We start from the raw sequence: 72,089 nt of genomic DNA, 5'->3' as shown, positions 1-72,089 counted from the left end.
AGCCAATGTTAAAGATGTGAAGAAGACATTATGGAGATGATGTAGCTAAGCTCACTTGTCATAATGATACATGTATGGAACAATATTCAATTTACAAAGTGAAAGATTAATGTTATCATGAAGTTTAACATGTTCTTAATGTGGTCCTATAATAATTAATTGAGAAGGTGTAATAGCCAACTTAGGGAACTATTTTATGGATTTGGTATAAAGGAAGGAAATTTTCCTTTATCATGGATGAATAAGAGAATGATTATAAGTAGAACGAAGTGCAAAATGTGAAGTTAAGTAGAGCAGAGTGAAGGTGAATGAAACTTCATTGCCAAGGTTTAATTATGTAATCTAAAGTTTGATACTTGGATCTAAGGTTCATGACCTACGCTACAAGGTTAGAAAATGATTTTTCTGGTTGACAAGATAGAGGAAAGAAGTAGTGTAGTACATACAATTATTCTACAAGGAATAGTTGAGAGATTAGTTGGACAGTGATTTTAGTGATCTTACCCCAGAAGTTGTTTGGACAATGGGTCCTTCTGTCTTCTACAACTCCTAACAGGGTAGGCACAACTCCTAGCAGAGTTGGAATCTCCTAACAAGGATTCAAAGTCTCCTAAAAAGGACTATTATATGTGCTAAATGTTGTAATACACTCCTAACAGGGTCCATCATCTAACAAGGAATATTTATATTGGTACATCATCTTGTGGGCATCATTCCCACTAGGGTTTTCCTTCTAATCAAGGGTTTCCCTAGTTAACATATCTAGTGTAATTGTGTGTGTGCATCTTTGTATGGTTTTTTTACTTTGGTTGAATGGTTAATATTATTAACGTGGATAAATGTTTTAATTATTGGATAACTTATTCAACCCCCCCTCCCCACACCCTAGTTATCTTGGTGGACTATTGTTTCTGAAATGTTGACATCCAAGTCAATTTAGTAAGGGGTTTATCAACATTTTAGATGCATATCTAATGTTTTGATCAAAATGAGGTTTCACATCTATTGGAGAAGATATTTTGAGATTGTTGAAGCTTAATGATGATATTCCTTTCAAATCTAAGTTGTAGAGAAAAGAGAGATGCTCTGTAGTAGTAGGGGATAGAGATTCAAGTGGACATGTGTCACTTCTAGATTAGATCTAGGATTTCTTTCCTCTCGTATATCTTTCTCTTTTCTTTCTTTCTCTAAGTTTGGTTCCAATTCTTGGACATTTTTTATTACTCTGATACCACAAGGATGGTTCCAGTTTGGTTGAAATTTCCTTCATGACTATGATTCCACCATTATTTAACATTTCTCTCATGTAATGAATAGCAAGTAATGAGAATACATATAGTTCTAGTCTATTTAGTAGTCTTATGATTCAATTTCATGCATCCTTTATGTATTTATGTTAGGGAAATGAATAAAAGTGCAGCAGAAAGTTTTATCTTCATTCTAAATCTTGTCTCCCATTCATGATATGTGTAATCTTTTGTGTTTTGTGAACAAAGAGCATGACATTCAATCACAATCTGTTCTAGGTTGTATATGTTGATATATTTTGCTTGTGATTCAAGGAGTCATGTAAATGCTTAGTTTATCATCATAGGATTGTAGATTTCATGAAGGGATAAGTCAAGTATGAGATTCAAAAGTGATGTAGATGTTTGATTCATAAGGTGAATGATTAGATTTGGAAATCCTAATACATGAAATGTGTCAATGATTTCCAAGGATGTATGTTAATGATTTGTTGAATTTCCCAATAGATAAGGCACTGATTAGATATATGATTGATATATTGTGTTGTTCATGTCTTGGTTATGTTGAAATCAAATTTATAATCAAAATCCTTTTCCTTTTCTATTTAGGAGTTGAAAATAGTTTCCCTTACTTAGCTTATCTAGTTCATATGTCATTATTTTAGTTATTTAATGTTTATGGTTCTTGCATAAGCATAGAATATTCAAGTGTATTATTTTCTTTATATAGATTTAGTTATATTCTTTGATATGGTACCATATGAAGAATCTAAGGTTCACCTATCTGGTCTTGCAAAGCTTGAACTAGGAGTATAGCCTTATAGTTAGCCCTAGTGTCTAAATGGGTATGTTGTAGATAGGAATAAGCTTCCCCTAGATGTATTTCATTATCATCATTGGTTATTTAAAATGTAGCATTTTCAAACACCAACACTTATGACCAAACAAATTTCCAAGTTGCAAAGCTTCCAAAACTCATAGTTGTAGACTGCATTTTGAAATGTGCGACAAAGAAGCTTTAATAAAAGATTTGCAGAATGGAGGATTTGATAGAAATGCATGACTATTGGATCATCAAATATAACTGGCCATTTCTAAGATGCCTATAGATGTAACTTTTTGAAGAGTAAATAAGATTTGCAAATTATTATGTGGGCAAACCCCTATAGCTAGGACTACTGTGTGAGACTCTGAGTCTACATTTTAATCTTGTTGTTCATTTAAGTCTTGTATGGTGCTTAGAAAGAAATACATTGTTAATAGAAATTGTAAGATTGTAAATGAATTAGAATTTGTTTCCTTCTTTTCAGTGATTGTAAGATTTACTTTCCTCATTTATGGTATTCTTTAAGTTCCTTTGTTCTATGCAAGTTAGTTCATATGTATCATTTTTTTGTATGATAAATCTAGGATATGGTTAATGCAAACAAATGAAAAGGATGAAATATAGGTATTGTCAACTCTCAGTCACTAGGGCAATCTTGGTGTTTTCTAGTTCACTATATGTTATGATCTTATAAAGTGTGCTTTGGTAGATAGTCTTTCATTGTTACATCTTGCATTCGAAGGTAGAATAGATTGTATTTTGGGTGTTAGATGAGATCAATTGTGACTCATATACATTTGCAGTTGTAGAAGTTGTGACTCAAAATTTGAAGTTGGCCTAGACTGTTTGAAGTGTTAAGGTAATCTAGTTAAACCTCTTCTACTCTCTAGATAAGAGCATACCCCCAAAACTAATTAATTTACTAAAATAAATTCATCACAAATGTTTGTACCATAAGGGAGTTGTACCTTTCAATTTAGAGGTCTTTTATAGATTACTACATTGACCCATTTTGTCATTAACTTTTTTGTTTTCCATCACTTTGGGAACATTAAGAGTCAACGTACAAACCAAAAATCTAAAGAAGATGAATTATCAACCAACAAGTAGCAAGTCCCACATAACTATTATGTGGTGTTACATAAAAAATGTTCTACCTAAACCCATTTACACCACATTTAATATTGGGCATTTAATTCTTTTACCCAATATGAAATAATTACATCAAATATTATCACAACATTACAATATAAATCATCAAGTATATCCCATGGGAATCTTTCCATGTCTTACATCCATCTAGGTGCTCCTAGCTACAACATTGCATAATAAAATAAAATAATTCAATATAACAATATAATGCAATGTGTACAACACACATAATCTCAACAATCTCCCACTTATTATACACATTGCATAGGGTCAATCTATAGCCACACAAATGAATAATGAAATAATCCCTCCTAGTAAATCTACAATCATGGATCAAAGTACACCATGTGCTCCATCTTGGTACCCAAAAAAAAATTGAAGTATCCATCTTCTCAAACATGAATGAGTCCACCTTGTATTAAACCACTACACTAGACATACATAGAAGCCATCGAAAGAAAAAGCCACCAAACCTATCACAAAAGAATCATAAAATTTTGTACCAATTAAAATATCAAGAACAAACACCTAATCCAAAGGAAATCACATGTATTCATAGTTGTTAAATATCCATAGCTAAAATAGTAGCCACAACAAGTGACAAACCCATCCAACTATCCATACCTCCAAAGGTATACCAAGTGAATCTTGCATCATCAACATATCCAATATGTAACCTATAGTCACAAGCCTTAAGAGAAATACCTGCCACATATATACCAAGAAGCTCCCACTATTAGCATGAATGTTGATGAGATTACATTAGGGGAGTATCATGAGCATTGGAGAGTATTGATATATTATATTCATGACTGTGTTTGTCATTAATGTCAACATAGCATTGTTTATGTAAAGACTCGTAGAGTAGAAGATAGAGATCTTGAGGGTATAGACAATGGTTTGAATTTTTGGTCATGAGCAATTATGGACATGTTCAATATGGTGTCCTGATGATGTGGTTAACTACATAGAGTCTAAGTCAAAGAAGTACAAAAGTTGTACCTAATTTATAGAGAGTGGTTTAGAGACAAAGTATTGGGAACTTAGTTCCTTGTGATTGTTTTCTATCTTACATCTACGATGTAATGAACAGATGCATAGTCAGGAATTAATAGAGGACAATCATATGATGACATCAACAAGTGTGCAAGCCTTTGTATCTCACATATAAAGTTTTGTATAGACTGTGAGCTATTGCAATTATGATTTAATTAATTATCATATTTTAATTAATGGTGAAAGCCTCAAGGCCAACTCAAGGAATTAATATGAAGATATGATATAGAGGAAAAATGATTTCCTTGATTGTAATGTATGTGCTCAAGTATTGTGATCATTGTTCAAGTCTGAAGTGTGAAAATAAGTAGAGTGCTTACTAAATGTGTGTAAGCAACCCAAAGTATTACTAAATGTGAGATTAGAGATCTAGTTATAAGATCTAAAGGAGAAGAGGTCTAGTTGATAGGAAAGAGATAGAGGAAGGAAGTACATTTCAAATCTATTATTCTGCAAGGAATAGTACAAAGATCATTTCGACAGTGGGTTCATTGATCTTGCCCTTGAAGTTTTCTGAGCAACGGGTCCAGCTATCTTCTACAACTCCTGATCTGGTTAGGATCTAGGACTATTACAGAGGAATTCTTAACATTATTACATAAAGTAAAATTTCAAAGCATTAATTAGAAAATTAACACAACTTAAATTCTTAAATGAACAAAGCATAAAAAGGTAATGACTGAAAGAAAGAGAGTAGAGAGACATAAGAAAAAAAATGATTGATAACGGAGTTCATCCGAGAAGGACTACGTCTCCGAGTCTAGCTCCAATAGGGGGACCAATCCAATTTGCTCCAAAATCAATTACAAGTGTTCAAGATCTTCCCTTCAAGCACAATTGCAACATTGCTCTCCAATGTGCAAGAATAATCATCAAGTCTCCAAGATCATAATCTCCTTCTCATCACCTAGATGCCTTTCCAAAGCCTATTACCCCCATTTTATACATCAAATTTAGCCAAAAATGGGCTAAAACAATTAACCAACATAATCCCCCATTTTGGTTACATATTTCGAATTTACCCCTTTTACCAATATTTTGTTATGATCTCACACCAAAATTAAGGGTTTGTTTTCAACAAATACCCTTATTTAGATAAGATTGGGTGGATTTGTTATGGATAGATAACAACTCTTCTCTTAATTATCTATATACCATAAATAGCCCATTGGTTGGCCTTAACTTTAGGAGGCCAATGGTTATCCTTTAATTCGAATTAAATAGCTATTTTAATTTTAATTTGAATGTTTTCCCTCTCTTTATGATTTTGTGATGTCATGCTGACATCATCAAAATCCATACTTTTACTGGAATTTGAAACCATCATAACTTTTGTATCTGATCTCCGTTCTTGATGAAACGAATGCCATTGGAAAGCTTTTGACGAGCTCTTTCATTTGGAATCCATTGTCAGATACTTTTGAGATGATTACTTTTTCACCCTTTTATGACCTCTGGTCCCAGTTTGACCAAATTTTGACAAGTCATAATTTTTGCACTTGAACTCCAATTTTGCTCATTCGAGTTATGTTGGAGTCAAAATTGTGAACACTTTGTAATGATGTTGATTATTGGAGCATTGGGGACATTTTACTTTTCAGTAATTTTTATCCCGTAGATCAAGCCTCCCCACTAAAGAGCTTTTGGACCTCCAAAAGTTTGGATTACTCAGAAAGAAGGTGAGGGTATAGTTCCCTCACTTTACCAATCTCCATAGATCTTGCCTTGCTTGGATGCATCCCCTTCAATCCCACTCGAAGGTATTCAACTGGTCCTCTTCGTGAAGTTCTGACATTCCTATCAAGGATGACATCTTGTGGCAATTCTGACATGTACTCTAGTGAAAGGTCATCAATTGATGGAACCTAAACACTAACGTCTTCATCCAAGATCATTGGAGGCTCATACAACTTCAAATTCTCAACATTGACAATTGAGTAAATTTGCATGTATGGAGGAAGATTAAGGTGAAAAGCATTGGTACCAATCTTTTCCAAGATCTCAAAAGGACCATACCTGATAGGCTTGAGCTTCCTTCCTTCACCTTGCATTCTTTCCTTGCTGATATGTAACCAAACTTTGTCACCAACTTGGAATTGGTGATCAATGTGATGCTTATCATGGCAAGCCTTGTATTTTGCTTGGCTCTGCTCCAATTGTGCTTCTATTGCTTGATGGATTGCTTGGACCTTCTAGATGAACTTTAATGCCTTTTCTGCATCGTGGCGTCCATCTACAACATCGTCCTTCCCAAAAGAAAAATCCATTGGTGTCTTAGGCAAGTAACCGAAGCAAGTCTCAAAAGGACATTTCTTTGTAGAAGAGTGTGCTGCATGATTGTAAGCATCCTGCACATAGTGAAGACTTTCATCCCATAACTTAGGATGCTTGTTGCAGTAACCTCTAAGCAGATGCAAAACTGTCCTATTCACTACCTCTGTCTGTCTGTCGGTCTGCGGATGAAAGGTTGTACTCTTCTTCAGCTTAGTGTCCATGAGTCCCCACAAAGATGACCAAAATTCCCCTAAGAATCGAGAATCTCAATCCGATACAATAGAAGTGGGTAACCCAAAATGAACCCATACATTTTGAAAGTACAAATGAGCTATCAGTTCAGCAGTGACTTTCTTTTTACAAGGCATTAAAATACACATTTTGTTGAACTGATCAACTACTACATACAAATAATTATGACCCTTCCTAGACATAGGTAAACCTCCCATGAAGTCCATAGACACACTTTCCCATGGACGAGATGGTACAGGTAATGGTGTATACAAACCCAATTTCCTATTACTTGGTTTGTTGGTTGCACACATTACACATCCTTTTATATACTTGGTGACAGTTTCCTGCATACGAGGCCAGTAACAATATTTTTGCAATTGAGCTAATGTCTTACTTACCCCGAAATGCCCTACAATCAAAGAAGTGTGTGCTTCACGAATTACATGTGCATGTTCATCTTTAGGAATGCATAGTTTTCCCAAGTGGTACAACAAATTGTCCTGCACATAGTAATCTTTCTCTTCCACATGTTTACCTTGGATTAAAGCTGCATAGATATCCTTAAAGTTCTCATCATTAGTATATTGTTCCTACAAACTTTCATGAACCATAGAACTATTTTGAAGGATTATCAACACATTCTAAATAGGAGGTCTAGACAGCATATCTGCTACTTTGTTATGGGAACCCTTCTTATACTTAATCACCAAATGAAACTGTTGTAGAAAACCCATCCACCTAAAGTGCCTACTTTGTTGCAACTTAGATTGTGAGTGCAAATATTGTAGTGGCTGGTGATCGGTGTGGATTACAGTTTCTTTTCCCATTAAGTAATGTTTCCATTTTTTAACACTCTAAACTAAAGCATAAAGTTCTTTATCATATGTATGATAGTTACTTACTGCTCCTGAAATTTTTTTAGAGTGGTAGCAGACTAGTTTACCTCCTTGCATGAGTACAGCTCCCATGGCAAACCCACTCGCATCTATCTCAATCTCAAATGGTTGACATAAATCAGGTAGAGCTAACACTAGTGCAGTACTCAACTTTTCCTTCAAAGTATCGAAAGCCTTCTGTTGTGGACTTCCCCACTAAAAAGTTTCCTTGGTACTAGTTAATGCATGCAATGGTGATGCAATGAAAGAGAAGTTTTCAATGAACTTCCTCTAGTACTGAACTGCACCTAAGAAACTCCTAACTTCTGTAACTGTACTTGGCTTAGGCCATTTTACAATACATTCGACCTTCGCAGGGTCTACTTTCAATTGACCATTCCCTACGAAATAGCCTAAGTACACTAAAGATGTCTTTGCAAATTCACATTTTGACATCTTTACATATAGGTTTTCTTTTCTCAGTATATCAAATACTTTCTTTACATGAATTACATGATCATCCCAAGACTTACTGAATACAAGAATATCATCTAAATAGACTATGAAAAAATCATCAATAAAGGGATGAAAGACATCATTCATGACTCTCATGAATGTAGCTGGTGCATTACAAAGCCCGAATGGCATAACCAACCACTCATAAAGTCCTTGTTTTGTCTTAAAAGCAGTTTTCCAAATATCACTTTCTGCAATTCTTATCTGATGATATCTGCTATGTAAGTCTAACTTAGTGAAATAAATTGCATGTTTCAACTAATCAAGTAAATCATCAATTCTAGGAAGAGGGTACCTATTCTTTACCGTTATCTTGTTCAAAGCCCTATAGTCAATGCACATTCTCCAAGTCCCATCTTTCTTTAGAACCAACATAATAGGAGAACCACAAGGAGAAGTACTAGGATGGATAACTCCTTTCTTGACTAGCTCTTGAACTTGCTTCTTGATTTCTTCATTCTGCAACACTGATAAGCGGTACATGCCAATATTAGGAAGTGGTGCATCTTGCTGCAATTGAATCTCATGTTGTATCTCTCTCTTATGAGGCAATCCCTTTGGTTCCTAAAACAAGTCATCATAAGCAGAAACAACTTTGACCATTTCAGCCTTATGTTTTGGATCACATCCCTTAAATGCCTTAGATGTTTCATCTTCTTTGGCTTTTACAAGCATTAACACAAAACTCTTACTAGAGTTGACTAACCTTTTCATTTGACCAGCATTGACTAATGCTAGATTAGTCTTAACCTTATGTGCCCGTACAATGTATTCAATCTTGTCTTTAAACAAATGATATTTATTTTCCCCCCTATAGAAGATAGCCTGGCAATCATACAAATAGGGATTCCTAAGTACAAGACCACAAATATCTAAAGGGACTACATTAGCTTCTATCTCATCCACAAAGTTTGCAGTGATAGCAAATCTTAATTTGCATTGTTTAGTTACCTGTAACTGTACATCATCGCAAACCCATCCAAGAGGATATGGTTTTGGATGAGGTGTTGTAGTCAAATTAAGCTTTTTAACAACTTATTACAATATCAAATTAACTTGAGAACCAGTATCAAATAATGTATCAACCTTAGTATGCTTGATAACAACTTGGATGTGAAATAATTCATTCCTTTGCTTATCATTCTTAGGAGAAGATTCTTTACTTGTACTTGCACTTATACTAGAAGAATTTGTAGTTGATGTGAGAGATATACCTTTTCCTTTACCTTGAATCTTGGTAGCAACAATCTTTGTCTCATCTCCAGAGTCAGATCCAAGATCTTGTTGAGTTATAGCAGCAGTCTTTTGTTTGCCTTTTTTTCCACCAAATCACTTCGGCCTCTTTTCAGGATGTAGTTTCCAGCACTTAGAATCATCATGCCCTTCTTTCTTGCAATGTGAGCATGTGGGTTTCTCACCCTCTTTCTTTACTATTGCTGTCTTTTTACCCTTTCCTTTGCCTTTGGACTTTTCTTCAAACTTAGATGGTTTTTTATCAAACTTATCAATGAAAGTACCCTTACCCCTTGATTCTAAATGTGTTGCTTAGACACATACTTCATCCAAATTACAAGGATTCGGGATGAGAATAGAATGCCTTAGGTAAGAATGAAGACCACCTATATACTTGAGTAAAGTGTCCTGGGTATATAATGGGACATTTAATGAAATAGCCTTTTTACAAAATTCGTGGGTGTAATCCTGGACAGACTGACCTTTCCCTTGCCTAAAATGTTGCCGGTTCATCATTAACTATTGCATATGGCCTAGGGGATAGAATTGCTTCTTTAAAGAAGTAACAAATTCTGACCAAGACAAATTAAACTTACCATGCTGTGAAGTTTCATCTTGAGACCTACTTTCCCACCAAGTTAGAGCTACACCACCTAAACAAAGAGTGGCTAACTGAATTCTTCAACATCATCTACAAGGTTTTGAACTCTATAGTAGACTTCTACTTGCTAAATCCAGTCATCTAGTTTCTCGGCATTTAACTCCCCACAATATTTTGGCAAGTCAAACTTTACATCCAACTTGATTTGAGGCTTATGTCCACCCTTAAAAATATTAGAAGACTCAGAATGGGTAGAAGAAGGAGAAGAGGGGGAAGAAGGAGAAGAGGGAGAAGAAGGAGAAGATTGAGGTGTCTTTGGTAGATCACGATCAGCGCCTTTCTTTTTCCCTTTGTCCTTTCAAGCTGCATGTCTTTGCATCTTCTCTTCTCTTTCTTGTACCAAAACTTCTACCATTGTCTGCAAATTCTGAAGAGTCTTCTGAATACTCTTATCTTGAAAAGCTTGTCCACCACCTTCATCTGCCATTTGTGATGATGGTTTAGTCCTTTGTTTTCCAATCTCAGGATTGTATTCCTCGAGCTTTCCTTCACCTTTCTCAATCTTGGATCTTGTTAGCATTCAAATCTGCAATACTAGTCCAACAAAAGCTCTGATACCAAATTTGATCTGATTAGGATCTAGGACTATTACAGAGGAATTCTTAACATTATTACATAAAGTAAAATTTCAAAGCGTTAATTAGAAAATTAACACAACTTAAATTCTTAAATGAACAAAGCATAAAAAGGTAATGACTGAAAGAAAGAGAGTAGAGAGACATAAGACAAAACATGATTGATAACGAAGTTCATCCGGGAAGGACTACATCTTCGGGTCCAACTCCAATAGGGGGACCAATCCGATTTGCTCCAAAATCAATTACAAGTGTTCAAGATCTTCCCTTCAAGCACAATTGCAGCATTACTCTCCAATGTGCAGGAATAATCATCAAATCTCCAAGATCATAATCTCCTTCTCATCACCTGGATGCCTTTCCAAAGCCTATTACCCCCATTTTATACATCAAATTTAGCCAAAAATGGGCTAAAACAATTAACCAACATAATCCCCCATTTTGGTTACATATTTCGAATTTACCCCTTTTACCAATATTTTGTTATGATCTCACACCAAAATTATGGGTTTGTTTTCAACAAATACCCTTATTTAGATAAGATTGGGCGGATTTGTTATGGATAGATAACAACTCTTCCCTTATTATTCTATATACTATAAATAGCCCATTGGTTGGCCTTAATTTTAGGAGGCCAATGGTTAGGAGTTCAACTCCCATTATCTCATTCCTTTAATTCGAATTAAATAGCTATTTTAATTTTAATTTGAATGTTTTCCCTCTCTTTATGATTTCGTGATGTCATGCTGACATCATCAAAATCCATACTTTTACTGGAATTTGAAACCATCATAACTTTTGTATCTGATCTTTGTTCTTGATGAAACGAATGCCATTGGAAAGCTTTTGACGAGCTCTTTCATTTGGAATCCATTGTCAAATACTTTTGAGATGATTACTTTTTCACCCTTTTATGACCTCTGGTCCCAGTTTGACCAAATTTTGACCAGTCATAATTTTTGCACTTGAACTCCAATTTTGCTCATTCGAGTTATGTTGGAGTCAAAATTGTGAACACTTTGTAATGATGTTGATTCTTGGAGCATTGGGGACATTTTACTTTTCAGTAATTTTTATCCCTTGGATTAACTCCTAATGAGGTTGGCACAACTCCTAATAGGGTTGGAATCTCCTAACAAGGATTTGAAGTCTCCTAATACGGACTCATTTGTACTAAATGTTGTAACAGACTCCTAATAGAGTCTATCCACTAACAAGGAATATTTATATTAGTACATCATCTTTTGGGTACCATCCCAACTAGAGTTTTCCCCCTAATCAAGGGTTTCCCTAGTTAACATATCTAGTGTTATTGTATATGAGTAACTTCTTGTGGTTTTAGTTTATATTACTCATATGGTTAATATTGTTTAAGATTGTCAATTGTGATATTAGATGTATAACTAATTCACACCCCCCCCCCCCTCTCAATTTTATCAGTGGACCATATATTATAACAATTGGTATCAGAGCTTCAAGTCCTTCAAGAATAAGCTTAGTATATTTGGGATATCAATGGTGAATATGTTTAGGAAGGATAGTTTGAGATTCGAAGGGACCAACTATGATAGTTGGAAGGAGAAGACGAAGACACAACTATTGTTCATGGGTCTAGGATATTGGATGTTGACAAAGTCAAAAAACAATTGTTGAAGAAGTAAAGCTTCAAGGATGTATTGAAGAAGAAAGAGATATATTCATGTGTAACATGAGAGTAGGAGAAGCTTTGCTAAAAACACTTCCAAAGAATTAGTATAGTCAAGTAAAGTCACTTGTAACATCTCATGAAATTTAGAAAGCATTAAAATATACTTTTGAAGGTGATGATCATGCAAAAAGAATAAGATTACAAAATTTGATATGTGCATTTCAAGATGCTAGAATGATGGAAGATGAATACGTAAGAAGTTATATTGGTAGAATATAAAAAATGGTTGTAGATATTCAGTCTCATGGTGGAACCAAGGAAGATTATGAAGTCATATGGATCTTAAAAAATTTGACAACACCGTTCAAGCCAATAACTCAAATGATACAGTTATTGATGCCCTACAATAAGAATTTCACTAAGGAAAAATTACTTGGAAGTTTAGAATCAGAAGAAGTAGATCTAAGATAGTTTGGATAACTTACAAGAGTCAAAATAAATCTTTAGTGCCACATTTGACCTAATTTGATAAGGAATGCAAGCACTCATTGAGATTTCTTTGCCAGTAGCAAAGTTGATGAAGACAAGAAGATTGACAAAGGAATAACCCTTGTAGTGAGAAGAGAAAAAGATGGTAAGAAAATCTTCAAATGTTGGACTTGTAATGAATTTGGTCATTATGCATCTAAATGTCCTAAAAGAGAAAAGAAGCATAAGGGAAAGTTTAACCCTAGAAGAGATAGAGATAGAAATTATTTATATGCTAATGAAGATGAAGAATATGATGAGAATGATTAAATTAAAAAAGATGATGAATTCAGATTTGTGGTTGTCAAGGAAGATAATCTTTATAGAGAAACTAGAGAAGAAAGAGCACTAGTTACACAAGTGGAAAATAACTTTGATTGGACAATTGACATTGGTTGTTCACATGACATGACTGGTAATATGAATAAGTTTGTCAATTTTAAGAATCATGATGGAGGTATTATTAGAGTTGTAACAATGCAGCCTATCATATAACAAGAATTGGATCCATTACTCTTGATGGTATAAATAACATTGATGATGTCTATTTTGTTAATGGATTGAAAAATAATTTTTTGAGCATTGGACAGTTGTTGGACAAGGGTTATCTGTTGAAGTTCACTAAGAAGACCTGCACTATCAAAGACAACAATGGTAAGATGATTAGAACTGGCACTAGATCCAAAGGTAATGTATTTCAATTGAATCCTACTAAGATGACATGTTTGGTAGCTAAAGTGGATAATAGTTAGTTGTGGCATAGAAGATTATGTCACATAAGTTTTGATAATATTGTGAAGTTTAGTAGCAATTTTGTAGTCAAATACTTGCCTAGGATTATTAGGGCTACTAATGTTGTGTGTAAGGAATTGATTTTGGCTAAGTAGAAGAAAGTATCAATTCCTAGTGAGAAGTTCATTACCATAGAGAAGTTAGAGATCATACCAAAAAAATCTAAGTGATCCTTCTAAAACAAAAGGATTCTATGGTGAAATGTATTTTATGACTTTTGTTGATGATTTCACTAGAATGATGTGGGTAGCATTTCTTAAAGAGAAATTTAAATCTTTCGAGAAGTTTAAGACATTTAATAATAGAGCTGAGAATGAATCTAGTGTTAAGATTAATTGTTTGAGATTTGATAGAGGAGGATAATTCACCTTTAGAGAATTTAAGACATTTTGTGAAGAAAATGGAATCAAAAGACAACAATTTTCACCTAGAACACCTTAGAAAAATGGGATTTCTGAGAGAAGAAATAAGTCTATAGCAGAAGAAGCTAGAGCGATGTTATTTGAGAATGATGTTTCTAAGACATTCTAGAGAGAAGTAGTTAATACAATAGTATATAGTCCAAATAGAGTATATATCAAAAAATGTATAGATAAGACACCTTATGAAATATGGTTTGGACATTCATCATCAGTCAAATATTTTAGGATATTTGGGAGAAAATGTTAGATCAAGAGAGACGATGACATTGGTAAGTTTGATCCAAGAAGTGATGAAACTATGTTTCTTTTCTATTCATTGAAAAGTAAGCCTTATAGCTCTAACTATAGAACTAAGACAATATTTGAATGCACAAATGTAAGTATTGGTCAGAAGTTTGAAACAAAAGAAAAGATGGTAGATTATAATTTAGATGAAGAAGAGAATAACTCTAGAATTGTTAGATAGAATGCTAAAATTTTGTTTAAGACAAAAAATGACTTGTAAAAATATATGCTAACTTTTAATCATAGAGAAGAATAAAGTTCTAAACCTAGAGAAGAGATAAGAGTTGAGATGTCAACTCCTACCCCTAACAGAAATCTGACAAGGAATCTATTGGCATTAAGTTAAGTTTGTTATTAGTGACAACACTTATTCAGATTGTATATGGTTATCAAGCTCATTGAATAGTCTACAGTGTTTTCCATGTAATTTAGTAGCCACCAAGCTTCACAATTCCTACCAAGCATTCAAGTGGTTACCAAGTAAATTTAGGTAGTGTGAAGTCTTATAGTTCTTACCAAGCAGTTCAGTGGTTACCAAGCTTCGTAGTTTCTACCAAGCCATCAATTCATGAGAAGAAAAGTTAGTGTTAACTGAGTGATGAGATGATTAGTGTTTACTAAGTTCAAGTATGGTATACGTGGAATTCAACTTCTACCAAGTTGCATAGTATCTACTGAGTTGCCAGTGTAGACTGAGTTTGAGACTACTCTAAGATGTTTAGTATGGACTAAGCTTCCACTTCTACCAAATGGATGATGATGCCGAGTAATGACAGTGGATGTCGTGTATTAGAACTTCACCAAGTCAGTCTTCAGAACTTGAGTGTCTTCATTTCAGCCAACTTTTTAATATTGGTGTTAACTTGTATATTGGAAAACTTTGTAATTTTGTAAATTGGATTGATATATATATATATATATATATATATATATATATATATATATATATATATATATATATATATATATATATATATATATATATATATATATATATATATATATATATATATATATATATATATATATATATATATATAATGTATTGTATCATATCCATATAAAGATACACATATGAATAGATAGATGTATGCATGAATAAAAAGTGAGAATGAAGAATATGTAAGAAGCATGCGAATGTGAATCAGTAGCAGAGTCATAACTATCACATAAAGGTGATCAGTACTTCAAAGAATATCTATCAGCAAATGAGTTCTAAGTCAGAGATCTACTATTTCATTCTAACAGGTGAACTAGTCCAAAATCCTCTAACAAGGTAGACTTAACAATCTTTTGTCAAATCTCTTTACCGAGTGCATACTTCATTGTATGTTTGTAAATCCTCTAACAAGGTGGACCTAGCAGTCCTAATTGCTCCTAATAGGGCAGATCATCAGAAGTGATCAATGTAAGCCTTAACATGCCAACTTTATGTTGCAGTATTGAAGTTTTATGGGTATCATCCCCACCCCAGTTTTACTTTCTATTTGGAAGGTTTTTGGGTCACCAAATTATTGTGTTCATGTGCCATAAATGTTTATGTTTTCAATTTCTCATGCATGCAATTACATCTGATTTAATGAATTAAATGTTTATTGGGTTATTGCAATTAAGATCTAAATTTGATAAAGATTTTAAGGTTGTTGATTCACCTCTCCCCTCTTAGTAACCTAACATAGTCTTGAATATTTCCAACAATAGGTATCAGAGCTTTGTGATTCTCAGGATAAAGCTTGATAGCTTGAGAAAAGATCAAGGACAATGGAGATTTTTAGACTTGATAAAGGAATTGATAATGAAAAGCTAGATCTAGAAATGGCCATTGCATAACTCAAGAAAGCTAAGGAGAAACTTTCCCAATCCCTAAAAAGAAGGAAGGAACTTGCAAATTAGATGAATGATCACTAATACATTGAAGAAAAGATTGAAGATCTTTTCCCTTCAAGCAGTTTAGATGAAGAAAATAATTCAATCAAAGAACTCCTAGAGAAGAATGGTTCCCTACAAGAAGAAATAAGAAAGCTCAAAAGAGAACAAGAAATTCAGTTAGTAAGGCTATGTGAAATCTTGGAGCAAAGGAACACGATGAAAGAAGAAATGGATAAAAGAAACAATCGGATCTAGAACCAATCCTTTTAGCATGAAGATATTATAGATCAAATGTCCAATGCAAATGAAGAAATCATAAGTTAAAGACAGAACAATGAAAGATTAAGGAATGATATAAATTCAGAAAGACAAATCAGTGAAAGATTGAAAAAAGACCTGAACACTAAAAAGAAAGTCAATGAGAGAATAATGAAATCCCAAGTAGACATGAATCAATTGAATTAGCTAAATGAGCAAAATCTCTATAGATAAAAGGGTAAAGCAGGAATTCGATATAAAGAAGAAGGTGAATCCTCCAAACAAGGTGCTCAACTGTGGTAAGATAGGTCATACATCAAACAAATCTTGGAGTAATGGAAAAGAAAAATTCAATGATAAATGTTACAATTGCAATCAGCACTATCACAAGGCTAATGAATTCAAAGAGAAACCAAAATTTTAAGGAAAATGTCACAAATGCAAGAAACAAGGTCACAAGGCATCAAATTGTAGAACCAAGTCATTCAATCCAGCAGAGAAAATTGTGAAAGCATTATTTGGTTGGGACTATAATACTTGGTACAGATGTCATTACTATGGAGAGTATGGACACATTGGCATGAATTGTGTTAAACATCACACAAGGAAGAGAGATACCACCATAAGATGTTTCACTTGTACAAAACTTGGTCATCTATCTAAAAATTGCATGAATATAGGTAGAATTGAAGATGAAAAGAAAACAAAAGTAGATAACATTAGAAAGAAAATGAGGCAGCAATGGATTCCTAAATTCACTAAGGAAGTGAGTCCAAGCAATGATGGTCTTGTCACTCAAGAAGTGGGTGACTCCACCATTTCCAACTAAGTTCTTAAGTAAGAACTAGAATTGCGTTATCATGGTCATACCTAAATAGTTCCAAAATTAAAAGAAAGCAAAGATCCAAATCAGTATTTGAGATACAAAGGGATCATAGAAGATTAGTATTAGTTATCATCGAATAAGGTTGTGTCATGGACTCTACCGAGCAAGGTTGGGAGTAACTAGTCACACATGTTTGGTTGATAGCCTATCATGTATAGTGATGTCATCACAACTACCTTCATATCGAGCATTAATGGAAAAATGTTATCAAAAGGTAGGAAATTGAATTCATTTTTACCAAAATCTTGAAGTGTTATTGCAATCAAATGAATTGTAAAGCAATCAAGTGATCTCGAGTAGAATTTGCAATAAAAAAATTTTGAAGTTTTTTGTAACCTACCAAATAACCATGGTAGCATCAAGCAGCAATAGAAAGGAAAAGAAAGGGTCAGACATGTTGGTCTGAGGAGTTGAATGGAAACCACCAAATTTTAAACTTGTACTAGCAATTGTGGAAACCCTTAATCCAAATGGAGAGCAATCACAAATCCCTCCTAAGGTACTTCTCATTAATGATATTTGAACTCATTTTAAGTGTGCAATTCAAGAAATTGGAACCCTAGAGATGGATGATGCCCTATGTGAATTATGTGTAAATGGTGTTCTTAAACCCAAGCATAAGCACTTGGAAGATAAGGGTTTAACCCACATTCCCCACCTACCCCAAAGTTTCCAAATCAAATGGATCAGAGGCATCCTAAGCCAAATTCATAGAAATTAGTTATGGCTTGAGCAACTAGTTTTGATCACTAAGAAGATGATTCATTGTATCATTGGCCTTTCCATGCTCTCCAAAGCCAAAGCTACTAAAACCCTACATCGGGTGGAGTTAGAAAAGAAAACCCTAGCCAAGTGGGATGGCAAAGGCATGAAGATTAGTGGTGTAATAGATGCAAAACCAAAATTTGGCATATGTGTGATAGCACATAAGATTTATAATTTGAGTAGTCTCAATAGTGTGTCGTGTGAAGTAGTAGACTTGGCATTCAAAGTTGTGAAAAACAATATGTCATATGATCTTGCAGACTTATTGTTTAAATAGTTCAACAAAAACATGGAAAGTATAAGGACATCCAAGAATAATCCTTGTAAATTTGGTTCATTTTTTACATGTCTATTTTTCTATGTTCAAAAGTTTTTCCCTTCTAAAGGTACAATCATATTGAGAAAGGATGTGTCAATTTGTATCAGATAAATGAGTACATTGCAGAAATGGGCGAGAATTTTGTCAATGTAATGGATAACTACTTTGATGTTTTCAAGGAGAAAATGAACAATAGATTTAGGATTCTCAAGAAATTGGTTGAAGATTACAAAGATGATGTTTGTCTCATGGTAGACAGTGAAAAAGTCTACATTCAGGTAGTGATTCTGAGAGTTGTATGGGTTAAACCTCTTCCCTATGAGGTGAACATTGATGAAGAAAAAGAAATAATTGAAGCTTTATTAAAAAAACCTATTGATCTAAAGGCACCACACTTTGGACATATGATGAGGCCAAGGTGAGAATAGAGCCTGAAATCAAGCTTCCATAGGCAGTTAACAAAGGCAAGAGGAGAATAGCAAAACTCAAAACCAACACCCCTCTTTTGTTGACCGAGGGTAAAGGAGAAGATGATGATGAAGAAGTAGAGGATGAAGATAAGTCTAAAAAGAAAGAAGAGCCAGTGAAGAAGAAAGGCAAGGTGATCAACACCAAGCCACCAAAGCCATCCATTGTAGTGTTTACCATAAGATCCAAGAAGAAAGGTAGTGAAGTTGCATTTAGCAAGCCTCCTCTCACCTTCTAGGAAAGACTAAAATAAATGGAAGAAGGTGCAGGCATAACCAACTTCAAATCATTAAAGTATGAGACTAGGACAGAGGTTGACAAGAAACAAATTGAGGAATCAGTGCTAACCAAGATGTGTAAATGGAATTATTCTCCTAATCACACAGCTTCTTAGATTTCTAATGATCTTTTAGAGAGATTGAAGCCAAGATGGGACTTAGCCATGTTGACAAAAAGAGATATCTATGAACAAACCCTAAGGTAGTTGTTACCGAGTTTTACCAATGCTGATGTAAATGAGTCTATGAAGAAATATGAAGATAGAATGACTCTTAGATTCAATACTTGTTTAATTTTGTTAAAATATATAAAGCATGTAGTCAAGAATTCTATAGGCATGTGGAAGAATATTTATCACTTGCAGAAACCAAGTGACTCTCTAGTAGAAGTCAAGGATGATGACAGTGATGATGAGGAAGAATGAAGAAATTTTGAAACAATTTAGTTTGACAACAAAGGAGTTGAAGAAGATAAAGAGGAAGAAGCTACTGAGAAAGTCAAAGAAGATGATGAAGAGACTAATCCTATGAAGATATTTGCAATAGTCATTGCCTCACTTCCTCATTCTCCAAGAAAAGTAGTAGCTACATCAAATTCGGAGTCAACTTCAGCAAGATTGATTGTGACCACAACAGATACATAAAATTTTCAATCACTCTTTGCTCCCTCACAGCTCAGCATATCACTAATGGAAGTGTCTACCACTTCATCTATTGAGCTACAACCTCCCTCTTCTTTAGTTCTCAAGTTAGGTTCATCAGTAGTAAGTAAAACATGTTCTATGATTTTGTGTTCTTCAGTAGTAAGTATAGTTTCGAGTTCTACAATTTTGGATTCTACAATTTTGTTTTCTACAGCTTTGGATACTTTTGTAAGTATATCAGTTTTGGATTTAGTAAGCATTCCAGTCAATATTCCATCTGTTAGTACTATATCAATTTTTACTGCTAGTCATACTATCTCTACTATTGTTTCCATTCCAAATTCTAAGGTAGTTTGTACAAAGGTAGTTGAACTTAAAGCTCAACCATGTACAAGAATTTTGAGTGGAAAGGAGATAGAGGAGGATATTGATTTAGATGAGAAGATTGCAGTTCAAAAGTAGGATTTTCATAATGCCACTACAGAACAAATGCAAATAGCTAGTCAACTCCTCCAAAAGAAAACCTAGTAGAAGAAATTAAGAGAGGAAAGAGATAGAGAATATAAAATTATAGAGAGTACTAAGGATATTTTGACTGAGGTAATAGGTGTTAAAGTTGATACTTCTCAACACATTTTATTTCAATTAGAAAAAGTAATCCAAAAGTTCAATGAGGACTCCAGTGGTCAAGAAAAATTAATTGAGAAAGCAGAGGAGAAATTTGATAACAAAGTACTTGAGCACATTGCTCAACAAATGGTTATTTAGCAAGTGGAGCTTTCCTCAATTTTGACCAATCTTGAAAATTCTTGCACAAATGTAACATCACTTTTTGGAAAATTATGAAATGTTACTGAGTTCACAAAAGAAATAAAGAGAAAATTGAATAAGATTGATGAAGATCTAAAGGCTAGTGCACACCAGTTGCAACTTGACCCTAGTTCAAGCTCTGTACATCATATGAAAATCATATTCTTGTCAAAAATGTAGGCAAAATTATTGAGAGAAGAAGAAAGGATCCAGTCTTCACTAATAGATGTTTAGAATATGATCTTTCCCATCATGGACACAATGTAGAAGCACATTGTTTACTCAAAAACATTGATCCATGACAACGGGTTCTCAACTGCAGATCACATGATAGAACTCTCTATAGAAGTTCAAATTGCTCTACATATGTGCAAAGTTTTGCAAGAAAATTGGGATAAGACTTTAGCACTCATACTTAAGGTACATTTTGAGTTTCTTTCTTATATTGTTATCTCTGTGTAAATAAGTTTTGAATAAATCTTTGTCATTATTGTCAAAAAGGGAGAGAAACAAGATATATCTATGCGAGAGTCTGTATGTATATATAGGGAGAAACACTTAATATGTGTATTATATGGGGGAGAATCATGCAAAGCAAAGGAAAGGAAAGTATATGCTTACAAAGACAAATTTTGAAAAATCTCAAAAATAATATACTAGTACTGAGCCAGTATCACACTGTTATGTATATAAGTTTTGGCTAATAAGTGCTTTTGTCACTAATGCCAAAGGGGGAGATTGTTGACATTAAGTCAAGTTTTTTATTAGTGACAACACTTATTCAGATTCTATATGGTTACTGAGCTCATTGAATAGTCTATAGTGTTTGCCATGTAATTTAGTAGCCACCAAGCTTCATAGTTCCCACCAAGCATTCCAGTGGTTACCAAGTAAATTTAGGTAGTGTGAAGTCCCACAGTTCTTACTAAGTAGTTTAGTGGTTACCAGGCTTCACAATTTCTACTGAGCCATCAGTTCATGTGAAGAGAAGTTAGTGTTAACTAAGTGATGAGATGATTAGTGTTTACCATGTTTAGGTATGGTAAACATGTAATTCAACTTCTACCAAGTTGCATAGTATCTTTTGAGTTGCCAGTGTAGACTGAGTTTGAAACTACTCTGAGATGTTTAGTATGGACTGAGCTTCCACTTCTATTGAATGGATGAGGATGCTCAGTAATGACAATGGATGTTGTGTATTAGAACTTCACCAAATCATTTTTCAGAACTTGAGTGTCTTTATTTGAGCTGACTTTGTAATATTGGTGTTAACTTGTATATTGGCCGACTTTGTAATTTTGTAATTTGGATTGATATGTGTGTGTGTGTGTGTGTGTGTGTGTGTGTGTGTGTGTGTGTGTGTGTGTGTGTGATGTATTGTATCATATCCATATAGAGAGACACAAATGAATAGATAGATGTATGCATGAATAAAAAGTGAGAATGAAGAATATGTAAGAAGCATGCGAATGTGAATTAGCAGCAAGTATATTGTAAGGCCATATCAACAAAGGAGTAGTAGAGTCATATCTATCACATAAAGTGATCAGTACTTCAAATAATCTCAATCAAAAAACTAGTTGCAAGTCAAAGATCTACTATTTCATTCTAATAGGTGAACCAGTTCAAAATCCTCTAACAAGGTAGACTTAACAGTCTTTTGTCAAATCTCTTTACCAAGTGCATACTTCATTGTGTGTTTATAAATCCTCTAACAAGGTGGACCTAGTAATCTTAATTGCTCCTAACAGGGAAAATCATCAGAAGTGATTAATGCAAGCCTTAATAGGCCAACTTTATGTTGCAGTATTGAAGTTTTATGAGTATCACCCCCAACCCAATTTTACTTTCTATTTGGAAGCTTTCTAGGTCACCAAATTATTGTGTTCATGTGCCATGAATGTTTATGTTTTTCAGTTTCTCATGCATGCAGTCATATCCGATTTAATGAATTAAATGATTATTGGGTTATTGCAATAAAGATATGAATTTGATAAAGATTTTAGGGTTATTGATTCACCCCTCCCCTCTCAGTAACCTAGCATAGTCTTGAATATTTCTAGTAGAATCACCCTCCTAAGTAGATAATTCAAAGTAAAGGCAAAGGCGTTATGATAAGGAACATAGTAAATGAGGAGATATGATTGATATATCAAGTTGAACCCAAGTGTGCAGATGAAGTAGTGAAAGATAATTATTAGATCCAAGTAATGAAGGAAGAATTGGATCAAATAGTAAAGAATGATACATGGGAATTAGTTCCTAGACCAAAAGATAAGAATGTGATAGGAACAAAATTGGTTTTTAGGAATAATATGAATGAGCAAAGGGAAGTTGTGAAAAACAAGGCTAGACTTGTTTGAAAAGGTTATTCATATCAAGAACACATTGATTATGAGGAAATATATGCATGTGTAGAAAGAATGGAAGTAGTAAGGATGTTCTTGGCTTATGCAGTGAACAAGAAAACCAAGGTTTATTAGATGGATGTTAATTCTACCTTTTGGAATGGAGAACTAGAAGAAGAGGTCTACATTGAACAACCTAAAGGTTTTCCTTTATCAAAAGACAAAGACATGGTATATATATTGAAGAAAGCTCTTTATGGTCTAAAGCAAGGACCAAGAACCTAGTATGAAAGGTTGGACAATTACTTGGCAAAGCTTTGATTTGCTTAAGGTAGACTGAACAATAATTTGTATCTAAAAGAAATTGAAGATTGTTTGTTGACCATTGTAATACTTTTTTATGAGATCATTTATGGAGGTAATGAAATAGCTAGTGACAAATTTGATGACAAGATGAAGAATAAATTTGAAATGAGCATGATAGGAGAAATGAAGTTTTCTACGTTCGTAGATTGTGCAAAATAATAATGGTGTATTCAATTCACAATCTAAGTACCTAAGAGATTTGTTGAAAACATCTGGATTGGAAAGTTGTATACATATTGGCATGCCTATGATAACTAGTCACAAGTTATCTAGCAAGGATGAGACACCTGCAATGGAGCAAAAGAAGTATAGATCAATGATTGGGGGCTTGTAGTATCTAACTCACCAGACCAGCTATAGAAAATGTAGTCGAGACTATAGCTAGATTTCAAGCTGATCCCAAGGAATATGATTTTGTAGTTGTAAAGTGTTGAAAATAGATTCATACAAGTATGATAAATGTGGTTCAATTTCACTATTTTGTCACTAATGTCAAACTTGTTACTTTCTGGTAAGACAACTACCTCTATGATTTAAGTACTATCATTTATTTGATTGATGAAGAGGATTTGATCAAATGAGGTAGCAATAGCACCCAGAGGAACACTTGAGTTATGATATAGAAAAGGAGTACAAGGATCAGTTAAGACAGTGATATTATAGTACATTGATAATCTACTTAAGGTTGCAAAGGATGGTTGCATTGAATGAATTTAGAAGAACATGCTAAACAAAAAATTTCTACCAAGGTTAACATTCTACATAGTAGGTGCCAAGAAAAGCTAGTGCAAGCCAAGAATAAAATTAGTTGGAGCTAAGAAAAGTGAATTTTAGTGTAAGTTGAGTGAAATAGTATAAGTCAAGTAAATTTTAGATGATGTTGAGCAACAACAAACTTTAGTTCATGCTGAGTGATTTGATAGTGGATGTTGAGCAATGCAATATGTGTCGAGTTTCAAAAGCTAGTTAATGATGAGTGTCAAAATTATGAGAAAGATTAAGAATTCAATGAATTTGAGCTAACAAGTTTGATTTCTTGGATTGTGTGAACTGTGTGGAAGATAAGTTTGATGAGCAAGTGGCACAAAATTCAAGATGAACCATTTTGAGGTGAATTCAAAGAGGATTGAAGGAGAAGTTTCTAGAAGGGAATGGAATGAAATGAGGGGTAGATTCATTGAATCCTACCTAATCTTACCCAACCCTAAAAGGGATGATGGAGGATGAATGGAAAAAGTTCTCAATTCTCTATTTATAGAGATGGTTGATTAGAAGCCAGGGTTGTCATGTACAAGAACCTAAGGATGACAAGGAGTCTAGGGTATTGCTTGTTTAGTGACCTAAGTGAAGAGAGTGCATTAGCAAGAAAATAAAGAAAGCTTAAGGGTGTGGATGCTTGAAAGGTGAACAAACTATCAAAGTTAAAGTGTGTGAAAGCCAAGAAGAATGGAAGACTAAAACATAATTATGTAATCTGCAAATGAAGTTATAAGTTGTTATAAAATCAAGCCTTATTGTTACATTCTAACCATTGTATTAGTTTAGCATAAATCCTTTGGGTTGAGGTTGACCTAAAAGTCATTTGTAAATCCTTTAACTAGGTGACATTCTAAGTGAATTTTTTAAAGTCCTCTAACAAGGCTCAATCCTAGCAGACTGATTGAAATCCTTTAAATAGGTCACATTTAATAGTGTGTATTGTAATCTTTAATAGGGTTGGCCTTTCATAGGGTATCACTTTAGAAGAGTGAGAATGAGTAGCATATTACTGGTGGTTTTTCCCAAATTGGGTTTCCAAATTAAATCATTGTGTCAAATGTGTTATTGAATCTATTATGTTTCATGTTTGCATTTTTGCAAAGTTGATTTGATAGTAACCTACAAGTTTAAATGATTGTATAATCTAATGGAAGCATGCATGATGAAAATGTTCAATGGATATGGATTCACTAAGCTATGAAAGGTTTTATTTGTACATCTGGACCTTAGATAACTAATTCACCACCCACCTCAGTATTCCAAAAGATTCCAACATAAAGAGAATATTCAAATATCTAAAAGGGAATTTGATTATGGAATTTGGTATTACAAATCAAGTAATTTCATACTTTGTACTTATACTAATATTGATTGGGCAAGTAGTGTGGACAATAGAAAGATCACTAGTGGTGGAGCATTCTTTCTTGGAGGAAGATTGGTTTCTTGGTTAAGAAGCAAGATTGCATTGCACATAGAACTATTGAGGTAGAGTATATTGCAATAGAAAATAGCTATAATCAAGTTATGTGGATGAAGATGTTGAAGGACATCAGAATTAAGATTAAAGAAACTATTATCATTTACTACAATAATACAAGTATACTGAGTATGTCTAAGAATCATGTATTGTATTATAAGACAAAGCATATATCTATTAAGTATCATGTGTTGAGAGAGAAAGAAGTAGAGAAGGAGATCATATTAGAGTATGTGAGTACCAAGGATCAAATTGTAGATATCTCTAAGAAGCCTTTTCCTAAAGATACATTTGTGTACTTGGGAGGCATGCTTGGAGTTATGCCCCTACCTAATTCTAAACAGTTGATGCTGAGAGTGCATCAATCTAGTGGTATGAAGCACTATTATTTGACTAGACTAAATGATGATGCTTCCTATATGGGGGAGTATCTAGTATGTACTGAGTCTTTTAGGACTTTTGGTATTTGGTATTTGGTATTGAATAGTTTCTTTGGACACTCAAGCTAGTTGATGATTTGGAGAAATTGATTTAATAATTGGTACATTGAGTTTAAGGACTTTGACATTGATGTCAATGGGAGACAGAATATTCATGGAAAACATTTCCTAAAGCATGGGAGAGAGTATGCATGAGATGAGGAAAGAAGCAGCAAAGTACTACTTAGTATTCTTGGAACTTAGATGCTTTTCATCTATGTTTCCATCAATACCAAAGGGGCATATTTTTAGCATGAATTTCGATGATACTACATTGGGGGAGTATCCTAAGCATTGGAGATTATTGGTATGTTGCATTCATGACTTTGTTTTTCATTGATGTCAACATAGCATTGTTTCTATAAAGACTAACAGAGTAGAAGTCATAGATCTTGATGGTATGGAAAATGCTTTTATTTTCTACTCATGTGTGTTTGTAGACATGTTCATTACATTTTCTTGATGATGTGGTTAAGTGTGCAGAGTGTAAATCAAGGAAGTATGGAAGTTGTACCTGATTTATAGAGAGTAGTTCAGAGATAGAGTATTGGTAAAGTAGTTCCTGATGATCATTGGCTATCTCACATCTGGTATATAATGAAGAGATGTATAGTGAGGAAGTGACAGAGGATAGTTAGATAATGACATCAATGAGTGCATAAGCGTTAGTATCACACTTGTGAAGTTTTTTATAGACTATGAGCTAACAATGCTATTGTAATTGTGATATAATTAGTTATCCTATTTTAATTAATTAGGAAAGCCTCAAGGCCAACTTAAGGAATTATTATGAAGATATGGTATAAAGGAAAGGTGTTTTACTTGATTTTAATGTATGTGTTCAAGTATTGTGATTGTTGTTCAAGTGTGAAGTGTGAAAAGAATCAGAGTGCTTATTGAATGTGTGTAAGTGATCCAAGGGATTATTGGATGTGAGATTTAATATCTAGTTGTACAAGATATGAAGGAGAAGATATCTAGTTAATAGGATAAAGATAGAGGAAGGAAGTACATTTCAGTTCTATTATTTTGCAAGGAATAGTGGTGTAAGTGTTCTGAGGGTTGCTTGCACTACTCCTCAAGAGGCCTAGCTTGTCTCTTCTAGGCACCCAAACCACCTAAGTCCCTAACTAGTTTATTTGATTAACTAAAAATAATCCAAACTCCTCTCCAAGAGTTTGATACTTTGTGCTTACCCTCAGAAGACTAACACACTAGTTTAGTACTCTTCTCCACACACACTTAGAGGGATCTAAGTGTAACTTGATCTCTAACTTCATTCTTCATTGTAGGGTCATCCATCATCATGATATCACTCCATTTTCTTCCATTTGTGTCCATTTTGAAATATCTTTAGACCTCTTCCTTAGCAATTTTAAGTTTTTGTCTCAAGAAGCCTAATTAGGCCTAGTTCCAATTAGCCCTTGGAATCCACTCATTTGTCTTCTTTCAAAAAATATCCAAACAACCTAGTTAATAAACTCTAGATTAAAACCCCCTTTTTTATTCCCTAAAATATTTTTTAGGTCTTGAAACCCTAGGTTGTCCATATAGGTGATTCCTAGTATGTAGGTCAAATAGGACTAAAAGGCCTATTTCCTAGGACCAGACAACAAAATTGTTTAGAAACTTACCTAAATGGGTTGGTAAGACCTCAATCTCTATGATATATCAAGATATGTCTATCTCCTTCCTAGAACTAGACTTGCTCCATACATCCCTTTCATTCCCTACATCTAACCATTTGATTCAACATTGTCAAATATTTAACTGGGTCTTCCTAGCTTGCCTAGAGCTTGAGTTTAAAAACAACTTCTCAAAATTTCACAACTATTAATCCTATAAATATGTACATTTATTACTTCCCTAACTTTTCCATCTACTCTTAGGTGTTTCCCATGGTTAGATTTCATGGTAAAGCCATTTCCTCATAGATTGGTCAGCATAGATCCAGTGAATGGGATGTATGCAAAACAATTTACTAAAGCAACTAAACTAACTCTACAATCAAATTAAAAATAAAGAAAAACACTTACAACTAATCCTATTTCATGAATCCAGTGCAATTTTTACTCCTTCAATCCATATAACATCACATAAGAAGAAAATGCTCGATCTACACTCTAATCACAGTCATAGCCACTATTTTTCTTTCAAGAACCTCTTACAATTTCCCACTATCACTCAACATTGAGCCTTTCAATAGTAATATATGTATTTTTGCTAGTTTTTAGGCCATATTAATGGATTTTACACTCCTCATAATTATGGGATTCAAGGTAACCAAGTTGCATGCAATATTTGCAATAAATTGCAAATGTTGTCATGACAAAAATTTTGCAACATTTGGCATCTTTGTACTTATGCCATTAACCTTCTTTCTAGGACCTATAACCCTTCTAAGTCAATGTATAAACATCATAAATGGCCTTAGATCATCTTTCTTACCTATTCTATTCATGAGGACACATTTATAGACAAACTCACTATTACCTCTAAACACTATGAAATTGAAACAACAACTAACAATGGTTATTTGTGTGACCTTAGTCCTAATGACTAACTCACCTAGCTAATGATGAAAATGAAATTCTAAGGTCTAAAACCAAACTAACCTATGCTCTTGACTTGGCTAGAGTCAAGTACAAGTTGACAATCAACCAAACAGTGGAGGTTTCCTAGGTGTGCTACTACACCTTCCTCGCCAAAATGAAAAGATCAATCCACCCTTGGATTAAGGATATTTGGATCAATACCCAACTTTTTGAACTCTACTTCCTTTATCCATATTGCATCAACAACCCTATGTTCATGCTTCTTGATCAAGTGTTCCTTGTATTGCCTTATTTTTGTCTTCTTATAGACTCTTGTGTTCAATATGATGTTTGGTCCTCAAAGCTGTAGCAGTAGGTAAATGGAGATCCTCTACATCTGGAGATCCTCTACATCTTTGACCACTTCATGAAGAGTCTGATCCACTTCTTGATGTGGTCCCTTGTAATGGAATAAGTCTACAATGTTGAAGATTGGTGGTAGTCCACTATCTTTGGGCAGTTAAACCTTGAATGCATTGTCACCATACTTAGCCAATATAGGATAGGGTCCTATCCTCTTCATCTACAAATTGTGAGGGACTTCCTTCTTTAGTCTTGACTTGTTAAGATGCACCATGACTAAATCACCAATATTAAACTCAACTACCCTTTTACTTGCATCAACCTTTTCCTTATGTTTCATGGTGTTCTCTATCAATGTTTTCCTCACTATTTCATGAACTCTTTCATGGCATATGCAAAATCATCAGCATAACCATTTTCCTTTACTCAATCTTTCAAATCTCTCAACTCATGGACACCTCTAGGATGCAGTCCATAAACTATCTCAAATGGACTCTTCCCTATGGATCTACTTACGGTTTCATTGTAGGCAGATTCAGCCTATCCAATCAATTAATCCCACTATTGTTTGTACTCCTTTATCAAGCATCTTAGAAGATTTCCAACACATCAGTTTGGGGGTGGTAAGATGATCCAAAGGACAATTTGGTGCCCAATCTTAGCCAAAGAGTCTTCCAAAAATGACTCATAAACTTAGTGTCCCTGTCTGACACAATGCTGATTGGTAACCCATGGAATCTCACAATCTCTTTGAAGAATAGGGAAGCTATGTGAGTGGCATCACTAGTGGTCTTGCATGGCACAAAGTGACCCATTTTCCTAAACCTATCTAAAAATACATACACATTATCCATGCCTCCTCTTGTTTTGTCTAACCCAACTACAAAATCCATGCTTAAACATTCCCATGGCCTAGTAGGAATTGGTTGTGGTTGGTAAAACCAACATTTGTAGAAGTTCCCTTGGTTTTTTGGCATATAACACAACTTTCCACATACCTCCTAACATTAAGATTCATTCTAGGCCAATAGTAAAACCTTGAAACAAGATCTTGGATCTTAGTGATCCCAAAATGACCACTAAGAGCTCCATTATGCTTTTCTTGTATCAAATTCTCTCTAATAGAGCCTATTGGTGTTTTGAAACAAAGACTGTTTCAAATTACCCCGATGAGAACAAGACACATCTAGGGGCAACTAACTCCCAGCCTTAACATGTCCTTTCAAACACCAGACCAACTATAAGGCTTGACCCTTCTTCTACTTCGGGCTCTACAAAACCTAGGCGGGTTAACCTTGAGGTTCTAATAAATGGTACTAGTGCAGTTAAACATATAATCTAAACCTAATAACAGTAGATGAAACCCTTTTGTCTTTTGATACTTATGCAATAACATAGGAATGAGATAGCTAAAAATCATAACCTATGAGTCCATAAGCTAAGCCTCCTTCCTTGTTAGATTTCTTCCTGGAGGATCTTCTTGCTAATACTGCAGTGGATGGCTTTGGTGGCTTGGTGATAATTACCTTGCCCTTCTTCCTTAATGGCTCTTCTTCCTTAAATTTTGCCTCATCCTCACCTTTTCCCTTTGTAAACAAAAGGGTAGAGCTAGTTTTCAGTTTTACAATTCTTTTCTTTTCCCTTGTTAACCACCTAAGGGAGTTTTATTTCTAGTTTCATCCTTAGCTTTTGCTTCATCATATGTACTAAAATATGTAGCCTTAGGATCAACTAGCTCATTAACAAGTGCTTCAATGATATCTTTGGTTTGATCAATATTAACCTCATAACCAAGAGGTTTCACCCATGCTATTCTAGGCTTGACTACCTAAATGTATACTTTGTCACTATCCACCATGAAACATACATCATCCTTATAATCTTCAAAAAGTTTCTTGGGGATTCGGTATCTATTGTTCATTTTCTCTTTGAATGTGTCAAAATAGTTGTCCACAATACTATTATAATTTTCACCTATCTCAACAATATACTCATTTATCTACTATAGCACAGGCACATCTTTTCTCCAAACAATAGTGCCTTTTGAAGGGAAGAATTTTTGAACATAAAAGAACAGACAAGTTGATAGGGAACCAAAATTACATGGATTATTCTTTGATGTCCTTATGCTTTCCATATTCTTGTTGAACTATCTCAACAGTAGCTCGGCAAGGTCAAAATATAAATTGTTCTTTACTACCTTATATGCAAGGTCAATTGCTTCACATGATACATTATTTAACTTGCTAGAGCCATATATCATGTGTGCAACAATGTTAATGCCAAACTTCAACTCCATGTCTAAGACACTACAAATCTTCATTCCTCTACCATCCCATTTTCCTAGGGTTTTCTTTTCAAGTTCATCCCAACCTAGGTTTTTTGTCATTTTTTCTTTGGCTAGCATTGGGATACTAGTGATTTGATGAATCATCTTCTTTATGATCAATATTGGTTGCTCCAACCACAATTGTCCATTACACACATGACTAAGGATAAACCTAATCCATTTTACTTGAAATTCATGGGGGCCGTGAGGGATGTGAGTTAACCCTTTAGTTTCTAGATGTTGGTGCTAAGATTTCAAAACTCCATTCACATATAGCTTATCTAGGGCATCATCCATTTCCAAAGTGCCAATCTCTTGAAAACCACATTTAAAATGAGTGCAAATATCATTGATCAATAGTACTTTTGGAGGGATTTGAGGCTATGCTCCACTTGGATCTAGGATTTTGGTAGCTGTAGGAGTGAGCTTGAAGTCCAATGCATGCCTTCCATTCCACTCCTCAAACAAACTTATCTAAACCTCTCTTTACCTTACTACTGTTGGATGCCATCTTCACTCAGTAGGGTTTGAGAGAATTCAAACTCTTTTGCTGACAATTTGCTCAAATCACTTGGATGCTCTGAAGATCACACACCGTAGTAGCTCTCAAAATTTTTATGGTAAATATGAATTTGATTCCATTCCTTTTATCAAAAAATTTCCATAAATGCTCAATACAAATGGTACATCAACTGACATCATGTTGACAAACTAGCATCCACTATGCTTTTGAACACTTGGCAAAGCCTTCGTGAATTGGTAACCCATATGCATCTTCATAACTCTTGACCTTGTTCGGTAAAGTCCATGACCCAACCTCACTCAGTAGAGAAGGTAACTCAGTACACAATGGTACTTGGTGAGACCTTTATATCTTGAATACAGATCTAGATCATTTTGTTCTTTCAATCTGGAACTATTTTGGATACCTTCTTTGATAGCCTAGTTCCAATTTCTCCTTTGAGAACTTAAGTAGAAATGGTAGAGTCACCCAATTCTTGAGTGACTTGATAATTGTTTCTTGGACTTGTATTCTCAATAGATTTTGGAACCTATTGCTATCTCATCTATTTTTGGATGTTATCAACTTTTTTCTTCTTCCCATCTTCAATTCTACAAATATTCATGTAGTTCTTGGAAAGATGACCAAGTTCTATACAATTGAAACATCTTTTAGTAGTATCTCTTTTCCTCATATGATGTTTTACACAATTCATTCCAATGTGTCCAAAATCTGCACAATAATGACGTATGCACTAGGTGTTGTAGTCCTAACCAAATATGGTTTTCACAATTTGATTTGTTGGATTCAATATCTTGGTTTTTGCATTCTGATGACTTGTGTCCATGTTTCTTGCATTTGTGACATTTGCTCTCAAATATAGGTTTCTCTTTGCATTCATTAACCTTATGAGCATGTTGATTGAAATTGTAGCATTTTCCATTGCTTAAACATTTGTTTGATGTATGACCAATCTTACCATACTGTTTGCAAGTAGGTCTTTAATTCTTTTGAGCTCCTTGCTTGGATGATTCTCCTTCTTCTGTATATCTAATTCCTTCTTTTCCTTTTTATCTATAGAGATTTTTCTCATTCAATGGATTCATGTCTACTTGGGATTCCATCATTCTTTCATTGATTTGTGTTTCAAAGCTTAGATCATTTTGGAATCTTTCATTTTCAAATCTTAGACTCATGATTTCCTCATTTGCATTGGAGAGCTAATCAACAAGGACTACTTGCTAAAGGGATTGGTTATGGGTTTCATTGTTTCTTCCATCTATCTCTTCTTTTATCTTGCTCTTCTACTCCATGACTTCACATAGCCCTACTGACTGAATTTCTTGTTCTCTTCTTAGTTTTCTTGCTTCTGCTTGCAGGGAACCATTCTTTTCTAGTTCTTTGATTGCTTCATTGGCTTCATCTGAATTACTTGAATGAAGGTCTTCAATTCTTTCTTCAATGTAGAGATGGTCATTTATTAGAGTTGCAAGTTCTTTTCTTCTTTTCAAGGATTAAGAGAGTTTCTCCTTTGCTTTCTTGAATTGGGCAATGGCCATTTCCAAATCTGGATTCTCATTGTCAATAGCTTTGTCAAATCTGAATATCTCCATGGCCTTGATCTTTGCTCAAGTTGTTAAACTTTTTCCTAAGAACCACAATGCTCTAATACCAATTATTGGAAATATTCTAGACTATGCTAAGTTACTGAGAGGGGAGGGGTGAATCAATAACTTCTACAATTTCAACTCTTAATCCAACAATCCAATTAACATTTAATCCATCACATATAATTAGATGTAATTACATGCATAAGAAACTAAAAACATGAAAGCATTCATAACATTGTGAGAGAAAGATTTGGTGACCCATAAACCTTCCAGATAGAAAGTAAAACTGGGGTGGGGATGATACCCACAAGCTTTAGTACTGCAATATAAAGTTGGCTATTAAGGTTTACATTGATCACTTCTGATGATCTACCCTGTTAGGAGCAATAAGGACTACTAGATCCACCTTGTGAAAGGATTTACAAACATACAATGAAGTATGCACTTGGTAAAGAGATTTTGTAAAAGATTGTTAGGTCTACCTTGTTAAAGGAATTGACTGATTCACCTATTAGGATGAAATAGTAGATGATCTCTAATCTACAACTTGGTTTGCTAAATGAGATTCCTTTATGAACTAATCACCTTGCTATGATAGATATGTCTTTGTTGCTCCTTATACTACTACAACTTTTCTAATTTTCTCTTTTTGATCTTCTCTAATTATATTCGATTACATTGCATTCACCTTCACATTTACACTTTTTCTTTTCACATTTGGATATGATACAATATATTACATATATACCAATCCAATTATACAAATTACAAAGTTAGACACAATACATTTTTACACAAATATTATAAAGTCAGCTCAAGTGTAGACACTTAGGTTCTAGAAACTAGCTCAGTGAAGTTCTAATACTCAACATCCATTGTCAATGCTCGGCATTGTCATGCACTCGATAGACATAAAAGCTCGATCCATACTTATCACTTTCAATTAGTCTTAAACTAGGTCTGCACTGGTGACTCGGTAGATACTATGAAACTCGTCATATAAAATGAATCACTTGTTTACCATTGCATAGCTTAGTAAACACTATCACCTTGAGCTTGGTATAAACTGAGTCACTTGTTTAACATAGAGTAGCTCAGTTAACATTGGACTTACATCACATAAACTGTGAACTCAGTAAACACTCCATGGCTTGGTTTGCATTGGTAAACTTGACATACACTAAGATGCATGGTTTACACTGTTGATATTAATTGTAACTATAACTACTCAGTAACCACTGGGATTTTTCAAAAGGACTCAATAGCAACTATAGAACTCAACAACAACTGAAATGCTTGGCAAACATTGATAACTGTATAATGAGCTTAGTAGCTACTTACAATCTGAATAAGTGTGTGTCACTAATAACAAATTTGACTAATATGTCAACATAAGCATCCATACCCTTAAGCCTTCTTGCTTTGCTTTCCAAGAGAAATCTCTTCTCTTAGGTCATTGAATGAAGCAATGCCTTAGACTCCTTGTCTTCTTTAGGTTCTTGCACATGACAACCTTTGCTTCTAACCAAGCATCTCTATAAATAGAAAATTCTGATCTTTTGCCATTCATCTTCTATCATCCATTTTAGGGTTAGGTTGGATTAGGTAGGATTCAATGAATCTACCCAATGTTTCATTTTATTCCCTTCTAGAAACTTCTCCTTCAATCCTGTTTGAATTTGCCTCAAAATTGTTCATCTTGAATTCTGTGCCATGAGCTCATCAAGCTTATATTCCACATGGTTCACACAATCCAAGAAATCAAAATTGTCAGCTTAAATTCATGAAATTCATGATCTTTCTCATAATACTGACACTTGGAATTAACTTGCTTCTAATGCTCAACACATACTACATTTTTCAGCATCCACTATAAAAATACTCAACACGAAGTAAAGTTTACTGGTGCTCGACATCAACTAGACTTTACTTGGCTTACACTGTGTCACTCGGCATACACTAAAATTTGACTTTGCTTGGATGCAACTAATTTTCAGCTCAGCTTATACTAACTTTTCTTGGCATTTATTGTGTAGATTTTTAAGCTTGGCAAACATAATTCACTTAACTTGTTCTTCTAAACTTAATTAGTGTATCCATCCTTTGCAACCTTTAGTATATTATCAAATATCACTATCTTAACTGATCCTTGTACTCCTTTTCCATATCATAACTCAATCTTTCCTCTAGGTGTTATTATTACCTCATTTGATCAAATCCTCTTCATCAATCAAACAAATGATAGTACTCAAATCATCTAAGTAATTGTCTTACCAACAAGTAGAATGTTTGACATCAGTTACAAAACAATGATTGAAACACATTATTTACACTTGTATCAAATTTTTTTTAGCAATTGCTCACTCTAAAGATGTTGATATCACTATCCATTATCCATTTTCATCTCTTAAGTCTATTCTTGGTCCTTATCCATCAAAGCTAAAGCCTTCAAACCTTCCTTCCATATAGGGACCTTATGTTCCTTCATCTCCTACTTCAACTCCTAGCTCATCGCCTAGCTCTCTTATCATACTTCAAGATCAATAAGGACACTTATTTTTTGACAAATATTCATCTAATCGACCATCTAAACCAAACATATCAACCTTATTCATCTGCAAGTTCCAAGTCTTTTGGAAGCTATTTTGATGTACAACATAAAAAGAAATATGTGAACCCATTTAAGAATGAACATCACTATGCACCATATAATTGACATGTGAATGGTAAGAAAGGAAAAACATTCAACACACCACAAAAGTCTACTGCCCAAAGAGCTAAATCAAAGCAAATATGGGTTCTAAAGCATCTAAAGGAAAAGAAAACTCTAAAGCTATATGGATTCCCAAGTCCCTTTTGAAAGATTTGAATATTGAAAATAAATCAAAGTTTACATTTAAGCTTCCAAAGGCTTCCACTCCATATTCTTCCAAACATATTCCTAAAAATATTTCAAAGACTTCCTCTCCACCTTCTTCTAAAAGACTCCTACCATCTCATATATCAAAAATTTAATATATGTCCTCCATCATTCCACTACCCTTCAAGATGTGTGTCAATGTTGACCATTCCCACTTTCTCACCTACCCTTATGTAATCATTTCAAGCCTACACTTACCTACTATCCATCCTCCTAACCTTTGAAAGCATAAAATCTTGTCTTCCATATACCTTATCTTCCACCTCCCTTCCATTACCCTATCAACATATTTGGGCATATATTTCTGTAGTCTTCTCTTATCATGGCATATCCTTCTATTAGGAGCACTACTCAAATTGAAAAATCTTGAATTCTTCTAAAAAAAGTGAAAAAAGAAAAAGAATGTGCCTTGGTGAAAACCACTTCTTGTGGTGTCTAGGTAGAAAAAGTAAACAGAAACTAATTCATCCTATGGTGAAACTCACTTCTTATGATGCCCTGGATAAGTACCATATTGAAAACCTGGCAAATAGGCACCATCATAATTCTTCCATCATCCATCTATTCCCTCTTATTTCTTTGATCTTGACAATGTTGATCTATCCTTCCATATTGGTTCTCTTATTGATCAGCTTCCCTATCATACTATTACTCATTCACACATACCCTCCATCTTAAGATTCATTCTTATTGCTTTATCTTGTCGCTATCCTATCCACTTGACCCCTTATTCTTGAGCACACAAAGAAAAAAAAAACATGGTTTTCGTGGTCCTCTTGGCATGTCTACTCTTTTAAACTATACACATTTATGTTATCTCTCTTATTAGCGTCCACTACTTATCTTATATGTTATCTCATTTATTGACTTCCATTGCTTATTCTACATGCTATCTCGCTTATTCTCTTCCACTACTTATCCCATATGCTATTGCACTTATTGGCTTCCACTTTTTTTCATGTATGATATGTTCTCTCTTAGACTTCCCACTCCTATGTTTTAAAACAACTGTATAACTCTGCAAAACCTCAAACCATTTCAAATGCCTTTGGTTCAACTTTCTTTGACTATTCAAATATTGCAAAGCTTGATGATTCGTATACAAAACATACTCCTTAGGAAGAAGATAGTTTCTCCACTTCTTCGATGCCTAAACTATAGCATAAAATTCCTGATCATAAACATAATATTTTCTGTTGCCATCATTCAACTTCTTATTGAAATAAGCAACACATCTATCTTCTTGGGTCAAAATACCCCTATTGTAGTACCACTAGCATTACAATCTACTTGAAACACCTTATTAAAATCTAGAAGTGCTAAAATAATTTGTTCTATAACTTTATAGTTCAATAGATTAAAACTTGTATTTGCTCCTAAAATCCACTGAAATTATTTCCTATCCCCTCTCATTATTTTAGTTAAGGGCCCATAAATACTACCAAAACCTCTAACAAACTTTATGTGGAAACTAATCAATCCATGAAAAGATCTTACCTCAGTCACACTTCTTGGAGCAATCAATTCAAAGATAGCTTTCACTATCTTAGGGTCCATTTTTAGACCTTCTACTAAAACTACAAATCCTAGGTACACCAACTCCTTCTTCACAAATCTACACTTCTTCAAATTTATTAGCAATTTTTTTCCCTCAACTAGTCAAACACCTTACGAATTTGAATCAAATGCCCCTCCAATGTCTTACTAAAGATCAATATATCATCTAGGTAAACAATGAAAAACTTACCCAAAAATTGCTTCAATACATCATTCATGAGTTGCATGAAAGTGCTCATTGCATTGGGTAACCCAAAAGGAATGACTAACCACTATACAATCCTTCCCTTGTCTTGAAGGCAGTCTTCCACTCATCCCCTTCTCTGATGTGAATCTAATGGTACCCACTCTTCAAATCTGTCTTTATAAAACACACAACTTCTCTCAAAAACTCCATAATATCATCCATTTATGAAAATGGAAAGTTGTACTCGATTGCTATCTTGTTGATATCTCATGAATCTAAGTACATCTACCATTCTTAATTCTTCTTTGGTCCTAATACTACTAGTACAAAACATGGACTCAGACTCTCTTGAATCAACCCCTTTTGCAACATATCATGCACTTGTCTATTCAAATCCTCGCCCTATGTTGGTGTCATTCTATGTGTTGCCTTATTTGGAAAACTAGCTCCTAGAATTAATTCCATCTAGTGAAACCTTCTACATTAGTGGCAATCCATTAGGCACATTATTTGATACAATATATGGAAATCCTTCCAACAAATCTATAACTTATGCAAGTACCTCTTCTACTTCTTCTTTACCATCTTTTGGAATTATAGGAAAATACATATGCTTATGCCCCATACCCTCTAAGAACTTCTTTCCATAAAAAAAAAATACTCTAGCAGCACTACACACCTTTTCATTTGTATCCTTCAATGACTTCAACTTATGTTTCACTCCATCATTTGTTATAGTGTGGGTATTTGTATGCCCATCATGTACAACATGCCTATCAAACTACCACAACCTACCCAACAACATATGACATATGTCCATAAGTATGATATCACACATTACCTCATCATGGTAGCTTCCAATCTTTAACTTCACTAAGCATTGCTCATTGACCATGACCTTGTGGTCATCTTGCACCTAGGTAATACGGTATGGACACAAGTGTTTTTGCCTCTACAATTTTAAATTTGTGACCATCTTTTTTGACACCAAATTCTCAATACTTCCACCATCAATGATCACATCATAATACTTATCTTTACATTTGCACCTTGTGCAACATAAGCTCCTCCTTTGACCAAGTTCGTTCTCATTGCTGGGAAGGACTCTTCTATTAACTAGGACTTCTCCTCTTTCAACATCTTCACAATATAATGATTTGGTATCTTCATCAACATGCAAAACTCTAGCCTAACCTTTTGTTCTTCTATCTATCCTTCCTTGGTGCTAGGAATATTCAAATACTTTATACCCTTCTTTTCTGCAATGAAAACATTTTCAATGGAAACCTCCTCTTCTAGATCCTTCCCATCTACCCCTTCCTCTCTGATATCTATTGTTCTAATTATGGAAATGATTGTGATTGTTTCCTCTCTGCTTCTAATTCCTATTGCTGGTGTTGTCCTTGTTCTTATGATCGTCATTTTGGCCTCCTTAAGACTGTATGCTAGATCTTCCACTACATCCTCTTCCACTATTCTTGTTATCAAATTGCTTGTTCATCTTTTCATCAACTCTTAGGGAAATTTGGTATGCCTTTTCAATACTATTAATTTGGATGATACTCAATTCCTCCTAAAATTTTCACCTCAACCCATTAAGATAATAGGCAACTTTCTCCTTGTCAACTTTAGCATGCCCTGTTCTAATGAGAACTCAATAGAAGTCTTTAGTATACTCTTGAACATATATTTCCACTTATTTTAACCCTTTCATTTTCTTTACTAGATCAAGCTCATAATCCACATGAATGAATTGTCACTTCAATTTAGCTATCATTCAGTCTCATCTTGTGACTTTGTCCTTCCTTCTTTTTGTTCCAACTAGATCTCCTACCGCCAAATCTTCACATGACCCTTTAGTTTGGCCTTCACAAACTTGACGCTATCAAGACCATTAATATCTTCATACTCAAATTAGTATTCTTCTAATTCATTTATCCAATCAATCAACTCCTTTGAGTTAAAATTTCCCAAAAATGTGGGAACCTCAAACTTAGGTCTTTTTCCAATCTTTTATATAGCCCTAAAATGCCTCTCTTCTTTTGGGTTTAGAATTGCCTCTTCTTCAACATTTTCTTCTTCTTCTCCTTCATCCTCACTTTCATCTCTTATGACAATATTTGTTCCTCTATGCATTTGTTCTTCTAATGCTTGTATTTATCTCTGGAGGGTAACACCTATGGCTCTTCTACCACACTCTCTCCATGGAGGTACTTTTCACGCTTCCACTAGAACCTAGGACAAACTACCTCATAATTAGTGATTTGTCTACATGCTCACCCCGAACCATGATCTTGGTGCAACTGCCTCACAATTGATGATTTGTTCACATACTTAGGAACTCCTTCATTGATACCACTTGATGAGGAGTGCTCCCCTTAATACCAAAAATACATAACATGAGCAAAAAAATAATAACAATTTGCGAGAAAAAAATGGGCTTCTTATTATCGTTGCAAATGTGGAATTGCAAAATTTTGAAACATAATATGCAAACCTACATGATTGCCTTCCTTACAATAATTTATAACACAGAGCTACGAACTATCACCTAGATTTTTTCCAGATAATCTATGAACCTTTCTTATATAGGCAATTTTATGCCATCCAGGAAGCTTCTAGACATCAAACCCTAACCCTTAAGGTTGACCACCCCTAAAAATACATATAGAGTCAATCCAATACACTTTTGACATTTGTTTTGGAAATTTTGGTTGGCACAACTTTAGAAGACCATAACTTTTTAGATTGTTTCTTCAATTAGTTATTATAACCCCTTTTTAGAATCCTCAACTTTTGATCTACATGGCATGACTCGTGCAAGCTCCAATTGGCCTCATTTCAAAGCCCATTCAGGGCCTCTAAGGCTTTCAAAACTAAGCCTAAAGTTTTTGTACCAAAATTGCACACCAAAAATCTACAACAACTTCATGAATACTCATGAAATGACACTAAGTCTCAACTAGCAAGTTGATATATCCAAGCTAAACATCCACCTCTAAAATTAGGACATTCTAAGTTCGTATGGATGACTTACTATGTAGCAAGCTTCCAAAAACAACAACTCTACACAACGACAACCCTTATTCAAGAAACTAAAAGGAAATATATTTTTGGGAGATCCAAGATTTCTCTTACACCCAGGATGCTCCTACATCACAATCATAAACTCATAACATATAACACAAGCATTTGGTCACATAGAAACCCATGGTTAGAGGGAAAACTAAGGTGGGGATGGTACCTACAGATTCATCACTACCATAGTAAGAGGATGCCTTATTAGGGCTGCAATATTTTTGTCACTTCAAGTGACTTACTATGTTAAGAGTATATAATCAGATCTTCTAAGACCTACCTTCTTCAATAATTTTCAACATTGTTCTAAGTGTGTACTCAAGTAAGAAATTTACATGAAGACTGTTAACTCTACCTTCTTCAAGAATTTAAACTACTTCAATTATTAGAAAGTAGCAAAAAATGATCTGTATAATAAAAACTTACTTTGCTTGATCAAATTTCTCTTCTTTCTCAACTATTTATCTCCCTCTATAACTAGTTTTCAATTCCTCTTTACACTACTTGAATCATCAACCTCTGCTATACTCAACACTTTCGTTTGTCATAAACTTTTCTTTTCTCGCTACTAAACTTCTCTCAACAATAATATAGATTTGTTCTAGTTAGGTTATTTTATAGTTTATTTTGCCTCTTTGATCTCTGACCTAATTAGGGTTTAGAAACTCTTTAGAATGTGTTATTGATTAAAATCAATGATCTAGAATAATCCGCATTCCATACTTTTCTTTTCTTCATTTTCATTGGCCTTTTTTGTCTTGAAATAATCAAATAATCAAACTACATTCTTCAAGAAATCTTTTCAAATATTTTCCTTGAAATATGTGAACTATGTTCCTGCTTGATATGTCTATTACACATCAGATTTTGTGCCAAATAAACTTATATGTAGCCTCTATTCTACTTGGTAAATACACCATTCTTTATGATGTCACTTGGTTGTGTCTCTACTTGGTTATCTTTGTTTGGCTCAGTAATATCTTTTGTTCAGTGAGTATAGAATAGCTCGGTGAGTACTAATCTTAAGTATAACTATAAAAGTCATTCATCTCCTCCTTCATTGCTCGAGCTTTATACTAACTCAATTACTATGTTTGCCACTCAACATATTCACTTCATCTTTACTATCCTTTTTACACTAATTGACAACATGGTTATATATGGGAGTAAAACATATGTTATCTTTAGGTGAGATAGTTGATAAGTTGAATGCAATATCAATGAGATATAATATCTTAAAATAATATTTGGGGTTAATATTTCAAGATTCTTTTGTTATCAATATTCTAATTGATAACTACACTGCTTCACACCATTATCATTAAGCCAAACCTCCTAAAAGCTTACTAAAATAGAATAATTTGTATCTAACAATACTATAAATATTGTCTCTTATACCATTTCCCCAAATGCAACTGACCTAAATTGAGTTATTTACAATAAACACATTTTGAACATATAACTTATGTGGATTCTCATAATGCTTAGTTTACTTCCATATACATAAAATTTAGATTTGAAAGAGTTGCCTTCAAAAGAAAATTTGAAAATGATTTTTTATTTCGAGATTATCTTAAAAATATTTAAATTACTTGATACAATGGTAATCATTTTGTGGCATATTCTTCATTAGATGAAAAACCAAACATCTTTTGATATTTTTGTTTGATTTTCATATAAATTAAATTTCTCTATAGAACTTTGAAACTAATCCTATTTTTAAAAATTTGACAAAAGATAATATTAATTAACTATCTTCATTAAAAAACTATGGACTTTATGGTTGTAGATTTATGATTGACAACTCATCCAAAACTCCTATTAATAGATATCACTATTTTGTTTTATTGCCTTTAACAAGAGGCATCTCCTTTATGGTGCTTCTCTTAATGAATTCTTATGATCTACAAGAAAATTTCTTCTTCCTTACAACTCAATGAGTATAATAGTCCCTCTGAACCACTAGAAAGTTACTTAACCTTTAATGAGTTTAGTTGTCTTCCCAACAAACCAAGGAACACCTAATGCTTTATAATTATTATTCTTATCACAATGTAAAAATCAATCTCAATTTTCAAAATTGACATCAATAATATTGATTAATTATTTCAACTAAAATAATAATAATGAAAATTACTCATCATTACCATTTTCTTTTCTTCTCTTTTATAAGTGGCTTCTCCCTTCTATCAAGCAATAAATTCATTTTACCAAGAAGATAGTTTCTTCCCCATCACAATTTAATAAGTATAATAGTCCATTTGAGCCACTAGAAAGTTACTCATCCTTTAATGAGTTTAGTTGCCCTCCTAACCAACAAGGAACAACCAATATATTTTATTTATATTGCATATTTATTACTATTTTTATCACATTATAAAAATCATTTTGAGATCTAAAATTTAAATATAAATTTGGATACATAATAGAAGCTAATCCTCTACCACCATCAACATTTGAACACATGAGGTAGGCTACTAGAAGACAATATAAAATAATATGTTGCTAATGTACCTAAAGAGACCAAGAGCTCTAATATAAACTTAGATCAAAACTAATAGAAACTCACAAAAAATGAAATTTTGATTGTGAAAATTATAGAGATGTGCTTTTGTTAAATTCTTATACTCGAAAGAAAAGAAAAATTTAAACATAAATATTATTAATTAATTATTTTAACTAACATTATAATAACAATTTATCAACAAGAGTTAAAATAAGTGCCATGTAGTGGCTAGTATGTATTTGCCTAATAGTTAATAGCAGTTTAACATTTAATATAATTTACTTAAGTATAAAATAATTCATAAAAATCTTAGAAAAATTAAAATTAAGATAAAATAATTAATTTGTATATTAGTTTAAAAAAATTATATTTATAAAGTATAATTGTTTAATATAAAACTTATTTATTTATAATTATAATATACATTTAAATTCTAAATTTAACATATTAACTATAGTTAATTATTAAATTAATTAGATGTTAACTTTCCATAAGAAATTGTAGAGTGAAATGTGGATGACCAAAGTACAAAATAGATTGATTTTGGCATCACAATCAATGGTTGGCGGGAAATGGTAAAAGAATAAGATTAGTGGTTTCCCCCTAGCTAATTGTCCTCCTAGAACCTTATTCTTTTACCATTTCCCACCGACTAGATGGAAGGATAAAAGGGTCACAATTAATGGTATCACCTTCCAAGTGAATGAGGATACCATAGCTATGGTGACGAGCCTTAACATAATTGGCAGGAAGTGGTAGAAGATCACGAAGATGATAGATGAAATTAGTTTGTCTAGTTTTTTCAAAGGCGACGAAGCCTCAAACATGTATCATGGTAGTTTTCAGAGGGATAAGTTATCAGAGCCTTGGGACAATGTGTGTCTGTTCATAATAAATTATCTCACCCTGGAAGGTAGATATGGTGTGCATTATTTTTACCATTTCCCTTTGCTTGATCACTTTCATAATAGGGAGTTAGTTTGCATTCCCTAGAAGAGATGGTTATGGATGTCAGGGAGAAAAAATAGAAAGGGGCTAATTTTACAATTTTGTACCAAGGGCTCATGTTCCATTTATTTCAATTCCACTTGGCCCTTTGCCCTCTTGGAGTCATAGCCATTGATAATTTCCTCCCCATTGGTGCCCCCCTTTGTCTTGAGTTTGCGAGTGGTAGCTATAACCCTCACCATGTCAAACCCCAGTCAAGAGTAGGAAAAACAAAACCCTAGTTTTGAAGCCGACTACTAATAAACAAGTTAAAATTGAAAAGAGGGTGGAAATGGAGATTGCGGACTCAGATAATGAGTGTCATGGGAACAAAAGAAGATTAGGTAGGCTTGCTAAGACCAAGGGTAGATTTAAACAAATGGCTAGACACTCTCAAGAGGAGGAGGATGAGGAAGGGAATCATTTAGATGAGAGTGCTAAGACCTTGGGGGATGATAAGGAGAAGTTGAAGGAGGATATTGGTAACTACAAGGAGGAGAAATGAAATGACACTGTTGATGGTACTTGGGATTTTGAGGTGGAAAATCCTACCAAGGACCCAATTCCCACAACCCCATCCATATTTCTTCCACTTTCACCCTATTATCTATTGCTAACCAGACAGACCCCAAGTTTGACAAAGCCTCCCCTGACACTATTTATTCCCCTATAAGGCTGATGGTCTAGAAATCTTAAGGCCCCCCACTAACAATTTGGATGTGTAGGATAAGAGGAAGTCCCTTGTGAATTGCAACAAACAACTAAAGATTGGTACTGCAGAGGAAGTGGTTGTTACTCCTAAAGACATCTAGAAACTAAAGGATGGGTGTCTAGTGCTGGAGGAAGGGTTCACCCTCTTCTCCAAATTCTCTGTAAAGGTGACACATGTGGCAACGACCACCCTCTAGTTGCTAGCTTATGAGAAGGAGGATGAAGGCCTGAGTAAAGATGATTCGAAACTACCCTATAATTTCTTTGAGGAGGACTAGGCTAACGTTCTACTGGCTAGGAAAGGCAAGAAGAAAGATGCCAGTTAGTGGCCTTTCTAGTGCCTAGTGTTTTTGTGTTATCTGCTGGTAGTTTCTTTCTGTCTAGTTTAAATGGTTTTGGTTTTTCGGTGGAAATTGGGTTTGGGCTATGGGTGCTACAATGCGCTGACCATCTACATGCTTTTTGTTAATCTATTAAACTTTGTTAGTTTTAAGAACATGAACTCTAGTACCTTTATTTTACTGTTATTTTTCATGTAATGTGTTAAAGGGTTTTTTCGATTTTCTATTAGTTTTTTGTTGGTATTTACACCATTGTTGTATAGGGCTAGCCCTAGTTTTGGTTGCTTTTATATAAAAAAACTAAAATTGTAGTAACAATGTGTGACAAATAGGCCAGTGTTTTCTTTGTTTAATGCTTCTAATAAGATGCTTATTTCTTACTATTAGCTAAATTCCTCCAAATTAGTTTATTCTCTCTTACTAGCTGATGAGTAATAGTCCCTTTGAAATGCTAGAAAGTTAATTTTCTCTCACTACTAAATGAATTTAACTACCCTCCCATCCAACCAATAAATAAACAATATTTTAAAATCATTTTATTTATATTATTACAATCAATTTTTTCATGGTCCAAAGTGGTAAAAAATGATCATTTTCAAAGTGTCATCTTTAATGTTCTTGCATGAACTAAAAAAGTGTGAATACAATATAGAAATAGGCTAATTACAAGCCAAAATTGAAAAAATAAGGGAGTATTAGCACACGTGTGATCTACAATTGATATATGTGTTATCATTTTTAGAACTCCTTCAATAATATTAACTATTACATAATTTCCTTTATATTACTAAAAATGTTGAAGGCCAACCTCATAAAAATATCATTATTACTAAACTCTTAATGAGCTCTATTAATAAGTTCCTTTCCTCTATTTCATGATTTCTATTATATTACTAACATTTTAACTTTTCTTGATTAAACTAGAAAATATCTTCTCTAAATATTCTTTTAATAAATTCCTCTAAACTAAGAAGAGTTCCAATCCTCCTAATAGTCCCCTTTTAACCTCTAGAAAATTACTAGAGCTCCCTCCTTAAAGTCCCAGTAATACTGCTCTTGAACCTCTAAATTACTTCTCCCTCACTACTTAGCCTAATGAGTTTAGTTGCCCTCCCAACAAACCGAGGGACAGCCAATACATGTCTAGAACACACCGTGGAAGCTTGTTTTTTGGCAAAATTGCTGAAGTGCCGGCGGGCCACGCGGTCATGGCTTCTATCTTCATCAATACTACTTGACAGGTAATGGTTATGCCAGATAAACTACCCCTGCACCGTAACCCTAGTTTAAGTTTTCCTTGAAGAAAACAAAATTAAAAAATTGCGTTTGCCAGGGTTTGAACAATCAAAGGCGGCCATTTTTAAGTATAAAAGTACAAAACTACAGTCAGACAAAGGCCACAACATTGAAACGAATAAACCGAAAAGCAGCTGGACCAAGGTTCGAAAGTTAATGGCGGCAGGTTGTGATGATGTGGCATCCTTATTAGGGGAGGACCAGACAGAGAAGGAAGCAACCTATTAAATTGCTTCACGACTGATGCCATCTGTCACACACCCACTTACACGCTTTTCTCTTATTCTTAATCATTCGAATCAATGCTTTCATTTTAAACCCAAACGGAGTAGTAATATCTCGTTAAGCTATATCATTACTCATTCATACCCCCATTTCCTCCCGGCCTTCTGGAAGCCAACGAAAGAGTGTCCTAGTTGAATTCAACCACGTTCAATGCAGCTAGCCGTTTTCATTATTATGTCATGAGTGCATCAATTGAATCTCCCTAGCTTGCGCCTTCGTGCATATCAAAATTCTTCTATATATGCTGCATTCGTGGCCCATATTTTCTCATAGTTTTTGCCCTTTCTCAATTCAATTCAGGACTGCGGAGGTTCTGAGAAAAAATGCTGAGTCTTTGAAGGGCAATTCGAGCATCTGGGTTGTTATTTGAGGGCTTAATCTCAAGCAAATCGGGTTTTGAGTATTAATCCTTTACACTATCTGGGTCGAAACCCAAATCCATTATTCCCCAGACTAGGGATTCTTTACTTTATCCGTTTCGTTCGGGTACTGGGATTCCTTGTTCTGGCATTGATTCAAAGGCCTACAATTTGAGCACCTTCTTCGCGGTTTTCCCAAGACGCGGGACAGAAGGAGGGAGAAAATCTTGCAGGAATGGAGTCCAAGAAGCCGGACCAGTCAGTGGTATCGATCAAATCAGGTCAAAAACTCCCAGATTTTCTTCAATCCGTAAAGCTTAAGTATGTCAAATTAGGGTACCACTATGTGATAACCCATGCAATGTATCTTTTGTTATGTCCCATCGTAATCCTTATTGCTGCTGAACTGGGCACGCTCAAGCCAGAAGATCTGTATGAGTTATGGGAGCATCTTCGATTTAATCTTGTCAGTGTAATCCTCTGTTCAACATTGTTGGTTTTTTTGACCACGCTGTACTTTATGACAAGGCCAAGGTCAGTTTTCCTTGTGGATTTTGCATGTTATAAGCCTGAGGATGAGAGGAAATGTACTCGAGAATTGTTCATGAATTGCTCTAAATTGACTGGTACATTTTCTGAGTCAAGTTTAGATTTCCAAAGGAAGATCCTTGAGCGTTCGGGTGTAGGGGAGGAGACTTACTTGCCTGAAGCAGTGCTTAGGGTGCCCCCGAATCCATGCATGGCAGAGGCTAGGAAAGAAGCAGAGATGGTTATGTTTGGTGCCATTGATGAGCTATTTGCAAAAACGGGTGTCAAGCCGAAGGATATTGGGATACTTATTGTGAACTGTAGCCTATTCAATCCCACTCCTTCCCTGTCTGCAATGGTAATAAATCACTACAAATTGAGGGGGAATATTTTAAGTTACAATCTAGGGGGAATGGGTTGTAGCGCAGGCCTGATATCTATTGATCTGGCCAAGGATTTGCTTCAAGTTCATAGGAATTCTTATGCAATAGTTGTTAGCATGGAGAACATTACATTGAACTGGTATTTTGGCAACGACAGATCCAAACTCGTATCTAATTGCATTTTTAGGATGGGAGGTGCCGCCATTTTGTTGTCAAACAAGAGATCACAGAAGAGGAGGGCAAAATATGAGCTGGTGCATACCGTTAGGACCAACAAAGGTGCTGATGATAAATGCTTCCAGTGCGTTTTTCAAGAGGAGGATGACACGGGAAGGGTGGGGGTTTCATTATCTAAAGAGCTCATGGCAGTAGCAGGAGATGCGTTGAAGACTAACATAACAACTCTGGGTCCTCTCGTTCTCCCTATGTCAGAGCAAATTCTCTTCTTTGCAACTTTGGTGGGTAGGAAATTTTTGAAGATGAAGGTAAAGCCCTACATTCCAGATTTCAAGCTCGCATTTGAGCATTTCTGCATACATGCAGGAGGAAGGGCAGTTCTGGATGAACTTGAGAAGAATTTGCAGCTTTCAGAATGGCATATGGAACCATCAAGAATGACCCTTTACCGATTTGGTAATACATCTAGCAGCTCATTATGGTATGAACTTGCATACACTGAAGCCAAAGGAAGAATCAGGGAGGGAGACAGAACTTGGCAAATTGCCTTTGGGTCTGGATTCAAGTGCAATAGTGCTGTCTGGCGGGCTCTCAGAGCTGTCAATCCTAGTTCAGAGAAGAATCCATGGACTCAAATTATTGATCAGTTCCCTGTTGATGTTCCTAAGGTTTCAACCATATGATCTGATCTGATTTTTTCTTTAAGTGGGTAATCTATGATTTAATTTTCTCTCCAATTCTTGAAATATTTATTATCTTTGCAGTCCTAATATTGTATCTTGCTTAACCTTGAGGTATTTTATCCTTCAAGGTTTTGATGTTGTAATGAAGCTGCAATGACTAATCCATGATCTAGTTTCCTCTGCTAGTTTGGAATATTTATGATCTTTGCGGTCATGACGTATCTTGTACCATGTTGGGGGTTTTATCCAGCATGGTGATGATCTTGAGATGAAACTCAGAGAGCAAGGCTATGGGAAACCTGCTCTATTTTACATTTTCTTTTCAATTCGCTATAAACCATGAACACCTAGACAAGGTGTTTCAACTGTAAATGTTGAAGTTTCATAATTCAATTCCTCTTTCCTAAAGCCTTAGTATATCATTACTGTTATCTAAATGATGTGAGAATGTTTGACGGATGATGGTTGATGCATTCAATTTTCAGAATAGTTTTTCAAAAGTGTCAAATGTTTGTTCTACTTAATGGTTTTGGCTAGTTATAGTTATAAGAATAATTTGGTTTTTCCTCCCATGGATATGCCTATTTTGGAACATTCCTCTTACCAGAAATGTGATACCTTTTAATTGCTCATATATAGTTCTTCTACTCTACTCAAATTGTGCAGGCCAAAGATTGAAATTATTAGACATTGTAAACCAATTTTTCCCTTTCTTCTCAACCGTTGTTAATATTATCTTTTGTCTTCGTTGTAAATTAAGCTAGTCGGTCCTTCATTACTGTTCGATGTATAATTGAGTTGATTACATGTTCTGATGTTACATGTGTAGTCTAAATGTACTGAAATTATCTATTGAAGTTACTATTTGATTTGCCTTTGGTTGGAGTCTGATTGGTCTCCAGGTTTGCTTGTCCAGAAAAAAACCAATGTCTTCTGTCAATTCTCTTCTGGAAATGCTCATACAGGCAAACCCCAAATTTGTTTCACATGGTAGCATCCTGAGATTGTACACATTTGCAAACTCTGTTCATACAAATGAAACCATTGTTAGATCCAGAACCAAGAAAATACTCTTTGAAATGTGTCTTTTACTTTTATTATTGCTCTGGCCTCTACCATAAGATGATATTCAACTTATGAATCTTAATACAAAACTACAATTACATATTCCAGGAGAATAGTTTACCATTACATAATTAGTTATTAGCAGGACAATCATTTTTCCAAATATTTGTATCCTTGTTAAATTTAAATGGCGAGTAGAGTAGATGGGAAGATGACTTCTGGTGAGCAGAGTAGATCGAGAGTAGAGTAGATGGGAAGCTACATTCTGTGCACTCCCAGCTTGGGTTTACCAGATCATAACCTTTTTGAGTTGTTTCCCTGAACATAATTTTTCTGGATTATAAAACTTGGTCATTTGCTGCTTTGCACAATGGCTTCGCTAACATGGTACCCAATTCTCCAACCATGGCTCAACCGACTGCTTTTACTGTATATTGAAGTGTTGGTCTATTTGTTTTCCTCAAATCCTTCTTTATAGGTGCTATCATTGTTCCAAATTTGTTAGAATAATCCTTTTCCCTTTCGTCTGTGAGGGATCAGAGTGAAACTGCAAAAAGAACAATTCTTCACGCCTACAGACATATTTTTAAAGCAACTGGGTTGCATGAGGCTTATGGTTCACCTTTTCATCTTTTGGCAAAACCTCTTTTCATTAAAGGCTTTATAGGAGTTTCTGCTAAGAACAAATTTAATTTTGGTGTATGAACTCAATTTCAACAGATTTTTTGAAGTTTGTGGATGAGTTCAATTTTGAAAAGGTTTTGTTAAGTGTAATTTTGTATGGTGGTTATCTGCTGGGTGTTGTCCAGTTTGACTGTTGTCCAGTTTGACTGTTGTAAGGGCCAGCCCCTTGTTTGGCTGCTTTATAATTCAAAAACAAATGGGAGGTAGTTCATGAATTTGTTATTGATTTTTTTTAGCATGATAGCAGACTCATGTTTGTAATGTTATTTTAAGCGACCACAGTGTAGTTTAGAGGTGTTGGAAAACAAATCTCAGCTAAACCAAATATTAACCACTAGTTCAGTGGTAGAGCACCTAGTTCATGAATTTGTTACTAGTTCAGTGGTAGCGCACCTGGTTCATGAATTTGTTATTGAATTTTTTTAGCATGATATTAGACTCGTGTTTGCAATGTTAGTTTAAGTGGCCACAGTGTAGTTTAGAGGTGTTGGAAAGCAAGTCTCAGCTAAACCAAAGATTAACCACTAGTTCAGTGGTAGAGCACCTCAAAAACAAATGAAAGATTTCTAGGTTCAAATCTTATCTGGTTCATGAGAGCATATTTGATTTCTAGGCTCAAATCTTATCTGGTCCATGAGAACATATTGTGGAATCAGAGTCATGCCACTAGAAACACCCTGAGCACCCAACAACAAATGGAAGGTCATAGATTCAAATTAACAAAATATTTATCAGAGATATAAACATTGAGAATCGATGCCCACTGCTGGCTATATATGCACATTGCAATGACTACAGAGATACTAGGTAAGTTATTTTGGAGGGACTTTCTTATAATTGAGAGTTGCAGAAATTGTTATATGTTTTCAATAGTGCTTTAGACGGAATTATCGGTTACTCTAAACACCATTTTTATTTCCTTCGAGAAAACTGCTGCCTTGCCTACTAAAATATGGAGTTTCTGAAAGGCTCTGTAGGCTAGAACTATAAAGCAATAGATTCAACTATTGTGCTGGTAATTTTGGGGCAAATAGTATATAATAATTGAATGGTGTAGATTCATCCGAATGTGATTGGAGTAAACCAGTATAGTACGACACCTAGAGTTTGTTAATGGAAGCATGACTAATTGAGGGTAATGAGAAGCATTTAAAATCGTGGTTAGGTTTCTGACTTTCTGGTAATCTCAATGGAAAAAAGGGTTCTAAATTCTTAATATTTCTGTTGTATGGAAGGATTGTCGAATCTACAAGCAAATTTTTATTGAGATATGGGTGGAATTTATAAAGAGCATAGCCCTCCTCATGAAGTTAATGCAGAGACAGATAATGTGCTCCAAAGCATAAGCAACAAAAGCATGAGTTGGACCAAAGGTGTACACCAGACAACGAACCTGGCAATCTGAGGCATGTACTAGTCTTTTCATTAAAAAATTAGCTTTTATGAGAGATTCAAAAAATGCAAGACGAATCATAGTTGGTGTTGGTACTGGCATGCTGATCGTTCATGCCAACCAAAATAGTCTCATGCACGTGACCGAGGAAAAAATACTCTTTTTTTCCACCTGTCTCAGGTACCTACTCTTGGGCCCGAATCAGAACTAAAGCAAACCTCTGGCGAAAACTCCAGGGAAAAACTCCAGGGCGATGTCTATCTAGTAGAATATTTGCACCAGATATGACATTTTCTTTAATTTATTAATTAATTTAAAAGTCAATTAATAAAATTTATTATTAATTAGTGTCTCTCTTAGTCATTATTAATTAGTGTCTCTCTTAGTCATTCAGGAGGTCAGGAGGCAATGAAGGAAAACAAAGTTTGTTTATTATCTTTGAACATAAAACTGGAAGAAATTTAATTTTAAATTGTCAAGATTATACAGTGCAATATGCATGTTAGATCTTTACACTTAGTTTACTCATTGAACCCACAGTTTTGGGAGTCTTGGACTAGTATGTACACTTACACTAGTTTACTCATTGAACCCACAGTTTGGGAGTCTTGGACTAGTATGTACACTTAGCTATCTCATTAAATCTCTAATTTGGGTTTGTGTCTCCATCTCCATTAGAACTCTGTGTCTTATGGGTTGCACATATATTTCCCCTAATCCAAGATGGAAACACAAGATCTTCACTGCCCGGGAAGAGTCAGTATATGAAAAAGAACCAATCACAAATGTGCCTTCAAGATAGAAGCAGAATTTTATCCGTTAATTAAGGCATGCATAATGTGCAGAGGAGAGGAGAAGAGGTTCATTAACAAACACATTCATTTTTAGTTGTAGCATTTTAAATTAATTCCTGAATGCTAGGACTTCGCAAGAACTGGTTACCTGTAAAAAGGCAGAGGGTCAGGGAATGTTTCCTGCACGCACTAATCCTTAAAATTATGATTATAACATCAATATTGAATAAGTTTTAATTAATAATGAAATTCAATTGTAAACACGTTGAAATGAATTAAAAAGGTTACTTATAGCATATCCAGAGAGTCAAGTGTACCATATGAAAATTTAGCAAAGAGGAGAAGAATAGTAGGAGTATGTTAAATGCTGTTTAGTCTTTAAGTATATGTTGTTTTTAAATATCATGTCTATAGTCTCAATAGATTGGAATTGTTAGAAAGTGAGACACCCCTGAATTAAAGATAGACCAGTGATTATGAGAGTGAGCAGTTCAATGGCAGAGCACCTCAATTTATCTTCTTAGAGAATACTTTTACCATTGGCTATACGGTCTATTATTTGTGCTGACATGATCATTGTTGACTTTTAATAATTAGATTGAAAAAAGAGACAATGGTTCTACAATTTTCAATTTAATTAATAAATACAATCAATTTGTCATATAAGGTTCGCAATTAATCTGCTGCATGGAGGTTGTTCTATACTTTGTCCTTAAACATTTTGTTTGAAATACTCTTACAAAGGTACATTTTATACAATTTGTGGATATTTATTTAAAACATATTAGAAATTAATCTGTATTGGAAAATGTAATATTTATTAGGCCAATAATTAAAAATCTACATTAGAAAGTGAGACAAATCTGAATCAAAGATGTACCAATGACTGAGAGGGTCAGTATACTTTGTCCTTAAATATTATGTGTAACATCAATATGAAAATGCATTTTATTTGATTGTAGATATTTATTGCAAATATATTGAAAATTAATGTGTTAAAAAATGAGACACATCTGAACCAAAGATTACCTGGTCACCGAGAGATTCACTAGTTTAATTCTAGAGCTCCCCATCAATTAATGGGAGGTCCTAGGTTTTGATTTTAAATTGATACATGAATAATTTAACATGACAGTAGAGTTGGGATAGTATAGCCAAGCCAAATTAGAATCCGTAAGCACTTGTAGTGTGGATCAAAGGAGGGTGTCGGTAAACAATCAACACACTCAAGAACCGGTTGCCAATAGTGCTGGTAGTTCGGTTGAGCACTGGCAGTGTGGCTCAAAAGGTGGTTGTTGGAAAACAATTAACAGCAGAATAGAAAATGGACTTACTCGGTAACCGAGAGGGTCAACAACTCAGTGGTACAGCTCGCCAACAGTAAAGGGTAGATCTTTAAGTGTAAATTTAAGGAAGCTAAAAAGAAAATATGAAACACAAAGAACATAGGACTTGTTGTTTCACAAACTTTGTCTTCATTCATATTGAGAAGGGGAATTTTTTTATTAATCACAGAAGTAGGAGATACATTATAAGTTACAATAGATAAATACATCTCCAACTTGGCTCTTGAATATCAAAAATTAACTCTTGAATATCCAATAACTAAGCTGAATAGACGAAGTCAATTGAAGGGAAGCCTTGAATGACTGTCGGCCTTCATCCTCCAACATTTAAGTTCCACGAAAAATTCAACAATCTGAATATTTATTATGGACACATGAAGATTGATTTGAGGGCGCACTTGCAACGCACCTAAACAAATGAAAACCATGTGGGAAGTGGACAGCATTGAAGAAGAAAAATAAGTAGTTACCAGACTTACATCCACTACAGATTGACTCATCGATGTATTACTCTTTTAACACTTATTTTTAACCTTAGTGCTATTTATCTTTCCGCTAGTCTATTTAATATTGAAATCAATGCATAGATTGTGGAGGGTAAAACGATTAAGAAAAAGAAAACTGAAAATTTGGCTGCTTGGGTGGTGAGGATCTGAAATAAATGATTATGAAGACACCACCTGCCTCCATGAAGGCCATGACAATCTATGGTCCCTTCCGAAAGTGACCCTTAAGGTAGCCCTGTTTGTCAAGGTAATGACATAAATGCTTCTAACAGATACTAGGTACCTCCATTAAAGCCATCCGTATTATGCCAGATTTTATTGAAATAAAGTTCTGGACCTTATCGGTCCATTTTTCTAACAGTATCTAGCAAATGGCGGTTTGTCAGGTAGCCCAACTGTCTCTATGATGTCAAACATTAATCCAGGCTAGAGAGAGATTAAAGCAATTCATATTCTAAACTAGGAGTCAACAATTTTTAATGTGCAATTGTGTACAGAGGTGAAAAATCATGGAGGAGATATATTTACCTTTAATGCAACTCACATGTAGGCAATCTGCCATTCTGAGGTCCTTGTACTGTCCATTCCCTTCCATGTGACATGTATTTAAGTAGGAGAGGGCAAAAGACTCCTGAACTGACACTACGCACGTTGGATATATTAATAGTTTGACTTTGCATTTTGGTCCCCTGACTAGTGATTTGCAGATGGCCCTGCGCTGGCTTCTTTTAGTTGTCTATAGTCAACATCAGTTTATATGTAGGTGGGTAATGGACAAACTTCGAAGCAATTAAGTTGTAATAATGAAACTATTGCATAACGATGGCCCGGTTTAAAAGCGAATGCAGCATAGAGGTTGCTGCCACTAATCTTAGATATTGTAAATATAGGAATCAATTTTTGCCTTCCCGGCCTCAACTTTTCCGAGTGCAAGTTTTCATGGTTTTTTTTTTTTTTTGAGAACTGTGAAAAGAGTAAAACATTTTTATATACTATGGTGGTTGAATTACTTTTAATTAAAATGAATTTTTAATTATGAAAATTTTGATTTTTCATTGGTTCTACTATTTTTGGTCAGCAGTCTTTTTATTTTATAGTTCATAAAATTCTGGAGAAAAACAAAATCAGAGAGCAGAGACATGACAAGTAGTAGCACTAAACAGATGACACGTTATTCTCAAAAACTCTTATCTTATTACACGTGTTGTGCATGCATATTACGAGGTAACCTGTCTAAGAGACAGCCATCTGTATTATGCATGCACATTACTTTAGCTATTATGTCTGGGTGGACCGAGCAATGTTTTTTTGATGCAATCTAGACTAGGGAGCACTCACTCATCATTCTTCTTTGCACAAATTCATGGAGTTCATCCTTAGCTACAATGACTTCCCCTACATGTAGTGCACAATGGTTGTAAGTTTGATCCGTGTATGGTAAAAGTAGATGAAATTGGGTTTCATTAATCTTTTAGGCAAGGCTTAATGTTGTTTGTGTCCGTCACTTGTAAATATTTTTCTTGTTGCTTTGTGCGGAAAGGGCTTAATACACAATCCCAAGTTTCTACTAGTTTCAATGGAGGACATTGATTCATTGGATGTAGATTTATCTGTTAATCTCTTGTCATTTCTTACCTCCGGTTTGTTTTTGAAAGCCCCAATAGACACAAATAACTATTTTTTCCATTTAAAGTCAAGATTTGGAAGATTTAAATTTATTGAAAATGCTCTGAAAGAGACTTTTGCTATGGCTTTTGGACAATTTGAAATTGTTGCATCTGGGGGTTTAGATGCAGTTAAATCCAAAGAGACCAGTGAAACTGGTGAAATGGAGGAGACAACAAGTGGAGAAGTGCAAACTCTGTTGTGTTCCAAGGAAAATATTACATTCATGAGGCCACTAAGTGTGAGAATTGGGGCTTGGAATCGTTTGTCATTGTTTTCAAATATTCTTATTCAATATTGGTGAAGATCTCTGGAATAGTTATTGTCGCTTGCAGGACAAAGGCTAAGGCTACATACGTGTCTTTACTTTGTAAGAATTGTAAAAATATGATGCTTGTTCCATGCCAACTAGGATTGGGTGGTGTCATAGTACCTTGCTCTTGTGATCATGTTCTATAGGGGTGAACCACAATAATGGGTTCCACTTTAGTGGGACAAAGAAACTTGAAAAAAATGACAAATTTTTGCATCTCAATTTCTCATATGTTCGCGCGAACACCTTGGGCATGTTCGCGCGAACATGTACGTAGCGCGTGTTCGCGCGAACATGACAATGCATGTTTGCACGAACACGCGCTACGTACATGTTCGTGTGAACATGCATTGACCAAATTTCCAGCGCCTTAGAACGTCTTTTTCACTTTCTAAAATTCATTTTTACGGCGAGCATTGTTGATTGAGGTGAATGTGTGGCTTGAGCAACTTCTGTCCACGTCATCCTCTCATTTTCGTTCTCATTTTCATTATCGGGTATGTCAAAATTATATTAATTTAATGTTTTCAACGTTTTCAACAGTTTTGAAGTATTTTTTTATGTTATCAAAATAGATTTTAATATTTTCAATGCATTTTTTTTGTGTTTTTAAAACATATTTGAATGTTATATACGTTTTTAACAGTTTTGAAAACATATTTGAATGTTATTTATGTTTTTAATAGTTTATAAAACATAACTAAATGTTAATTTAATATTTTTATTGTTTATTTATATTAATTTAGAAAACAAAAAAATATTATATAGAAAACATTAGAAAATATTAGAAAAAATATATAATATAAAATTTAGGAAAAACATTAGAAAACAAATTTAGAAAAAACATTACGAAAACATTAGAGAATTTATAATTTAATAAAAAAATTATAAAAAAATATTACAAAAACATTAGAAAATTTATAATTTAATATAAAATTTAGAAAACAAATAGTTAAAAATTAGAAAATTTTAAAAAAATATTAAAAAAAATTGAAAATTTAGAAAAAACATTAAAAAAATTAGAAAAATTAGAAAAAAAATTGCAAAATCATTACAAAATTTAGAAAACAAAATTAAAAAAAAAAATTACAAAAATATTAGAGAATTTATAATTTAATATAATTTTTTAAAAAAATATTAAAAAAAAATTTAAAAAAACATTAGAAAAAAATATTAGAAAATTTATAATTTAATATAAAATTTAGAAAACAATTAAAAAAAAAAAAATTGTAAAAAAATTAGAAAATTTAGAATTTAATATAAAATTTAGAAAATAAACTTAGAAAAAACATTACAAAAACATTAGAAAATTTATAATTTAATATAAATTTTAAAAAACAAATTTAGAAAAAACATAAGAAAAATGTTAGAAAATTTATAATAATATAAATTTTAGAAAACAAATTTTAAAAAATATTAAAAAATTTATAGTTTTCAAATATTTTGAAAATAAATTTAGAAAAACATTAGAAAAATATTTTTGAAAAATTTAGAAAAACATTACAAAATTTTAGAAAATAAATTTTGAAACGTTTAAAAAAAAAAAAAAAAAATAAATAAATAAATATATCTATATATATATATATATATATATATATATATATATATATATATATATATATATATATACAAAAAGAGGGGTAAAAATTTATTAAGACAGAAAGAAATACAACAAGGAGAGCTCAACAAGGAGCTCGATCCTGAGCAACAAGATCATCAAATTCTTGCACCATCTCAAAGGACAGTTGCCTTCTATCCCTAATATTCCAACCCGGATCATGACTAGATGCCCATTTGGCTAAACAATCAGCAGTTCTATTCCATTCACGAGGAATATACGTGAACCTAATGAATTGAAAAGAGGAAGAGAAGAAAAGAATTTGCTTAACAATAGTGGCTAGCTGCCAACTAACATCCTCAAGCTCTTGCGAAGAAAGCATGTTCACCACCACCTGGGAATCAGACTCACAGATAATCTTACTCCATCCCCGCAAGCAACACTGTTCCATAGCATATAAAATAGCCTGAGCTTCCATGAGATTGTTAGTATAATCACCCTTATGAACTGAGAAAAAAAATTTAACATCCCCAGAACTACAACGAGCCACTCCGCCAATACTAGCCGGACTAGGATTCCCACGGGAAGAACCATCAATGTTAATTTTCAGAACTCCACAGGGAGGAGGAGTCCAGTGCCCATCCTGGTTAACTCGACCCTTCCTCTGATGGTGAAGCTGCCTGGACATAGAAGGAAACCTATGAGCTGCAGCCTCATCCTGCAGATGAAAATTGAGGCGATTACAGATAGCAAGATCAACCGGATCCATACCCCCATCAAGCTCACACTTCACAAGAATAGTTTCCTGAAGAGAATGTGATATATTTTCCACCAAAGATGCAAAACACCAAGCCTAACATCTTGGAATATGCGATGATTCCTCTCCAACCAGATATGCCAAAGCATGAAAGATGGGCCATCAATTCAAGCAGAATGGAGAAAAGAAGACTTGGAGGGAGCAGTACCCAAGTGGGCTCAAAACTCAGGCAAAGAGGAAGCATGTCGACAAGAGCAACCCCAAGCGCTCCACCAAAGGTGCCATATCTGAGTAGAATAGGAGCAATGGAAGAACAGATGGGAGACAGACTCCTCTCCATTACCACACAAAACACAATAAGAGGGGCCCTGAAATCCACGTTTACAAAGATTATCCCAAGTAAGACAACGGTTGTGAGCCACTAGCCACATGAAAAAATTGCACTTGGACCAAGAAAATTTATTCCAAACTTGCTTCCACCAAGGGACCTCAGCATCCCCAAATAATTGTCTAGTTATCTCCTGATACCCAGCAGAGACATGATATTTACCAGACAAGGTACCGCCCTAAGCCAAAACATCTGGACCAAGCAAAGAAGAACACTCTCTAGAGGCCAAAATTTGAGAAAGCTCCTGACGATCCATGTCTGTAACTCCAGGAGGCCAATCAGAAGAATGCTTCCATCTGTAACCAACAATAGGTCCCAATTGATAAGGAGTCTTGTAATGAGCCACTTTATCCCATCCAGCGGCAAGAAAAGAGTCACAAAGAGGCTGAAGATGAGGGTATATGGATAAAATGGAAGGGAATCCATCCCAAGCATCAGACCAAAACAAAGCCTGAGAACCTCCTTTACATATCCAAAACAGACCCCTCTTTACCAACATCGCACCTGTCTTCAAAGTATGCCAAACCATTGAGCCACGAACTTCAAGAGGAAGTGCAGAAACAGAGCAAGGATTAGCACCATGAAAATATTTATGAGTGATAATACGAGCCCAAAGTTGATGTTGTCCAGAGCACCATCACCAATAAAGTTTAGCAGCCAAAGCTTGACTACTCAATAGAGCAGATCGAAGACCAAGACCACCCTCCTTTTTAGGCCTACAAACAGTTGCCCAATTAACCAGGCTCCATTTAGTACTACACAAATTACCACTCCAAAGGAATTGTCAAGAAAGAGCATCAAACTCCTTGAGAAAGTAAATAGGTGCAGCGTGAACCATGCTTCGATAAGTACGAAGAGCTTGGATAACAACTTGAAGAAGAGTAACCCAGGCAGCAGTAGAAAGCCATCTATGAGTCCAATGATTTACCTTATCCTGAAGCTTGGTAATCAAATTTTACCAGAAGAGACGTGGCTGCCTGGAAACAGCAATAGGGATGCCAAGATAAGTCAAAGGAAGTGATCCTATTTGAAACCATAGGATACCAACAATCCTGTGCTGAATAGAATCAGGAGTGTTAAAAAAGTAAATGGAAGATTTGTGCTCATTAACTTTCTGGCTTGAAGCTGCCAAATAAACGTCCAAAGCATGTCGAAAGGCTTCAGCTTCCTTGATCCTAGCAAGACCAACAAGAGCATAATCATCAACAAATTGAAGATGGGAAAGAGAAGGTAAGCCATTGCCCCACCGCCAGCCTTGAATAGAATTCTGGGACACCTGATGCTTAATGAATCTGCCCAAGCCTGCAACCATGATGATGAATAGATATGGGGAGAGAGGGTCACCTTGGTGGAGGCCTCTAGAAGCGCCAAATAGTTGAGAAGGTTGACCATTAATAAGAACTGAAAAAGAGGCAGAAGTAACACAACTCATAATCCAACTCACCCAGTCAGAGCTAAATCCAAAAGAAATAAGAATACTCCTTAGGAAGCTCCATTTAACTCTATCGTAGGCCTTAGCCATATCCAGCTTAACAAACATGGCTCTCTCCCTAGAAGTAGCCATAGAGTGAATAGCCTCAGTAGCAATAACCACCCCATCCAAAATTTGTCTTAATCTTAATCTTAGAAGTTTAATTAAATGACATAGCTTAAGGGTCTAGATCCTGAATTGTACATGTAAAAATATAGATTAAAATGTGTGTGTGTGTATATATATATATATATTATAATGTTAAATGTAAATATGTCAAATTCACTTTAATGTCTTAATCTTAGAAGTTTAATTAAATGACATATCTTAAGGGTCTAGATCCTGAATTGTACATGTAAAAATATAGATTAAAATGTATAATTTTTTATTTTGAACATAGATGTACATGTATATTTGTTCATGGTTAAAAGTAGATGTATATACATATTTTTAATAAATTCACATTTTTATATGTATAATTTGTGTATATGTTAACTATTGATCTTAATTTATCTTATAACTAAGTGTAATTAACTATATTTAATAACACATGTCTTAAGGGGAGATCCTAAATTATACATAAGAATGTAGATTAAAATGTATATTTTATTTCATAAATGTACATGTAAATATGTTCATGTGGTAGATATAGATGTACATACATATGTTTTCAATATTCATGTTTAAATGTACATATGTTATTATTTTTAATGTCTTAATAATTAGAAATATATAATTAACTATATAATTCAATGACATGTCTTAAGGGGAGATCCTAAATTATACATATATAAGAATGTAGATTAATTTGCATTTCTACCTGTATGAATATAACATACATGTACATCCAAACCCTAACCCTAACCTAACCAAACCCTAACCCTAACCATTATCCAAACCCTAACCCTAACCTTGACCTTAAAATTTAATTTCTAAATCCAATATTATAAATGATAATAAATACCCTCAATCATAATCTTGAACCAAATCATAAACTTCATATGCTAAGTTCCCTTATCCTAAATTCTTAACCATGGATTTTAATATTAACTCCTAAATTTAATGGTAGAGATGATGTAAGTTCATGTAAACCCTGACAGTGTCATAAGGTCTTAAATCTTACCCTAAAATTGAGCCTAATTACACTAAAACCCTATTTGAAAACCTAATTGAAGCCTAACTTACATAAAATTAAAACAAGTTGACCCTAATCCTAAATTGTTAAAAATTACATTTGAGATACATGCACATACATTCAAACACATGTACATACATGAAGTATGACCCTTGTTTTAAATGATATATATGTAACCCAACTTGAAACCTAAACCTCGAAACATTATCTTTTTTTTTTTTTAAAAAGGGGTAAAAATTTATTCAAATAAAACCAGATTATAGAAGGCCTCAGGCCCAACCAACAAAAACACCAACCCAAAACCAATTACATTATGTCCTTTTCCACTAATTGCTCGAAAGTCCCAGCAAGATCAGCAAGAAGATCATCCCTAATAGAAATATCCCAACCAACACCTTTCTCTGATGCCCATTTTGCCAAGACATCAACCACTCCATTCCATTCCCCAGGAATATGACAGAAAGAGATCCCATCCACAAAGCTACTCAAGTGGAGAATCTCTCTAACAATAGAGGCAATTTGCCAGCTAGATTCATCCACTCTCCGGTTATTTATCATATCCACAACAATCTGAGAGTCAGACTCACACACCATTCTCCTCCAACCAAGAGAACAAGCCCGCTCCATAGCCACCTTAATGGACAAAGCCTCCATCACGTTATTGGATTGAACTCCTTTGTGAATAGAGAATATGAAAATAGCATTGCCATCTGCATCTCTCCCAATCCCCCCCACTCCAGCCAGTCCAGGATTCTTACGGGAGGATCCATCAGTGTTAATCTTTTGGACTGCATCAGGAGGAAGACTCCATCTCCCCACTCTACAAACCTTCCTCTTTCGTGGCTGAGATCTCTTATTGCTACTAGTTCCAAATCCTTTATCCACTAATCCTAAATTCATGACAATACAAGAATCACCAAGATCCACCGGCTCTGACATATCACATTTAGCAGAGATAGTCTCTTGAAGCCTGGTTAGGATCAACTACCATAGTTTAGTGGCTCCCAAGCTAGAATTACAGAAGATTCGATGGTTATGCTCCAACCAAAGATTCCATAGAATGAAAGAAGGTCCAATAGCCTAGGCCACCAGAAGGAATTAAGTTTTCGTAGGGGGTCTGCCAAGGCTGTCCCAAAATTCAATAAGAGATTCGACATGAATACATCTATGGCACCACGCCTCCACCACTTATGACAGGTCTCTCTAGAGAGAGGACATAAGAAGAAAACATGAGAAACATCTTCCCCATCCAACATACATAGGAGACAGAAAGAGGGTCCCCGAAACCCTCTTCACTGGAGATTATCCCAAGTAAGACACTTATTTTGCACAACCAACCATAGGAAAAAATTACATTTCGGCCAAGAAAATTTATTCCAGACCTTCCTCCACCAGGGAACCACTTGAACTACATTACATTGGCTATCCAGTCGAGCATATCCCTGGGCCACACTGAACTTACCTTTTGGGCAAGGAACCCAAGCCAGGATGTCTTTGTCTTTAGAAGAGTTGCAAAGCCTAGTAGAGAGAAGATGCGCTAGTTCAGCCTGAATCTCTGAGGAACCCCCTGTGGGCCAAATCCGTGGATCCTTCCAACTAGCCACCTCCATCAATCCACACCTCCGAACAGTCTTGAAGTGAGCTACTGTGGTCCAACCTGCAGAAGAAAAAACTTGAAACAGAGGCAAAAGGTGGGGAAAAGTGGAGAGAATAGGAAGGTGGCCATCCCAAGAGTCCTGCCAGAATAACACACTTGACCCCTCATTATAGATCTAGAAAAGGCCATCCTTGATAAGAGGAGCACCCCTTTTAAGGGTGTCCCAAATAAAGGACCCCTTACCATCAAGCTCAAGTCTAGGAATATCCTGGACCTCCACTCCATCAAAATTTTTCAAAACTCCCACGAGAGGTGTTTGCACTAAACACCTATAAATAGGAAGAGCCTGAATCATAGTCTTGAGCAGGGTAACCCTCCCAGCAGATGAGAGCCACCTATGAGTCCAATGACTCACTCTGCTAATAATATCAATCAAGAATTTCAAACGTCGAAACATTATCATTTAAGAGTAATATAAATAATTTATTAGGTACCCTTTAATTGAATTATCTAATAATACCCCCCAAAATATAATAAAATCTTAGAATAACAAATTAACTCTAACCATAACCAAACTCTCAACTTTAAAGTTATCTTATACTTATATGCAAATTAATCTAGGTCTGGATGTGTTACAAATTATCTAGGTCCATGATGTGTGATGTATGTTTAATTACATGTGTATAATTTTTAATGTTAAAAATAAAAAAGTATGTACAACAGGCAATTTAGCTCTTCATACATTTTTACAGATATGGCTTCACATGATATGCTTGATGCGGCTTCTGGTGCGACACCTGATGTAGTTCATATTGCGGATCCTACTACGACATAGGTTGATGCAGTTCCTGTTGCAACACCTGATGCAGTTCTCGATATGGCTCCTCATGCAGCTCGTGGTGGGGCTCGTGCTACAGCTTCTAGTGGGGCTCCTCATGTACCTTGACGTAGGGCTCGTCGTGCAACTCATGTTCCAGCTCCTGGTGCGGCTCATGTTCCAGGTCAGGCTGCACCTGTAGCTCCTGCTGGAGGTCCTGTTACACCACCTCCACGCATCGATATCAATGCATTATTTGCATTTTTAGAGCATGAGGTTGCTAGACTGCAACACTCTATATTGACCTCTGATGATGGTCTTTATAGAGACATATGTACTATGATATGTAGGAGTTTACAGGATTCGACAGCTAGGTTTAGAGGTCACCATTCATTTACTCCTACCATATTAGCTTCCATATCTAGGGAGCTTAGGGCTGAGGTTTCAGGAGATGCATCATTCGATGACGTCAAGAGGGTATCCCCCAAAGACGTCATCTAGAGAGAGCTATTTCCAACTTATGAGGGGACACAGGGTAGGGTGAGAGGCTACAGAGTCACACAATGTAGAGACCCTATTATTGCTAGCATGATCTATCCACGATTTTTAGCTGCATATGGTTGTTATCTTAATAACGACCAAATACCCCTTTATTTTGCACAACAGTTGTACGTTAAGTTCCGTATAAGGCTCAACATCAACTACTTGGATATTCCTGATTATTACGGACAGGGATGTGGTCAGATCGCAAATCTTGACCAGTACCGCAGTGTAGATCGTCTGCCACCTGCAGATCTTAGACAGTTTGTTGGACCGAGGATGCCTCCTGTGATTCCTACACATGCGCCTATTGCAGATAGAGTCGTCATTGCTTCCCACAGGGAAGCAATTGACACTATTGGGCACATTGCATCTGCTGCAACTAGTATCACATCAGATTCTATTGGTTGTTATCTTCATAGTCGACGTCCTCGTCCACTTGGTTGACCATCTTCACAGGCATCTAGTAGCACTTTAGGTGCCTCCTTTAATGATGCATATAGAGCTGCTGGGCTACACTACCAGGCGATATTCGTGGTCTTTCAAGACAACAGAAACATATGGATATGGCACTGTATTTTTTGGAGGATATGTTGAACTTTATTAGCTATATTTATGATACACAGAGGATTCCAGTACATGTGGTGATGGATGTTGTTAGACAACATTAGAGCCCCGACATAGTTCCACAGACACAGGCCGCCACACCAGTGATAGATGATACACCTGTGCATAGCTCACAACATTCGGCACTAGACTCACGACACTCTACAAATGAATCGAGCATACGAGTTGGAGATGTCCATATCATAGCTGAGGGCCTTGATGATTTTGGTGAGCAGTTGCAAGGCCTATCTGAGATTGATACTAGTTCAACCCTGGGTCTTTCATCATACATGGACCTGTTATTCGGACCTGGTAGCACTGATTCTACACCAGATGTACCCAGCCAGTTACATAGTCCACTTGACTCAGATTTACTAGCAGTTGAACATGGAGTTTCAAGCTCAGGTGCATCAATAGATGATATGATGGAGTCTGCTAATCATCCTCCACCTCCGGAGACCCAGGTACATTTATAATTAATTTTTAATTTTAAATATATATGAAATTAAAAAATATGTTCATTTATTGAAAAATTTAGTTCAGATATATATATATATATATATATATATATATATATATATATATATATATATATATATGTAGGTATTTAATTTAATCTTTAACTCATAATAAATCATGTAGGCACAGGTCGCCGAGCACATGGTTACACATATTGTTGGTTCAGGGCATCATATACATGAGAGAGATGATTCTATTGAGGCACCTAGTAGTGCTCAGGTACTTGAGTTTTAAATAGTTTGTTTAAAGTTATTTAAATATTTTGAAAACTAGATATATATCTATATATATTCAAATTTGTATTTAATTTGAATGTATATGTACATGATGCACGTATGTATATATATGTTTTAAAGATAGAACTCTAACACATGTATGTATATATGTATATATATTTGCAGGGCTTGGTTGATGCGCCTCGGTGAGAGGATGTATAGGAGACTCGATCAGAGGGTCGTTCTATTCATATGCATCTTGAGGGTTCCTTCTAGTAGTAGATCAGATTTATATATTTTTTGATGCATATATATTGGAGGTCCAATTTACATGTACACATGTGTATTTCAGTTCCTTGATGACATCCATGTACTTTCACTATTTATTTGATTATTGAGTATTTCAGTGTTAGATACCATCACATGTACGTATATATGACTTTTTATATTTTGCTACATACGTATATTTATTCGAGATTTACAGTTTGCATTTTAGATACATAGAGATATATTAGATCTGTAGATGTTTATTCTTGAGATGTGTATATGTGTACAAGTTGATAAATGAATTTAAATTATTAAATTCATCCATGGTACAATTAATTTAAATGATTAAATTATATAATTTTTTAATAAACTAAATTTGATAATTAAGAACTTATGATCGTATAATTAAAAACACACTTAATTCAAGATGCAATTTAATAGTTTGAAAAAAAGTTGATATTTAAGAATTGTAACATAGATAATGAAATTGTGTAAGTTCGAAATTGTAACATAGATAATGAAAGTGTTGAAGTATAAAAAATACATAGAGGGTATGCAAGACAAGCAAGCAATGTTTGAAGTATGTGATGCAATCCCTAATTTGTGTCCCAAGGAACTAATTGGTTTTGGAGTTCCTGGGAAACTTATTGGCCTGCATTCAAAGGAAATCAATATGTTCATGCAAGGGCCACCTTTCTTCTACTATGAGAATGATGCTTTTGCATCAAAGGATATTTGCAAGACAATATTCGAACAATTTAATAGTGTTGAACCAGAGTTGGTGGACTCAATGTTCTTTTCAGCTTCCAGAAGAGCAAGAGGGTATGTGCATAACCTTCCAATAGAAGAGTGATTTCAAGAAAAACCTCTCCCCCCATGACTATTCAAGAAGCACTTCTGCAAATAAAAAAGTATTGGCCTTCATGGGATTAGATGACGAAAAAAATTTCCACAGACTCAAGATGATGTGGCACTGTCCTTATTGATCAACTAAGAGTTATGATTCAAAATGCATGAGGGCAACTACAAGATAGTGCGCATAAATATATACTTCAAAAGTGTGAAGAGTGAAATTTGGTATGGGTGGGGCCAGGTGATCTTGTCCCTCTAGAGCTCCATGAGATAGAGCTTATACTTCTTGTCCGACTGACCGCTTGTGTTGTTTGGGTAATTCATTCCAAATAGATACAATTGCATATCATTTATCAGTCTTGAAAGCATTATATCCTGATGGCGTCAGAGTACTTTCTCTATTTTTTGGTATTGGTGGAGCAGAAGTTGCTCTTCATCGATTTGGAATACATTTAAGTTGTGTTGTATTTGTTTTAAATTATGAGTTTCCTCGCATTGTGATGGAAGTGAGAGAAATAATGCACTCAAAAGCCTTAGCTAGTAATTTTTCCAGATCAATGTGTAGGCTCATTTTTTTTGTAAATAACTCAACGTTAATAGACTACCTGAAAAATAGAAAATGATTTTAACCAAAACATAATGTTCTCTACTGATTTTAAATTGTCAAATCAAAGGATTACATACCCTAACTAAGAATAGTAATTTTTTTCGTTTTCAAATTAATTTTATAAAGGTCTACAATCATAAAATACTTTTTTTTTAGTGAGAGTTCATTTTTTAGTCGTCCAATGATTTTTTTTGAACTGACTCTAAAGTGGTTTGTCATGGAAGCTTATCGTAATAATAATGTTTCTGATCTTCTTTAACGAATGGTTTTTAATTATAACTTTTGGAGGACCTCCGTGGGCTTAGAAAGTATGCGTTTTGTTTTACAATGATACAAAATCACCATATTTATTGTTTGCAACTACTTGAATTTCCTTGGAACTTTTAAAGGTGGAGTATTATTAAATTCATCCATGGTACAATTAATTTAAATTATTAAATTATATAAATTTTTAATAAATTAATGAAAATTAAGAACTTATGATCGTACAATTAATCTAAACACATTTAATTCAAGATGAAATTCAATAGTTTGAAAAGAAGTTGATATTTAAGAATTGTAACATAGATAATGAAATTATGTAAGTTCGAACTAACTTCTAGCCTATTTATATCAAGTTGTTAAATTATTAAATTCATCCATAGTACAATTAATATTATAGTTTTTAAATAAACTAATGATAACTGAAACTCAGATATTCAGATTAAAAACACAATTTCACCATAGTACAATTGAAAACACATTTCACCAAAGTTGATATTTAGATTATTATAAAATAAATCTCAAAGGTCTAATCAACCATGATGTACACTTATAACATCCAATATTTTTTCATGATCTTCATTGTCTAGTCTCCACTTGTGAAGTACACGCTTAAGTTTGACTGGATGCAGAAAAAGCCCTGTAGCAATGACCAAGTGGCTATATTGTAAAACTTTGTTGTCAGGTTGATTATCAACAAAGTGTATTCCATGTTGGACTATTTTCTCTTGCTTCAAATATGTTCCCTCTATCACAATAGAATCTGTACCACAAATTTAAGTGTTTTAAAATTTGACAGATATGAAGTTACCTAAATATATATATTTATTTAAATATATATGTGCATGTACATGTATATGTATAATTTACCTATGGGGAACAACATTCCATCACTTTCTTCAGGGCCATATAACTTTGTCCTCTTTGCAGTACATCACAATAAATAATAACTGACACATTCATGATTTCCAGGCTTAGCAATCACTGCAAAGACATCTCCTGCATAACAAGTATACATGAATGCATGTGTACAATATATATAAGACAGTTGAAATTGCTAATTAAATAAAAAGTTGAGATTAATTTTAATGATACTCACCCACTTTTACCAATCCAGAGATATGATTATAATCATCAGAAATCAATGGAATATCATCAAAATTTTCATCTTCTTTATCAAATGTATCAATAACATCAAGTGGTACCGAAATCCATGCATCTGTATATCCATGTGTCTGATTGATGCATTCTTCATAGTTTTCATCAATGCAATTGTCACAAAAACATGAGTATTCTTTTGTCTTCAATGTCCAATTGCAATTATCTATACTCATGACTGAATGTAAGGAACGTGTCTTTTCTATCCTCTTGCAAACATGCATATTTTTCTATTGACACTTGAAAGTTCGTTAAATTGAAAATATAGAAAAATTAAATTTAAACTTCAATGAATTCAAAAATAAAACTTAACAATAAAATTTTATAATTTAATTGTGCATAAAAGTTAAATAGATGTACACATCCATACCTGTTATCTCCCAGAAGACTCTATATGGTGTCTGTCGACTCATTGTTGATGATGTCCCGACCTCATCTAATGCAAAATGAGTCTTACACCATTCAACAACATCATGTGCATCATTTACACGAACTCCCTGATAATTTATTTGATACTTTCGCAAAGAACGTTTAATGCAAGCTCCAACACCATCATGTTCACCTTTTCCATGGCCACTCTCAAAGAAATTTCATATGTGTTTTATATTCTCATTGCGATGATATCTACACAATGCATAAAATGGTCTAGATGATTTAAACTGCGCGACACATCCATCAGACCAAAGATAATGTTTATCAACATTTATGTTTCTTTCTTTCAAATAAGAAAAGAACGTATTAAAGCAATGTTCTACATAGTGAATGTCATGTTCTTTATCATCACTTCTATAAAAATGATATTCTTTTATAATTACTCGTGCTTGAACTGTACTCTGAACACCATCCAAATCTAACTGTGCATGTCTATAAAAAGAATTGTTTTCTGATGAATAAATGAATAGTTTTTTGCAAAATCAACAACTGATACAATTGTTCCAAGTGGAAAATTATCTCTCAGAGTTTGAAACTGTTGTGCTTGCCACTTTGCAAAAAATGCATGACAAATATAAGGTTGAATCAATTTCTTAAATCCGTCCATAAATGTTAGAATAGGAAACTCCTCTTCAACATATTCCAACCTTTTTGTTTCTTTCCCCAACTTTGTTTCATTCTTGACATACTTGTAACTTTTTCAATTCAATATTTTTGTTACATCAATATTTTTAGTTTTCAAAGGAAATAGAGCCAATTCACCACATGTTTCACATAATCCTTTGATGCAATTTATTTGACCAGCTAGATCATCTATGTTGTCACACAAAATGGATGATATAAACTCACTTCTCCTACTAGGAGGAGCAACATGAAAACCATATGTGTCTTCTACAAACTTTTGAAATACCTGATAGTGGAGATCAAACTCAATATGATGATGACAACAACGCGTTTCAAACACTTTGTTTGACCTCACAAAGTATGGCTTCAATTTTTCAAACAATGTTTTCCCAACTTTTACATTAGGATGTTGACTACAAAACGACACATATAACTCATGCTGTGTTGTGTCCAACCAATGTTTTCTATGATGTTCATATTGACCAAGTGCAATCCTATGCCTGATAACATCTCTACTATTTGATGAAGGATGAGTGTTATCAATCCAAAATGATATGATTAATTTTTTTAATAATTCTTCAATCCTATTAGAATGAGGTGGTCTACACATGATTGCCCAATTTCCCTCCATAGTACTGTCATCCACAATTAATCTTCTCTTAACATATTCTCTCATTTTTTTCCTATTAAAACCCATTTCAGACAAAATTGAAGATATTTGTCTATTTTGGGTCATATTCTTACTTACAACAGACATCAACATCACTTTTCTTGCTGCAAACTTATCTTTAGTTCAAGAGTGTTTTCCTATGTTTCTCAAACCTTGTTTAACATTTTCAATCAAATTAGTTTGCATGTTAGAAAATCTTCTCTTCTTTGATGTTGTGTTTACACCTAACAATTTCAATGCCTCTTGCAACTTTTTTTGTGTAAGCAAAAGTGAAAGCAACTGAGCTTGTTCAAGTGTTTCAGTATTATCAAATTGAGTCATAATTTCACTTATCTTCTTCTTCATTGACCTTCTCTTAGACAAACTTAATGGTTGAACACTAGTTGCAAGTTTTCTCAATTTATCAAAATCCATTTTAAGTAAATGATCTAAATTCTTATGAGAAATACCATACTTTATATAT

General features: G+C 34.4%; 1 pseudogene across 1 annotated transcript; it reads left to right on the top strand.

Moving 5' to 3' along the window:
• The first annotated feature begins 47,194 nt into the window (after window positions 1-47,194).
• LOC149545271 (3-ketoacyl-CoA synthase 11 pseudogene) lies at window positions 47,195-49,794 on the top strand (annotated as a pseudogene). Its single transcript, XR_016353558.1, has one exon. The product of XR_016353558.1 is annotated as a 3-ketoacyl-CoA synthase 11 pseudogene (transcript).
• Window positions 49,795-72,089: the final 22,295 nt, after the last annotated feature.

This window comes from Cupressus sempervirens, chromosome 7, assembly GCF_028749045.1.
Source record: "Cupressus sempervirens isolate cs-2001-9-10 chromosome 7, ASM2874904v1, whole genome shotgun sequence".
NCBI lineage: Eukaryota > Viridiplantae > Streptophyta > Pinopsida > Cupressales > Cupressaceae > Cupressus > Cupressus sempervirens.
Note: the sequence above shows the minus strand (reverse complement) of the source record. Positions and strands in the feature narration are given on the sequence as shown.